The sequence below is a fragment of the Capricornis sumatraensis genome, chromosome 7 (genome assembly GCF_032405125.1).
Source record: "Capricornis sumatraensis isolate serow.1 chromosome 7, serow.2, whole genome shotgun sequence".
NCBI classification, from domain to species: domain Eukaryota; kingdom Metazoa; phylum Chordata; class Mammalia; order Artiodactyla; family Bovidae; genus Capricornis; species Capricornis sumatraensis.
In genome coordinates, this window is record NC_091075.1 from 98,638,789 (window position 1) to 98,710,877 (window position 72,089).

At 41.5% G+C, this 72,089-nt stretch overlaps 1 protein-coding gene across 2 annotated transcripts; it reads right to left on the reverse strand.

Annotated features, from left to right (window-relative positions):
• Positions 1-4,771: 4,771 nt before the first annotated feature.
• On the reverse strand, positions 4,772-43,300 carry RASGEF1B (RasGEF domain family member 1B). Of its 2 annotated transcripts, XM_068975722.1 has the most exons (15): positions 43,175-43,300; positions 30,394-30,576; positions 28,599-28,721; positions 28,119-28,256; positions 27,793-27,795; positions 22,259-22,471; positions 21,681-21,755; positions 19,731-19,826; positions 19,521-19,623; positions 17,998-18,077; positions 17,756-17,851; positions 11,213-11,308; positions 10,721-10,844; positions 8,715-8,787; positions 4,772-6,149 (listed from the first exon to the last, which is right to left on the reverse strand). In XM_068975722.1, exons 2-15 carry the CDS (start codon positions 30,568-30,570, stop codon positions 6,125-6,127), a joined length of 1,422 nt encoding a protein of 473 aa, XP_068831823.1. In that variant the 5' UTR covers positions 30,571-30,576; positions 43,175-43,300; the 3' UTR covers positions 4,772-6,124. The 2 variants fall into 2 exon arrangements, with proteins under 2 accessions (XP_068831823.1, XP_068831822.1); XM_068975721.1 differs by lacking the exon at positions 27,793-27,795.
• Between the last annotated feature and the right edge of the window lie 28,789 nt (positions 43,301-72,089).

Consider the following 72,089-nt stretch of genomic DNA (forward strand, 5'->3'; position numbering starts at 1 on the left):
TCCACACTCGCACAACTGGTCCATGCCCTTGCTGGTTTCTTTCCATGTAGGACTTCCTGTAAAATGTATGTCAAATTCAGGAGTCTTCAGAGGAGGTCTCCAATCATTTTTAAGATACGAAAATTGACAAAATGCAGAAGTGGACTCTGATCACCATGAGTCTGAGTTTTGGTCTTTTAAGCCAAATATTGACTCATTTGTAAATGACTAGGTGTGAACAGGCACTTTATCTAAGATTTTATCTGTACAAACCAGCATAACTGCAACAGCTGCCGTGGCAAAGATATAGTCTACACAACAAAGCATTTTTTTAGTCTTCGGTCTTTGGAAACTATGCTTTCTTCATCTAGCACCTTTGAAATCACAGAACTGGACTTGCACAAAGGGAATTTTTTGGTTTCTGGTCTGGGTAGCAATCACTCTTTACCATAAAGAACCCTATCCCTTTGTGCGGAGTTGAACTGGAGGGGGAAGCTGAGCCTTTATCAAGTCTTTGTCTCCGATCAAGTAGCAATTATCCTCTTATCCATTCCCTCTTCAGATATAACCAACAAAACACAAAAGAGCCAGGCAGAAAGAAAGGGTTGGCAGCACAAATGCAGGATGCTGTATTTACTTGCTAACTCACCTCTCAGTCCAGTAGGCGGAGGAAGTGCTTTCCCAAACCACAAACTCTCAGACCATGAACAGCAAACATCAGTCAATCCAGACTCATTACTTCCAGTTGAAGACACTGAGGTCCAAAAGTGGGGGAAACTTCTCCCAAAGTCCAGAAAATCTGGGGAGAGTGAGGTTTAGCCCGTAGGCCTCCCATTCTTTGGGCTTCCCAGATGGCGTTAGTAGTAAAGAACCTGCCTGCCAATGCAGGAGACGTAAGAGATGCGAGTTCGATCCCGGGTTTGGGAAGATCCCCTGAAGGAGGGCATGGCAACCCACTCCAGTATTCCTGCCTGGAGCATCCCATGGAGGGAGGAGCCTAGCAGGTCACAAAGAGACTGGATCAGAATCACTCAAATTTACACTCATTTCCAAAGTCAGACTATTATAAGGGGGCTGCTGCTGCTAAATTGCTTCAGTCGTGTCCGACTCTGCGTGACCCCATAGACGGAAGCTCCAATTCCCAGACAGGTAACCAGCTCCTGGATTCAACATTTTAGTACTGAGCACACATGAAGACCCCACATGGTTCGCCTACGCGTACGAGGATCCATAACCGCACTGTAAAAAAATGAACAAGGCCCACGGTCCTCCCACTGCCTTGTCTCAGCCGAGTGGACAGACACTGCTGAACGGACTTTCCCACAGTGACTCATCCAGGGAAAGACGATGTCATGCTTTCATTTTCTCTGAGCAGCGTAGGTGGAAAGAGGGAAAGAAAGCAAACTTGCTTTTACGGTAGAAAGCCCACTGATTTGGTACTCTTCAAGGAACACAAAATTTTCCTGATTATTCCAAGAAATATTTGTTCCCTTCTTCTTTACTTCTGGAAATTGTGTTCCATATACCATTACACAGAAGTCCTAACATGTTGGATTATGTGCACATTTAAACTTAAGTTTGCTAACAACTAACCATATTTTGGGGCTTCCCAGGCGGTGCTAGTGGTAAAGAATCCACCTGCCAATGCAGGAGGCAAAAGAGATGCAGGTTTGATGATCCCTGAGTCGGGAAGATCCCCTGGAGGAGGGCATGGCAATCCACTCCAGTACTCTTGCCTGGAGAATCACGCACAACCATATTCTAAGACTGCTATCTCATGTTATCCAGAACATGAGTACACACTTTGGGCTGTTTCATTTCTCATTAGATCAAATCTTAGCGAAATGAAGGAGGGTTCAGGCTTGTGGAACGGGGTTTAAACCTGCCAAAGCCTGCTAGCACTAAAGAGGGAATTGACTACCTGTGAATGTCCTCATTGCATTAAGTAAAGAAAAAAAAAATGCATCCTTTAAGAGAAGTTGATTCTTAAGTATGGAATTAAGGCAGATTTTTAATTAGGGTCTATTTTGCATGGATCCGGACTTATTCGATAGTTTCAAGCCTCTAACCTCTAACAAAGGCAACGTAAGGATATCTTAATCTCCAATCCCAACCTCTTCTGTTAGCACAGAGTAGCGTCAAGTGATCTTGATGACAGGAAGTAGAGAACTGAAATCTATTGCCTAATCGTTCAAACCCAGAAAAAAATTTTTGGCTTGACTTATCCAGGAAGTCCCCAATTTTCTGTTAAAACTCTGGAAGCCCAGGTCTGACAAAAGTCTTTCCTTTTCAAAATGTCTTAAGGGTAAAGTTAATAAAGTCGTCATCAGAATCTCTTTGAGTTTGATATGTTTAGTTAGTTTCCAGGTCACTAAGCACAAGCACATTTTTTTTCTCCAGGAAGCCAATTTAGGAATTCCTTTGAACTGTTAGCTCCCCCCACAAAAAAAATCAACTTTTCTAGCCCACGTTTCTATCCCCAGAGGTCCACTCTCCATCAGAATAGCAAGACCTGTCTGGAATAGAGGCAGGGGTTTTTGTTGAGACAGGCCACAGGGTAAACAGAACGCACTGAAGTGGAAGGCAGAGCACCTCTATCATTTGTAGCTGATGTAACTGTAGCCTGTACAGTTGAGCAACTCAGCTTCCAAGGCTGAGCTGTGCTTTCTCAGGATTCTACATGCAGGAGGCTAACGGGCAGCAGTACAGAAAGAAGCACAAGTGTGTTAAAGGTGCAAGAGGTGCGAGAGGAAACAGCAGGGGTGTCAGAGTGGGGCCGGTGGAGATGGAAAGCTGAAAACCTTCAAAGACAGATGCGAGGCAACCCTTTTCCAATGATGTTCTTTGTTAGATGCAAGGCGGGCTACTGCTGGGGAACCTGGGCCTGTGTCCTCATACACAGGGGGTTTGTCCTCAAACACAAGGGACACTTCAAGTCCTGAAAGGGGGCTCTCTTCCTTCCCCACCCGACTCAGCTTGATGTGAGGCCTCAGCTCAGAGCCCGCAGCTGAGGAATGCAGGGCGTGTCTGAACAGAACACATCAGAATCCACATTTATGGGGTGCCGTTCACACTTGTGTTTACCCAGACTTCCATCCAGCCGCAGCCACAATCAAGGCACCTAGACCCAAACCCAAGGACGGCACCCGGAGGAGGATGGTGAATGACTGCCACAGCTCGGTTAGTTCCTGGTTTAAAACTGCTGGCTTATGTGGGCATGAAAACAAAAGGCACGAGAATGGTAACTCTTTCCGTGAAGAGTTATGGTTTAAACAGCCTTATAATCTCTAAAAATCCCTAATTTGTTAAGCCTCTTATCACTTTAGGAAAAAAATGTTCTCTAGCCCCATTTATCTAATTCCACTCATTAGAGCTGACTCATTGGAAAAGACCCTAATGCTGGGAAAGACTGAGGGCAGGAGAAGGGGGCGATGACAGAGGAGGATGGGTTGGTTGGATGGCATCATTGACTCAGGGGACATGAGTTTGAGCAAACTCTGGGAGATGGTGAAGGACAGGGAAGCCTGGCGTGCTGTCATCCATCGGGTCGCAAAGAATTAGACACAGCTTAGCGACTGAACAACAACAATGCTCTAAATAGAAAATCTTAGAGCATGTTTGCAAATTCACTGCAATGCTCAGAACAAGAGTGTCGAGGCCAGCAGCAAACTTTCTTTCTGTAAAGGGTGGAGAGTAAATATCCGAGGCCTTGTGGACCATTCTGTCTCTGTTGCAACTATAAGACCCTGGTTTGTAGCCAAAAGCAGCCACGAGGAAGTGTGTAAGCAAGCGTGTCTGTATCCCAAAGACTTCACTTATGGATGTGGAAACTTGCATTTCATATCATTTTCATGTATCGTGAAACATTTTTTTCTCAATTCTTTTCAACAATTGTCACCTTGTGGCTCAAATAAAAGGAGAAGATTTGGGCAGCAGCCCATCATTTGCAGACCCCCCAGCGTAAGTGGTTGAAAGATGGACACGGCTGCCGTCACGGCAACACCTGCAGCATGCAGAGTGCAGGGAGAGGCAGCGGAGGGAGTGGGAGGCAGTGCTGTCGGGCACCCTGCTCTTCAGACTCTAGGACCAGCAGCAGCAGCACTCCCTGCACCCGACCCCAGACCTACAGAATCCACACCTGCAAGTCATCAAGATCCCCCTGTTCCTCGAAAGCTTGAAGGTTATACTGAAGTCTGAGAAGGCGGGACAGTGTGATTTAAAGCCTGGGCTCTAAAATTAGAAGGTTTAGGTCAAGTCTTTGTGTCTCTTATTAGCTACATGGCCTTGAACAAATCATCATCATTATTGATGCACCTATTTCCACACCTAAAAGTGTGGGGATGATGATCCATGCCAAACATTCAGATGTATCTGGCAAGTGATGCTTATTAAAAGATGGCTCAGCGGTAAAGAATCTGGCTTCCATGCAGGAGACCTGGGTTCAGTCCCTGGGTCGGGAAGGTCCCCTGGAGAAGGCAATGGCTACCCACTCCACTATTTCTGCCTGGAGAATCCCACAGACTGAGGAGCCTGCTGGGCTACAGTCCATGGGTTCGCAAAAAGTGGGTCACAACTGAGCAACTACCACTTTCCAGTTCTCGAGACTGGGTTCAAGAAAGTCAGGAGCCACACACATACTTCTAAAGGCCACTTCTCCAAGGACAAGACACACTTCCAGCCAGTCACTTGAGTCAAATGACTGAGACTCCAGTCCCCCACCGCCCCCACCTCCCCAGCAATTCCATCCATGAAAGAAAAGAAAGGCATCACAACTCCAGGCCGCAGAGTGTCAGATATATTGATGGTTGTAAAGGGACAGCTTAGAGACATTTTCGGTCTGCTGAGATGGCGTGCAGAATACAGACATGCTCTGTGTTTTGAAACCATGTCATTAAGTTTTCAAATACATCTCTGTTTTGAACATGATGTCTTGTTTTTTTCATTAGCACAGTTTACTACTCTACAGATTCTCCTAGAGTAAATAAATATAATGGCTGTTTGCAGAGCAACTACAGATTTGTTTAGATGTTTAACAAGGTGAACTATTTCACAATTAGATTGACCTCTTGAGTTAACAGCAAGATGTTTCTCATTTGTTTTGTTCACTGCTCTAGTGGGTAGGGGGCGGGGGGGAACTTTACCAATTTGTTTTCTGTTCACATGTTCAGTTGCCAACAGATTCCAAAAGGTAATGAAAAATAACAGACTGTTAAAAAATTAAATTGTAATTAGACCATGGGGTTTTTTTCCCCCAAGACTCTTACAGTCAGATAATTTAAATTTACAAGAGGAAAAAATAATACACGTCATGGAAAACTAAGTAACAAAAAAAAACTACTAAAAAATACATCTGTAGAACACAGTGGTCAGTTGTAAACAGCTCAGAAGGGCAAAGAAAACAGACAGTCCTAGAAAGTTACGCAGTCCAATGACAAACTCTGCCTTTTTTTTTTCCTAGTGGCTATTTTCCTACCACAGTGTTGAGCTTCATTATTATATTAAATAACTTATATGGGTAAAAAGGAGTTTGCTAACCAGCAGCCAACTCAAAACCTTGCAGGAAAAGGGAAGAGGGGAATTCACAACACAGCCCGAGCTCAGGGAAACCAAGTCCGAGGATGGCTTCCAGCCAGCTTGATCCCTCTGGGGCAACGCCACTGAGCTGCAGTTTGGGATCTAAAAGGAAGGCTTGCTTCCCCTCCCTTCTCTCCCTTTTTCTTGTAAGTTAACAAAGAATCATGGGCTTCCTAAGAGCCAGCCCTCAGCTGGGCAAGTCCCATTAGCAGCAAATGTTGAACCAAATTAAAAAAAAAAAAAAACATACACATACACACACAAAAGAAAACTCCATCCAGGTGCAGAGCTGTGATTCACATGGAAATTCCAGGAGATGAATCATTGCAGAGCTGGGACCCTCAGAGGATTCTTTCTCAAGTGTCCTCAGTGAACATTTCAGTCTCACAGAATCTGAGTCAATCTGTCAGCTGCAGGGAGCAAGGTCCCCATCTGCTCTTGAGGGAGCGTGTTTGCAGGGACTTCATGATTTTTTGGTAGCACAAGATTCCCGAACACAAAGGCCAGCCCCTCGATGATCTATGTGAAGCGGCGGCGGCGGCGGTGACAGCAGCAACCAGCAGCCCGTGTGTTAAACTCTGCCCAGGAGGCTGGATCTGAGGAGTGAAGAAGACACGATCAGAAGGAAGGCGGCAGATGATCTGAAGGAGGGTGAGAATCCTCACCTAACACTAGTTTTGTCTTTCCCATGGTTGAAGCTCGATTTTAAATAGTTTACAGTAAGTCAGACAAATATCATGTGATATTACTCGTATGAGGAATCTAAGAGAATGACGCAAACGAACTGATGGACAAAACAGAAACAGACTCACAGACACAGAAAACAAAGCAGGATTACCAAAGGGGAAAGCGGGGGGAGGGATAAACTAGACATTTTAGAGTAACATATACACACTGTCCATGCGTGCTAAGTCGCTCATCCACTGGGATTTGCTTTACTCAAGTTTGGGAATTTCTCCACATCTCTAAAGTAATAAAAGTATATAGGGTAAGTTAGAAATTCTATATTAATAATTAAATTCTGATTTTTTTTCCAGCTTTACTGAGATATGTATGTGCTAAGTCACCTCAGTAATGTCTGACTCTGTGACCCTCTGGACTGTAGCTCATCAGGCTCCTCTGTCCATGGGATTCTCCAGGCAAGAATACTGGAGTGGGTTGCCATTTCCTCCTCTAGGACGTCTTCCTGACCCAGGGATCGAACTCGCATCTCCTGCCCTGCAGGCAGATTCTTTACCTCTGAGTCATGGGGGAAGCCAACATATACACACTACTATATATATAAAATAAACAACAAAGACCTATACTTCATATTTTGTAACAACCTACTAAAAATCTGAAAAAGTATCTATATATATATATATATGTACGTATGTGTGTGTACACATATATAAAATCAAATCGCTTTGCTATACACCAGAAACTAACACAATACTGTCAATCAACTATAATAAAAAATAACTTTAAAATAATTTTTAAAAAAAGGACAGAAAAATATTAAGCACTGAAGTCTTTCAGATTTTCTGGGAGAACTGCGAGTCCAGGTAGGTACATCATTTGAGAATCTGTTGTTGATGTTCAGTTGCTAAATAGTGTCCAACCCTTTAAGACCCCATGGACCGCAGTGTGTTAGGCTCCCCTGTCCTCCCTTATCTCCTGGAGTTTGCTCAAACTCATGCCTGTTGAGTGATGCTATCCAACTATCTCATTCTCTGTCATCCCCTTCTCCTCCCTGCCCTCAATCCTTCCCAGCATCAGGGTCTTTTCCAATGAGTCAGCTCTTCACATCAGGTGGACAAAGTACTGGTGCTTCAGTTTCAGCATCAGTCCTTCCAATGAATATTCAGGACTGGTTTCCTTTAGGATGGACTGGTTGGATCTCCTTGCTGTCCAAGGGACTCTCAAGAGTCTTCTCCAGCACCACAATTCAAAAGCATCAATTCTTCAGCCTTCTTTATGGCCCAGCTCTCACATCCATACATGACTACTGGAAAAACCAGAGCTTTGACTATACGGACCTTTGTTGGCAAAGTGATGTCTCTGCTTTTAATGAGCCTTAGTATCCACTTAGCATGTGTGGTTTTGCAAAGAACCATCGCATACTTCTTTTTTATCTTCCTTGGGGGTGCTCTGCCTTGCCCAACTCCTGCATTACCCTCAGTGTCATTGCTCAACAGCACAGGAGCATGTCCAGAGCTGTGGCAGACAGGAGGGAGGAGCTAGTGCTCACCCTCAGGGCTCACAGAGCAGAAGAGTAAAGAAGAAACAGCTCCGTCCTTTGCCTATCACCATGATTTGTTCTAACGATAATAATTCCAACGCCTCTGTACCTTCTCTCTCCTCTATAAAAGGTTCAAAGAAGGCCTAAATTTTCCTTTGAAACAAAATCACACAAAAGCAAATATATCTTAGATACCCTGCTTCACAAAACCTCGCCCTGATGGAGTTTAACGAAGGCTCCCAAATGACTCTGGAAAGAAGAGAAAATGGGCCTGTTAACCTTGTACCAAAAGGCACACACTCCGAGAGTCTCTCAGTAAAAATACACAAACAGTAATTTGGGTTATAGTAATTCTATATCCTGGGCTACTTTCGCCCATTAAAGCATCTCAAGTGGTTAAAAGACAAACTTATCTATCCTAGTTTTGTTCAAAAATATTAATAGAATAACAAAATGTTTAAATTTGAAAAGATTGTGGATTATGTTTCAAGTCCTAACTCTCTCCCAAACCAAAGAGGGGACCAAGATCTAGGCAATAAGTGACACTCTCAGATTTACTAAACCAACTGGTCTTTTTTATCTCAGGTCAAATAAAATTTTAGTGTTAGAACAATTCTTATCTTTTAGACGAAGAAAATGTGTCAGAGGCCTTTGTAACACACCATGGGGAAATTTCAGTTCCTCATCCCATAAAATACTGGGAGAGAAAAGCAGCACAGAGTCGCTGTATATCTGCCAGTATTGAAAAAAAAAAAAAAAGCAATAAAACTGAAGGATGGCAATGAAGATTTCAAGCCACAAAGATTTAGTAATCAAGAGATAAGCTACAGAGAGGGCTTGCAACACACAGGCAGGGACTTCTTCCAGCAAGCACGTGGCTTTTTTCACTTAAGGCCAACATGTTTAGATTTGCACAGCAATGAGAAGCAACAAGACTCACCTTAAGGACTTCCATCTGTCTTTCTCGATATGGTTTTCAGGTCCTTCACTTTCATAGGAAGCCAAGTAGAGAGCTACAATCAACCAAAAGGAAGAATGCATGAATGCCGAAGCCTTCTGATACACTACCCGCCTCCACTCATCCCCCATTCAACCTCAGCCAAACCCTACAGCAAAGCACACTCTTTAAAACATCGAATTACAATTGGGAAGCTTTAGAAACACAAAACACCATTTTGCCCCTTCTGGACCCTCTCAACCAAATGCCAGGGGCCTCTAGACCAAAGAAGCAGCTGGTTAAGTAAGACAGTTTATTATTATTGTTTTTTAAAGGGATACTTGTGAAAGACATGCAAGTCTGACACGCCCCAGCATATCTCCCAGGTTCTATTTTTTAAAAAGCTTTTTTATATATCTATGTTTTTTTTTTTTAATTTATTTTTGGCTGGCCTGGGTGGGCTTTTTCTCTAGCTGCAGTGAGCAGGGGCAACTCTCTGTTGCAGTGAGAGGGCTTTTGATTGTGGTGGCTTCTCTTGTTGCAGAGCATGAGCTCTAGGATGCTCAGGCTTCAGGAGCGGCAGCACGTGGGCTCAGTAGTTGCGGTTCCCGGGCTCTAGAGCACAGTCTCGATAGTTGTGGAACATGGGCTTAGCTGCTCCACAGCATGGGATCTTCAAAGACCAGGGACTGGACTCTCTATCTCCTGCATTGGCAGGCAGATTCTTTACCACTGAGCCGCCAGGGAAGCCCATAACTAAGACAATTTTTGAGGCAAAAAAAAGCTTATAAAGGCAAGCCACAGGACTGGAATATACACTCACATTTATACTCTTTACAAAAAGGAGGACTGGGATGGGGAGCCTTTTCTGTTGGATTGATTTATTTATTTGGCTGTGCCGGGTCTTAGCTGTGGCACATGGGATCTTCAATCTTCACTGTGGCACATGAGATCCAGTTCCCTGACCAGGGATCGCACCCAGGCCCTCTGTACTGGGAGTGCAGAGTCTTAGCCACTGGACCACCAGGGCTTTTAAAAAGACTCCTGGACCCCTGTTAGCTTTTAAAAAGACCTTTTAGCAGGTAAAAAGTTAGGGTTTTTAGGTCAATTTTTCACTCTTCTAATGTTTTCACTTTAATTTTAAGTCAAAAAGATTTCTAAAGCATTAAAAGCTTGGTATTAATCCTGTCTTCAGAGGTTAGTAACAATCAAGCCCCCTCTGGAATAGATCTTATTAATTCAAAATGTTCTTTAGTCATTATCATAAACACTATCAATCTACCATGATAAACAGTTAATAGTGCAATTGATTTATATAATGTTAGGCTATAATAGTGGGGAAGGAAATGGCAACCCACTCCAGTGTTCTTGCCTGGAGAATCCCAGGGACAGGGGAGCCTGGTGGGCTGCTGTCTAAGGGGTTACATAGAGTCGGACACGACTGAAGTGACTTAGCAGCAGGCTATAATAGAGTAATATAATCAATCCCCAAGTCTTTTACAAACTTTAAATATCCAGTCCGTTTTTTGGGTACCCAACTGCAGTTTCTGCCTCAAAGTCCCTAATGTTTTAACAGGTTAAGACTTTCCATGGTTTATTTTTCACAAATAGCAGCGGGTAGCAACTGCTTCGTTTTTCAAGTTTATCTTGAATATCAACATGTCATGAAACACCTTTTTTCTCCATTAAAGCAAGCCTGAACAAGGGGAAAAAAATCCCTCTGTAACTTTCCATTTGTGCCCCAAAGCTCTGCAGATCTAATATTATAAAAATTTTGTTTAAACACAAAAATGTACTATTTGTGCCTGAATAGTGAGTGAGTGCCTGACTCAAATATTTTAGGGATAAATCACACAGTTTTTTGTGCAATGGAAAACTGAAGATGGAGCAGGTCAGAAGACAGGTTTCATACTACATAAGGAACCAGACACCAAGCACTTAATACATTGATTTCCTGATCGTAGGGTCTACAGATCCTGGCAGCAGCCACAGCTTAATAGGCTACCCACCATCTTCACTGAAGACTGGTACTGTGAGCAGATACTGTAAGATCTTCCGGTCCCTCTCAAATGGACACTCTACTTGTTTCCACGTCATGAATTCACTCACTTGTTTGGCCAGTTCCCAAAATTTCTACAAAAGAATCAAATGAAAGTTGAATTGAAAGGCAGTTGTCAAAAATCATGAGCTTGGATGAAACCACTCCAGTTAATGTTCTCTTCTGGCTTCTAATCTTCTGAACTACATCATTTTCTTAACTTAAGAAAAATCAGCGATTGGTATTTTTAGGTAGTAGTGAAAAGTTACTCAAATATCTCTGGATAAGAATAATAATGGTGTAGCTAATTTATTCTACTTAGCACTGTTATCTTCTCACAGATTAGCAAGGAAAGAGAAAACTTGGTTTGAGAACTTCAGAATCAAACTCAGATGGCCTGGCCTCTCTGCACTGGGTGGAGAGGCTGGTCCTCTGTGCTCAGGTTTTTGCAGCCTACCCTTACCTCAAAGTTGACATGGCCGTTGGGAAGGCGGTTGGCACAGCCCTCATTGAGGAAATAAATATCTTTGATTAACAGACTGAAGAATGGTATCACAATCTAGAGAAAACAGAAAGATTCTGGTTTGTTCTGGGCAAATAAACATTTAGTCTCTCATCAAACAATACAGGACATTAATGAAGGGATTACATAGTTGCTGTTCAGTTGCTCAGTCATGTCTAACTCTTTGCAACCCCATGGACTGCAGCATGCCAGGCCTCCCTGTCCCTCACCATCTCCCATAGTTGGCTACCATTGATTAGGATGGGCGCAGTGTTTTGACCTCCCATGACAGCCATTTTCTTCCTTACATAATTTTTCTGAACATGCAAATGCTGTTAATAGCCAAAACGAAGCAAAGATGAGTGGCAATGGGAGATGGATGGATTCAGGTCGTTTTCCTTATTTTTCTCAATATAATAGCATAGAGTAAAATCTGAAAGTTCTCATTATAATCAAAGGGACAAGATCTAAAAGACTTACTTTTCATTCAGTTAGAACCAAATATTAATAGAATACCTGTCACTGCAGGTACAAAGATTTTTTTTTTTTTTAAATGTTTATTTATTTGGCTGTGCTGGGTCTTAGTTGCAGCATTCAGAATCTTTTAGTTGCAGCCTACAGGATCTAGTTCCCTGACCAGGGCTTGAACCTGGGCCCCTTGCATTGGAAGCACAGAGTGTCAGCCACTGGACCACCAGGAAAGTCCTACAGGTACTAAGATTTTAAAATATGTGACCCATCTGCCTGTGAGGATCTGTACTTCTATCATTTATGCATCTACCTTTTAGATGATTTTTCTTTTTAGAGGAACATTTTCTTTTTCCTTGAAGAACTGTATATATGCTCAGTCATTCAGTCTGTCTGACTCTTTGCGATCCCATGGACTGTAACCTGCCAGGCTCCTCTGTCCATGGAATTTTCCAGGCAAGAATACTGGAGTGGGTTGCCATTTCCTCCTTCAGGGGATCTTCCCGACGCAGGGATCGAACCTGCGTCTCCTGAGTCACCTGCACTGACAGGTGACTCTTTAACACTGAGTCACCTGGGAAGCCCCTTCTCTTGTAGACACAGCTCAAGATAACATGAGAATGGGGAGTTTTCACTAATAGTTGCTACAAACTTCCTATTGAGCAAATCTGGCCGTGTATGTCAGAACAAGTAAATACCTGCTCTCTTGGGAAAGCACCAAAGCAGTATAATACCTTGCACAATGTGTTGTGAGGGAGGCCCAGGTGAGGGGGGAATATGAATGTGCAAATTAACAGTTGTTTAAAAAACAATGAGCCTTCTTTAGTAAGCCTTTCCTGCCTTACATCTTTGGTCTGATAGAGTGGTATTTAACGAATTAACCTAAAATTATAATCTCTGAGACAGTATCCTAATTCCTGCTAAATCCAGAAGGAACAAAGAATAAGACTCTCTGTTCTTCCCCTTTGTAACTTCTACTTTCTCTCAAATGCTAACATGCTTTTGAAGATTCTACATTTGCAACAGTGCAAACGATGCTGCAAACACCCGTGGGTGGGCCTATGCTGTTTACCCAAGAGCAGGTTTTTGAAGTTTCCCTAAGCTTATGACTCACGTGGTACATCTATACTAGATGAAGGGGAGGTCTGGAAAACATATGTTTTGGCTTATACACAAAAATATTAGCATACATTTTCACTTCTAGAGAGAAATTCAGATTTTCCCCTAAAGTCATTTTAAAAAGATAGGCTTTGATTATTTTTTTGTTTTGCTGATTTCTTGACAGCACTTTTGAATGTACTTTAAAAAAACACGTTTTTAAATTTCCTTCTTTACTTTGCTCTTTCGGCTGCACTCGGTCTTGCGGCTGCTCGGGTTTTCTCCAGATGCAGTGAGCAGGGGCTACTCTCTAGTTGTGGTGTCTGGGCTTCTCGTGGCAGTGGCTTCTCTTGTTGCGGATCATGGACTCTAGGTGAGCAGGCTTTAGTAGTTGTGGCTCACGGGCTCAGCTGGACCTGAGGCATGTGGGACGCCAGGGATCAAACTGGCGTCCTTGCACTGCAAGGCGGATTCTTAACCACTGGACCAGCATGGAAACCCTGAATTATCTGCTATTGTCTGGAAGTCTCTAAACTGAATTCGTAAAGGTGCCTTCATATGAAGCCATCTGTATCTATCTCTGTATCTATCTAAAACTGGCTATTTTTTCTATTATTTTAGAACTAAACAGCCGTCACAACAAGGATAAAAGTACACCTGCACCTCACTTCTTTGCAAGACCACCTGTGCCTGCAAGGTGTTGGGCTTTGCCTCTGCCAGTTTCAAATGCCTGAACTGAGAGGCTCTGCCTCTGCCAGTTTCAAATCTGGCTCCACACTTGACCAGCCACATAAGCCATGAGTCTGCCAACTGAGGCCCACAGGCCAGCCCATCTCATCACCTGTTTTGGAATGGCCTAGAGGTCATGCATTTTACATTTTTAAATGGCTGGGAAAATAGCAAAAGAATAATATTTCATGAGCATGAAGTTAAAATTCCAGTGTCCAGACAGCTTTCGTGTGAAACAGTCACGTTCATCCACTCACCTGCACATCACCTGTGTCTGCTTTTGTGCCACTATGTCTGAGCTCAGTAGTTGCAACAGAAACTGCAATTTACAAAGCCTAAAATATTTATGATCTGGTCCCTAAGAGAAAAAGATGGCCAACCCCAGGTATAAGGCTAACATACTAAGAAAGCCTAGTTTCTTCACTTTAAAATGGAAACAGTGCCTCATTGGGTTGTAGCAAGGATTAAATTAAATAATACAAAACTTGACCTCAATTAAGCATCCCCCCCAAACCCATGGGCCCCATACAAGAGGACAAATACTCCTGATGGATCATCATCAGGAAAATGAGGACTGAATTATAATTAAGGTGGACCTACATATGGTACTGATCACTCACTGTCTTATAAGGATATTTAAACTCTTCAGAAGTTCTTGTCACGTGCCTCGAGCTGGGTGGCAGAGGCTATAACATATGTGAGCTTTGCATTCATGGTGTGTGCCATACAATCCAGTCTTTTTTAAAAAATAAAATTTACTTAAACCAGAAAAAAACTGAAGAACAATTCACTTCCTTCCCCCATTCCCTACCTCATGTCTCTGGCAACCATCCATCTGTTCTCTGTATCTATAAGCTTGCCTTAAAATGAAAACAAAATATATATATATATACATATATATACATTTAGATCTCACATATAAGAGAGATCATACAGTACTTGTCTTTCTCAATCTGATTTATTTCACTTAATATCTCCCAGTTTTACCCATATTACCACAAATGGCAAGACCTCATTCATTTTAATAGCTGAATAATATTCCATTACATATATAATGAATAAATTGCATATGTATATATATGTGTGTATATATGTATATATACATATACATACATATTTACATAAATTACAATTTCTTCATCCATCAGTGGACAAGATTGTTTTCACATCTTGGCTTTGTAAATAATGCTGCAATGAACATGGGATACATATATCTTTCCGAATTATATGGTATTTTTGATATAGTTGGATAAATACCCAAAAGTGGAATTGCTGGACTGATCCACTATTGATTGTCAGAACTACTTTTCCAAGATGCAGAAACAGAAATAATCTCCCCTGTTATTCCTGCTCTATTCCTGACGCTCATATGCTAGACAGAGCAGTCTCACAAGCTCCTTCACCTTCTCATTTCCTCATCAGTGGTTCCCTTCAGATCAGCAGCCCCTACGCAAATCCACCACAGTAAAAATTAGGAGACTATAAGGACTTTGGGTTTCCAGAGCTAAGGTAGACATATAGGCTACTAACAGGAACAAAAGTTGGTTTCTGAGAAGTCTTTCAATGAAGGCTTTAGTGGGAAAACTTCTCAAGTAGTAATGTTTCCTAATTCCCTTTCACAATATTCTAAATTCAGAAACTTGGCAGCTATACCTTAAAGGAGTTATCAGTTCCACACCTAGAAATGAATGGTGATGAGGAGGAATAAGTTCCCACGATCAGAAATGGGATGGTGAAAGTATTTAGAAGCATACACTCACATGAGGAGTGGTTAAAAAACCAGGAGACACAAGGACTCAGAGGAAAAACAGCTATTTAAGGATCATTTAACGGCCCCCATGTGACAGATAGATTTAATCTGTTCTATGATGTGGCTCCTAGAGAGAAACCACATTGGCCACATAAACATAATTCAAAGAATGTCAAAGATTGTATTACTGTAGTCATGTTTCCAGGAAGACTTTAAAATAGGCAATAACTCAGAGGTAAAGAGTTTACCCTCACTTCAAAAAAAGAAAAAAAGATTTAAATTCTCTTGAATCAAAGTTGGCTCTTATGCCCCCAAATGCTTTCATTCATAGACTTGGAGGAGAACTGTAAACTAGAAACGTCATATTTTTTAAAAATTGGTGGTGATAACATTTGTTTTATGAACTGCAGAATACAATCCATATGCTCAGACAGAACTGGTTTAAGAAAAAAATGAAATTAAAGTCGACAGAATTTATTCAATGACAGAAAGGGTAAATACTGTTTTTCTGGAAAAAGCTATCAGAGTCCCACAAGTAAAACATTCACTGAGACCTTGGTTGGGGGGGTTGGCCAGTGCTGCAGCTTCAGACTTAGTGGTAAAGAACATGCCCTCCAATGCAGGAGACACAGGAGACTCGGGTTCAATCCCTGGGTTGGGAAGAACCCCTGGAGGAGGAACCGACAACCCACTCTAGTATTCTTGCCTGAAAAAATCCCATGGACAGCGGAGCCTGGTGGGCTACAGTCCATGGGGTCGCAGTGAGTTGGACACGACCGAGCGACTGAGTAGGCATGCCTATGTGCACACAGTTCCTGATTAAGAGAGATGCTTCTACAGCCGCTTCCTCCCTAGGACAGAGACCCCTCTAACTCACAGAGGTTCTGCAGAGAAGGCCTTGCACATTCTGGGTGCTGGTATCCTCCCACAAGTGTGCTCGTTTTCTGAAGCTTACAAAGCTTCTGATTAGATTTTTCTCAGTCTAGTCATGGAAGTACTGAGATTTGGAAAAGTAGTACTTAAAGACTCATACAGGGACTTCTCTGGAGGTCCAGTGGTTGAGACTCCACACTCCCAGTGCAGGGGACCTGGGTTTAATCCTTGGGCAGGGAACTAGATACCACAGGCCACAACTAAGACCTGGAGCAGCCAAATAAACATTATAAAATAATAATAATAAAAATTAAAGCTTATATACTCCCTTGGGCTTAAGTAAGATAGTCATCTCTGCTTCACCCCCACTCCAACCTTGCTTCTTTATTTGAAAAATTAATGTATTTACAATAGCTCTCAAACATGATCAGAACCAACATTTTAGATTTTGGTGAGAAGCAATTTAGCGTGCTTAAAAGATGGGGTTTTTTTTTTTTTTTTGCATTTGTTTTCATTTTAGATCACGGAAGCTGAAGCTTTTGAGGGTGAGTGACCAAGAGGGCCTAAAATTTTGTATCCTCATTTTCTTTGATTTGTTGGAGCATATAGTTCAAGTTAAAAGATGGGGTAGAACCTAAGCAGAAAATTGTTTTCACCAAGTAACCTTCATCAGCCCATTTACTGTAACCAAGTATTTACTTCTCAAATAACATGATCTCCTAATGTCAAAATGACTTCTTCCCAAGTATGAAATGTGGGTAAAGGCCCTTCCAAGTCAGAAGCATGGCTGATCCAGGACAGTGTGAAACTTTTTAAGGGCAGGGCAGGTAGAGTGAAGACCATTCATTTCTCAGACATCATCCTGGCACTTTTCCCGCCACCCACATACCCAATTAGTAACAGCAGGCCTAATGCTACAGCAACTAACCTACTTTCTGAAAATAAATGACTTAACCATGGGAGGTAAGCTAATTCTTTAAAAGATTACATTAAGTCAGCTACCTTGTGCAGAGCTTAAATGTCTGTATTCCATTAAATCAAATTACTCTCTAATGCCATTAGTCATCTTAACATAGGACTTAATTTATTGCTTGAAACACAACTATGACACATTACAAAATAATCATTTAAATAATGCAATAATAACATTTTCAAAGCTTGCTACCAAGTTGCCTTCGCCTTTCCTCCTTCTTTAGCATCCCCCCTTCCCTATGTGGCAAGTGAGAAACATGTCCACAGCATATGAACTTTCTTTCTTAGATCTAAACAGGCAAAAGCAGCTGAGTACAGTGCATTTCAGGGCTTCTCCGGAAGCTCAGTGGTAAAGAATCTGCCTGTAAGGCAGGAGTTGCAGGAGACATGGGTTCAGTCTCTGGGTGGAAAAGATCCCTTGGAGGAGGGGATGGCAACCCACTCCAATATTCTTGCCTGGAGAATCCCCATGGAGAGGAGTGTGGTAGGCTACAGTCCATAAGTTCCCAGAGAGTCAGACACAACTGAAATGACTTAGCACGCATGCACACACAGTGCATTTCAGTGCCACATGTGGCAACTAGGCCATGAATAAAACTTGTTTAAACACATACCTTCTCTCTGCTGCTATGAGCAGTCAAAGACCTTTGCGCTGCCCCACGAAGAGCTGTTCGATAATTATAGAAATTGCTTGAAGGGTCCATTTGATGCTGTAGGCAAAAGAGAGGAGAATATGAACTACACACTTCTCACCTGCAGAAAGTTTATGAGATCACACTCTAAATGCTGGATTCAAAAAGCCCAAATAACTCTGGGACAAAATGTTACTTAACAGCAAGAGCTCCACTTCACATACCTCAAGAACATCGAACTTGGCAGTCTTCACTTTGGCCCAAGTTTTTTTCAGTCGAGAGACGGGGCTCATGTTCATGCCAGCTTCCGATTACAATGGAAGGCGAGAAAAAGAAAGTGGAAACAGAGAAATCAGAGAAGTCATTCTAAGGTACATTCTGAAAAAAGTGTTCATTATTAAGTAAAAGGAAGTTAGATTTAAAAAAAAAAAAAAAAAACTTGCCAAACGATTTTCCAAAGTAGTGGTCCCATTTCACAACCCCACCCAGGTCTGAGAATTCTACTTGGTCCATAATCTTCACAATATTTGGTTCAATCAGATTTCTTAATTTCAGTCACTCCAGTGTGTGAAGTGTATTTCACTGTGATTCTAATTTAAATTTGTATTTCTCTGATGACTAATGATGTAGAGCTTCTTTTCATATACTGTCTGTCCATCAGTGTATCTTCTTTTATGAATTGTTCAGGTATTTTGCCCTTGTTTTCACTGGATTATTTGTCGACATAGTGTTGCTCTATAGGGTCTTTTACAGAGTTTGAATACAAGTGTTCGGCTAGATGTATTACAAATACTTTCTCCTGTGATATAAATTGCCCTGACATTTTCTTAACAGTACAAGAGGGAAATTAGGTAATCTTCTATTACCTAGACTGTGGGCCTTTCAAATCCCTGATTTAGATGACCTTTCTGCTCACTATTTTTGTGCAGTAAGCCAGATAATAAGCTGAAGATTTACTAGTTATTTTTATGGGGGAGACAAGGGGTCAAAAAAAGATTTTTTAAGGGAAAAATGGATTCATGAGGGGGGGTTATTAAAATTAAAATTATTGAATTAAATTCAGTAGATTCTCTGGCTTCAAACTGACCCTGATTCTAAAGAGGCAGGTAAATATTCACATATTTACCGAGTACTTATAATGTGTAAGGTAGCCATATCGTTTATCATATAAATCAGGATATTTTAAAATGAAACAGTCATTATCAATAATCGTAGCAAGAAAACAGGTATAAACTGGAAAAAAAACAAGACACAGTGTTACCCCCATGCCCTATGTTTATTGAATGAATAGTTGCTGGCATTAAAAATCCTTGTGAGGCTAATGAGGTCAGCAGATGACAAGTACTAGGATCAAGGGTAGTCAGAAAATGTTCCAGTTTCTCAGGCCAACCTCTTGTCTTACCAGTGGAATCATTTGATTTACTTTCAGATCATATGTTTCTATAATGCTCGATACACAAGCTGCTCAAATGCTTTCTCAAATCCTTAATTTAGGCAAATATATTTTATAGATAAATATTCAGATGAAGATTAACTAAACATATTCCATGAATTCTTATATACTTATAAAAGATTAAACATATTTGTATCAGTTTGTATATTTAAAGCTTTCTGGTCATTCTGAAACAAGTCTGGATTAATAAGTACAGTTTTCATGAACAAAACTGTACTATTTGCTAATTCTTAGTGGGTCCATTTCACATAACCTATATAAACAAAGGACACGTATCTCTCAGAAAACACTCACAGATTATTGCCATCAAGGAATTGAAGTTGCCAATGTTAAAACACTCCCGAGCCACGTCAATGAAATACTCAATCATCCTTGCTCGATGCTTCTTCTTCACAGGCTGTACAGAACGAGAAGAGAGCAGTTGTCCAACATGTAGGCCCAACAACTATAAAGGAAATATGAAAAAGTAAGATAGAGGGCTGGGAGGAAAATTCATTTTCTCACCATGCAGATTTCTGTAGCAACCAAGTAGCTGAGGCGGTTAAACCATTCCACGTAGGCTTCCAAGTTCCGTGTTTTCTTCCGTTCACTGTAGCAACTCTATCGAGAAAGTAAAATGAGCAGATGAGTTGGAGGAAAAATGGGTGTATGAGGCTCTTGTTTTTGTCAGATATGGGCCTTTATTCTCAGTTTATGAATTAGGAAGACTTTTGAGGATGGGGGGGCAGCAGGGAGGGGAAAAAGAGAACAAGCCACTAATAGTCTCGACTCTCCTGCGAGTGTGTGCTATGTCACTTCAGTCGTGTCTGACTCTTTGTGACCCCATGGACTGTAGCCCGCCAGGCTCCTCTGTCCATGGGATTTCCCAGGCAAGAATACTGGAGGGGGTTTCCAGGCCCTTCTCCAGGGGATCTTCCTGACCCAGGGATCGAACATGCGTGTCTTAGGTCTCCTGCATTGGCAGGCAGGTTCTTTACCACTAGTGGCACCTGGGAAGCCCATGGCTCTCAATAGAAATATCAGTCTCAGTATAGTCCTGTGAAAACCCAAAGATCTAGAAACCTATTCTGCTGCATTCATGACAGTGCCTTCACTCCCAGGAGACTAAATTACTCTGGGTGAGAACAGTTCTCAAAAGTACCATTCCAAAATATATATATATATATGTCTCAGCTGCATTCTAAAACAATCTTGACCAATTAATACGGGTGTGACTACCTACTGCTGTTCACAGAGCATGGAGAAGCTGAGAGTATAGAAGTCTAGAAAATTTTCTCCTAAGACTAGGAGACAATTTTGGAACACTGTGTAGCAAGAAACTAGTATTTTCCAAGGTAGATAAAGCGGAAGTTTACACCATCCTGGTTTTTGGAGAGTGAGTGACATATTGTTCAAAAGCAAAAAGAAGTTAAGCTCATCTCAGGGTTCAAGGCCAAGCTTAAACAGGTTAATTACACCCCTCTTTCCTTCCTTCCAAATGAGGCAAACAAAAAAGTCCAGTAGCCTCTATTGCAAAACCTGATCTTCACTTCCTGTACTGAGCAAAACTATTCTAAGGCCGGAAAACAGCTGCTGCCCTTACTCTAAAAGGGGAGCTTTCATTAGTGGGTGATACAGTCTTTGCCTAATACTTCTGGAGGTAACACGAGGAAAAGTTTCTTATGTGTGTGTACACCGACCTTACAGCCTTGCCTACCATCAGTTTCTGCCCATATGGGCTGTACTCAGGCAATAAACCTGCCATGAGGGATGCACCTTAAAACAAGAGGCAGAGCAGGAAAGACCTGGCCTTGGCACACTGGACATGCATCCTGTCTTTACCGCCCCTGCTACTGTTGAATCATGAGCAGAGCATCCTCTCGTATTTTCTTTCTGACTTAATCTGCTAAAACCATTTTCCTTTATCTCCCACCTTCATCATCACAAATGCCTGCATCTACTTGCTTATTAAATTTCCCAATAAGGAGAAAGAGAGGATAACAGTTGGTGATAGGGTAAGAATACTGTTATGGCACTTGGAGACCAGACTCAAGAATAAAAGTGCGATGAATCAGACATGGCTGAAAGAAAAAAAATCTTTCTGAGGGACTTTCCTGGTGATCTAGTAGTCAAGATTAAGACTCTGTGCTTCCACTGCAGGGGGCATGGGTTTGATCCCTGGGTTGAGGAACTAAGATCCCACATGCTGTGTAGGATGATCAAAAAAAAAGAAAAAGCCTCATGCACAAAGTGCAGGCATACCTCAGAGATATTGTGGGTTTGGCTCCAGACTACCGCAATAAAACAAATATTGCGATAAATAGAGTCACATGAATTAAAAAAAAAGAAACAAAACTTCCTGATCTTTAAAATCTAAAACAAAAGTGTTCCAATTTCTGTCTCTCATACCCACTATCATGGACTAAAGAATTCCATTTCCAATTTCAGGGCTAACCTCTGGGTAGACCCCATTACCTTGTCATTGTCCAAAGGGTCCTTCTGCACAAAGGCTTGAACAAATTCTTCTGGGCCAATGTAATTGAGCCTCTCCTGAAACACAAACCCAACAGTATTGAAGAAACACAAACTTCAACAGGATTGAAGAAAAGGAGAAGGAATGGTCTTTCCATTCTGTCTATTAATTTCTGCCACTATCCTCATTTTCAACAGGCAGCTTGTCAAATGAGCCTTTAACCTTCAAAACTGTCATTATCTTTAAGATCTGAGCAGAGACAGTTTTCTGCTTGGGTCGATGTATATACTAGAAAGTAAAAGGCTGAGCGAGCTATGGAAAAATTCATTAGAGGGGGAACATGAGGAAGGTCAATAACCTCTTTGCTCTTGCTTAGTATTTATTTTAAAGTGAATTCTCAGAATATCAGAAACAGGCATACACAAATATCTAAACAAAACACGCTGCCACTATTTCATATATTAGCTCCCATTTGGATTATGTTCACCTCTCCCTTGACATCACTGCCGATGAACATGCTATCTGGTTACCATGGCAAACCAAGTCTGGGTTATAAAGACAAGGATGACAACGGCCTCACCAGCTCTATGTGAGTCAGCTGCTGGGCCAACGTGTAAGGGTCACTGCAGACAGTGATGATGTCCCTTTGGATGGACTGTGGCTTGGTCTTGAGAACTGTGAGTCGATCCGTCGATGTGGAACTGATTTTGGCCAGCACTTCCTCGTACTGGCTGAGCGCGGCCAGCTTGCGGATCAGACACTGGATCATCTGCTGGACATTCTTCCGATACGTCTGCCAGGAAACAAGAAAAGGATGACCACCTCGCTCTGCCTGTGCATCCATGCCACAAACTCAGAGACTCTGTACTTGGTGCTTTTACTTTGATGCTGGCTAGCCACCTTGGTGGAGGGCAGTTAGAGGCAGTCAGCTTTGCTCTAACAGTTTAAAAGACACATATACATACGGTGTCTTTTCAGACCTGCAAGATTTAGTTCTTTCCTTGGGTTGCTCTTAAGAGTGCGACTCAAGTTGGGCCATGAAACAACTACAATGATATTTTAGATGAGCTATTTAGGGAATTCCATATAATAGGAACCACATACAACTAATGTTTTCTGGACTGAAATAGGAACCTATTGGTTTTCTTCTGGGAGGTGAAGATGCACAGATCTCAAGTCAGAGCATTCTTTTCCTAATTCTTTTTCTTTAGGCCCACCTTCTTGATTTTTCTACTTCTATCATTCCCAATCTCATTCGTCTAAGTACAAACAACTATTTGACAGAAATACACCATCACTTCCTACTCAGCCCCTAACCACCTTCCTGACTTTCACATATAACATGAGTTCCCACCAAAAGAAGCATTGGATATTCCTTTTTGGTATCTGACCTCCCTTTGGCTCGTGTCTGTTTCTGTTGCACTCATGAGTCACTGCTAATGTTTACAATCAAATTCCTTCACATGGCAATTCTCCCCGTAATGCTACTACCAGCTGCTGCCTGGTTTGTGACTACATCATGCTACAGCCAAGCACTACGATAAATTAGTATTAAAAGCAACACAACATATTATAGATAAATGTTAGCCTCTTGGCTTTTAAAATAGTTATTAAGTCCAAAAAATAACTCCACAATCAATCCCTAGGGGGTAGTTATCATGATGTAAGTTAGGGGTGTTCTTTTAATTCTTCCTTTTCCAGCCAAAAATTGCCAAACACTTAGCCATCTAAGTAAATAGTGACGCTGGTATCAGAGAAAGGCCTACAGGCTAATTCATTGCTAGTGTGGTCCTTAGGTTAAAGCTCCAAAGGAGGACAGTCCCAGTGAATTTCCAGATGAAAACCTTATATCCATGCTTTACTAACTAATCAGCTCCTTTTCAAAAAGTACCACAATAACATTTTCTGAGATTAATTACCTGAAAATTAAATGCCATCTTACCTACAAGTCTAAGAACCATCTTTTTTTTTTCGACAGTGGTCATTTGGTTTACCAGAGCATCTTATAAAATTTTAAATGAACAGATGTTTTCATACTTAAATGGAGGAAAATCACAAATAGGAGGTAATGAGCAATTCTCATACAGTCAAGGCAAAAAAGCCCACATAACCTTCCTTCTCTTCTTCTCTATTTGTCTGGTATATATTCCACTGAGTTCTTTAAACTGGTTCATTAGATGACCTTTTCCTCCCTCCTACATTCACAGATCACCCTAAAGTCACTAATGAAATACCTAAGTGTTTAAAAAATTGAGCCCTCAAAGAAGCTATCTTCCACACAGCACTAAAGTTATCAGTTTAGAAGATGCTATCTATTTGATAATATGCTTGTCACTCAAAGAAAATGCCTCTTTCTTCAGAATTCAAAGCACTTCAGGCCAAATTGAGGGCTATTTTAAATCCTTCGCTGGGGGGTGAGCAAAATGGGTAAGAGGGGGTCAAAGGTAGAAATTTCCAGTTACAAAATAAGTCATGGGGATGTAATGTCCAGGAAGGATGGTGACTTCAGTTAATAATACTGCATTGCATATTTGAAAGTTGCTAAGAGATCTTAAAAGTTATCACAAGATAAAAATTGTGTAACTATGAAAGGTGACAGATGTTAACTAGACTTACTGTGGTGATCATTTTGCCATGTACATAAGCCATGAGTCACTATGTTGTACACTTAAAACTAATACAAGGTTATATGTCAACTGTACCTCAATGAAAGTAAAGAAGAGTAAAATAAAAATCCTTCATCCCTATTTCCCTTGCTTCTTCTACTTTCATAATCTTTTAAGTTACATAAAAATCCACCAACTTCAAATGGATTCTGCGGTCTTTGGTTCCAAATATCATAATAAATGCTCCCCAGGTGATTCTGACACATAGCAAATATCTGGTGAAAGATTCTTATTCTACACTTAAAAAGTGCTTTTTAGGGAACAGGCAGAGGAGTGTACAGTGGAGGATTCAGCTGGCATGCAAAAAGCAGGAAAATATGAGGAGAACATGCGTGCAACAGGGTATAGGGGAAAAGCCATTCAAATAACAAAGAACGAGTGTGTGTGCAGGTGCACACGCAGGTGTGTGTGTGTGAGAGAGAGAGACAGAGAGGAATATGTATGTGTGATACGTATGTGTGTGACCTCTTTGAAAAGTTTGTTACTGCGACTTGATTCCATTTGAGAAACCAAAGCTTGGTGTCATTAAGCCTGCTTCCTTCCTGAATCATGGATTGCTAAATATGTACTTAATCTTTTTTATAACTTCAAATGCCAGTGTCAGTAATTACCTGGCAAATAAAGATAGAATAAAGACCAGCCCCTTAAGGAAGAGAAAATTGCATTCTACCCACAATAGTCATTTGTCATGTAATTCAATCATCAGTTTCATTTCGGGTTCCTTGCAGCCAAGTCCTAATAAACCTGTTCATTTTGGGCAAATCCTGAGGCAGGAACCATATTAGGTCATATTATGCGGAACTGTTCTAGCAGATTCAGAACTCAACTAAATTACATAGAGAGCACACCTGGATCCATTGACTGCCAAAAAAAAAAAGTCCCAGGCAAGATGCAGCAAGTCCCAATCCAAGCTCACACTCCTTCCCAAGAAGGGAGATCCTTTTTCCAGTGGAGGGAAATATTTTTTCCTATTCCAGTAATTGATTAGTTTGTTAGCTCATTCATTCAATCATCCATTCAAACACTCCTGAGTGCCCATTAAATGCCAGGTACTGGGCTAGGAGTTAAGGTGCTATGTGAGCAGAAGGGGCACAGCATGGAGTCCAGAGGCGGGAAAACAAGTCATAAAGAAAGTAGCTACTAATCACAGAGTGCTATGAAGAAATTGGTGGTGAACGCTGACAACGGGGAGTGCCATGGCTGGGTGGTGGGGAAAGATCTCCTCAAGGAAAGACACTTCAGCCCAAGACAGGTTAAGGGCCTGCCGGTTCAGGTAAGCACAGGACCGAGGGAAAGAGCATCAATCCCAAAACGTTACCTCTTAGGGTTGATAGGAGTGAAAGAGGAGCAGAGAATTTCGAGGACTTGCCAGAGCACTCAAATCAACCAGCTGCCAAATCATGGACCCATTTCTGAATACTGGCTATATAAGTGGCTGAAGGAATAGCATCTCACTATAAACCCAATCGAATCATGGCAGGTGACATCTCTCCACTCAAGCCCTAGATGAATCAACCAACTCTGTGGTTACACTTGGCTTATCTTCTCATCTCCTCTTTTCACACTTATAACTCTCTGAAGACGTCAAGGTTTATCAAGGATTTATTATGAACACAGGAGGGCTGAGAAGAAGCCCAGGCACAAGGCTGTCTGGCTCCCTTGCTTGGTTCCATCCAATTCTTGAATGGCTTGATCCTGTTAAAAAGAGATTGGGCCCAATCTGGCCAACACAGATAGCAGCGATCCCCTTCATGAACTTCCATGACAAGAAGGACGCAAAGCCATCCATTTGGCACTGTATCTGAAAAAGATTTTTAAGGTATTCCTTTGGAAAAAAAAACAAGGCATCATTTCTACCTTTTAAAAAGGCGATAGAGAAAAAGGAAGCTGACTGCCACATCAAGTTAAGTATCTAAACACAACTTAACTGAAATGAAGCACTGCCTGACTCAGGGCTTAGCCTCACACAAGAAAAAGTCCTTATGATGCCACTCATCTTTTGAGCAGCTTATCATAAACTTAGGTCACTGAGACAGCCCTGCTTCTGCCAAGCAGCATAGCAGCTTAGCCCTCTAAGAAAAGATTTACCAAAAAACAGTGATGCCTAACTTTTGCCTTTATTATGAGTGATGAACATACCAATTCCTATCTTGCTTGAACCTCTTACATACAAACTAGCAAAATGATTAGAAGTGTCAGAATTTGCAAAAGGACCCAGGGAACTATTCATTCAGTCTTGTAGAAGTTATGGCTGTTCTGAGCAGCAGTGTTCAATATAAAGTCATATGTGCTTATGTGCTCAGTTGCATCCGACTCTTTGCTACCCCACCATGCTCCTCTGTCCACGGAATTCTCCGGGCAAGAACACTGGAGTGGGTTGCCATTTTCTTCTCCAGGGAATCTTCCCAACCCATAGCTCGACAAAGTCATAGGGGAACTGTGAAAGGATTAATTCCACTTTCATGAGAACATAATGTGGGAAGCACGTGCACATTTTTCAAGTGTTAATCTTAGAAAATTTTGTCTGATTTTTTTAAGTTTGGGGAAAACGTATTAAAATGTATTCACTAGAAGTAGACAGAACAGATAGGGTGTCTTGTTATAGGATCTTGACGGCACATCACTGAAAGAATGATTTCTCCAGTTAGGGTATCCATAATGGGAAAATGCATTTTAAATCAAATGAAACAAGACACCACTGGCTTTGCCAAATGCTTCATCTATCTTTTTTGAATGTTGTATCTGGGCCTAAGTAATGTGTTCCCTGGAGCACGCCAGCAACACGGAAACTACAAAGGCCTCCTTGCCCAACAAGCCTCAACACAGAATACCAGTCCTCCAGGCTTGCTTCAAAGAGGATAACCTTGAATTTGTCATAGCTAGTTAGTGCTTATCAAAGGCTCAATTGAGGAACATGATATTTATGAAAGATTATCTAACAGACTTATTTTCCATCTTCACCTAGTCTAGGTGCTAGCCTTGAATCAACTTCCGGGCACAAGACTTGAATCCTTTTTTCTCTGTCTTTTCTACTCCTAAAGAATTACCTTTGCTAATTTATAATAATCTAATGGCCACAGTTTTTACCAAGGAGTATTTGTTGTAAACACTACACAGAACAGTTTCCATGATCATATTCACCAAGTCACTGTAGGACATTTTTAAAAATTTTTATTTAATTCTTTGAAGAATTTATATGGTTTTGCTCCTCTGATAGTGAAAATTATATAACCAACTGTGTTTTCTTTTTACCTAGAGATTTACAGTGAAATAAAACAATCTTGTCCTAGTCAACTGGTTCTTAATATTAGACTATTAGTTTTCTCCTTTCCATGATACAAACTATTTCAGATTTAGTAATATATTCCTGATTATCTGTTAACATATAAGTAGGTTATTTTACATGTATTAGTATTTATATCTCCTACTGTGATATTCTTTGTCTAACTTGCTAGATCACACCTATCTGGAAGGAAGGGAGGAATCAATAAAACAACATAAAAACACAATTGCAGAATGAATCCTCTGCATGAACTGACATGAACATACCCCCAAATTAATCACATAAAACTTCAGATCACACCCCTTTGAAGTGGGATCGTCTAATCAGCTCTGTTTGGCACACCAAACAGAACAGTGCTCTGTGGAGAGGACTTGCCCAAAGGCAGAAACCCAGAGGAACCAGTGGAGATGCCAATGTACAAGTCAGCACCACTTCCCAACTAAGACCCTGCCTGGAAATCCAAATGACTGTACTCAATTTAGGTTACCAACCTCCTCGCCACTGGCTATTCGGTGAGCCAGATCTTTTAAGTTTCTCATCATTCTTTCATCCCGAAAGTCGTAAGGAAATGTTTCTGTCCATTCTGTCAGGAGCTGAAGGATTTTCGGTGCAATTTTTCTTATCTGATTCTAGAGAGGAAAAACAAACGGAATTCAGTGATATCCATCAAACAAATAATTACAAACAACGCTACTGATAAACTTCTAGTGCAAAGTCTTTGAGGCTAAAGAAGCTCTAGTCCCCCTCTCCCAAATCAATGTCAAGTGCTACCAACTTCAGGAAGGACCTAGGGGTCTCCCATGACACTAATATTTCTTCTTTATACCATTCCCCATTCCCTTTGCATAGCCATGATACCCCTCAGCCCAGGCAGAAGCCATGGTTACTTCAGGAGACCCACTTCACAAGATTTAAGCCATAAAGCTACCAAACCCAATAGAAAAAAAGTAAAGTTCAAAATATATCATTACCTTATCACTGTTGGGATCACTTAGTCTCTGGGGCTCAACACACAAGTGGCAAACTTTGGCCATTAGCTCATATGGATGCATAAATAACCGAGAACTCAACAGGAAGGTAAATATATACGTTCTCTGTGGCAAGAGAAAAAAAAAAGTTATCATGGTTAGATCCTACATCTGAAACTAGTTTCTCCCCTAAACATGATACATCATATATCAAGTTCTCCTGATCAAAGTGAAAATGCTGTAGTTTCAAAAGTGATGCTTACTAGTAGGAAAACAAGATGGATTTCTCCTTTACCTTCTGATATATCTTTTCCCTTAAACCATATTAAAAATAACAGAAGTACAGGATAAGTTGAGCTACTAAATTATTCACAGCACATTTTTACATCTATCCTCTGGGAGCCTGCATACCAGGACATATAACTCAGCCCAGTAAAGAAGAATGAAATTCAGCCCAAGGAGATCAATCTAACTTACATACACCACCCGTACAGAATCTTGTTCTGTGTCCAAATATTATGGTAACTCAATGGAAATTAAAAAACAAAAAACCACCCTACCCACATCAGTTCAAGAATTCTCCAGTGGGTCCAGTATTACACACTGGAGCATTTGTGTGCTTGTCAGAACATTCAAAGACAGGCGTTCAAGTCATCTGTTTACTTGCTCAATGGCTAAGCAATTTGATAAAACATAATATCACACTATATACTTTTCTTTAAGCACACTGTCTCCCAAGAAGCCAGTAATGAAGTAATGCTTATGTGTTATAATAGCTTCAGACTCCCAATAAAAAGAAAAATTCCATGGGTTTTTTCCTCCCCCTGAGGCACCCTTTTATAGCTCATAAACACTTACAGGGCTGAACAAGGGATGCCTTTTACTTTTGATTACAAGTTTTCCCTGTGTGGCAACATATTTGAAAATGCTATGTAACAAATCACACACAGAGAGAGATAACTCAGTAACAAACACTATGGTGAACTCCAGTGGCAAGCACAGACTAACGTTTGTACACCAAGGTCATTATTATATTTAAAAGCATTTGAATCCAGTGTCTGGATATTTTCATGAAATCTTTATCAACAAGCAGCTGTTGAGGAACGGGGTCAGACACAGCACAAAGGAAGTGGGAAGAAGCATCACTTGCTCTAGAAATAGAAAACCCGGGTTTGATTGCTGATGTCGGGTGTGAGACCATGCGCCAACTGAATCCCAAATTTCAATTTTTTTCCTCTCTGAGTCTCTTGGAATTGCTCTAAAGACTGAGAAAATATACACGGATTTCCTGAATTAGAAAGGATTACCTATACAAATGTCAGGGATCTAAGGAAAACATAAGCAAGCATATTATCTGATGTCCATTCTACAAAGAATTGCATCTTGAATGTAACTCGTGTTCTCTTTTCTATGAAGCTTCCCTGTGTCACTTCACCTTTCTCAACATAGTGATGGCCTTGGAAACCAGAAAGGCATTGAACGTTCGAGGAGCATCCAAGGTTCTCTGGCATTTCTATGTAAGGATCATGGTACAAGCATGAGTCAAACGTTACCATTTTTTAGACGGTCTCTGACTATCTACACTGTGGTGGCAGCCCCGAAAAGAAAACTGATATGCAGAACTGTCGTATCCAGGCTCAGTCGGGTCTCAAAGTACTCAATAACCAACGTGCAACTTCTTGTTAGAAAAATTCTTGGGAATCCAGATGTAATTCTGGAGCACCCAGGGTCCCTGTTTACTCTATTGTAATTTCTGCTGGATACCAAGGATGTGTTTCAGAAACATGTGAATACTTACATCCGGATAATAATCCACATTGGGTACCAAGTGCTGGATGAGCGCTTCCAGAGACCCGGAGAGGAGGTTGTTGTCATGGTAATACAAACCCCCACAGCTGTCCTCTGCAGACTGATAGAGGTTTCGGTTGTAACCACTGCTGTCAAACATGGCAGAAAAGGGAGGAGTCTGAGGCATGCTTTCCTAAAACAAATAAGAAAGGAAGAAACATGGTGTCAGTAATAGGCAGCCCCAAAGAAAAGCAAACTTTAATAGGCATGAGGTTTTCACAGTCATGAAGAAGCAGGCACTTTTTAACCCAGGTTAGACTCTGAAACAATCTCAGAACTCATCAAGAAGTACACTGCTTTTCAACAGCACACGAACGCATATTTTTGAGTACCAATTGTGTCCAATAAAGTAGCATGAAATACCTGGATCAAAGGCGGCAATCTATACCTGAAGCCAAGTCTCTGGCTGCTGTGTTTAGATCTTACTCCTTCACATTTGGTTAGGAAGGCAGGGAGAGGGGTTGAGCTTTAAACTGCTTTATCCTCCTGGTCAAGTATCAGCCTAAGGTGGAAACATGCTCCTTCAAAGTTGGTGGGGAAGAATTACATCATGCTTAAGAAATATTGGACTAGCTTTGGGCATATTAGGAGATAACCAAAACAGAAGCTGAAAAACTGAAGCCTAAGCGAAGCCTAGAATTAAAGTGTCTCTGCGTGTACGTATGTGTGTGTGTGTGTGTGTTTACGTTCTTGTTTAGTCGCTAAGTCATGGCTGATTGTTTGCAACCCCGTGGACTGTAGCCCGCCAGGCTCCTCTGTCCATGGGATTTCTCAGGCAAGAATACTGGAGTGGGTCGCCATTCCTTTCGCCAGTGGATCTTCCCAACTCAGGGATCGAACCAGAGTCTCCTGCACTGCAGGCGGATTCTTTCCCACTGAGCCACCAGGGAAGCACTGTGTAAGTTTATAGATGCATATATATCAGGAGACTTAATGCCAACTCCCCAGCTTTCACTGGAAGTCTGATGCTATTCATTTTTGCCCCTTTGTGTTAAATTCTTTCGGGGTGAAGGGCTCTATAAAGCCTCAGTGCTCGGTAAACACAGGCTGAGAAAGCACCTGACTGAGGAACGAGGAGCGCTGTGACGTCCTCTCCGTGTGTGCTTTCCTGCTCACAAAGCCCGCATAAGAGGGTGTTTGGTGGAGGCCAGAGGCTATTAAGTTATTACTCGGATTCCGAGGAATGGAGCTCCTGGCCCCAGAACAGACTCCCGTTTCCGGCAGCCTGTCTGGACAATGGAGGCATTCAGGAGTTGCGGAGATGGGAGGGTTTCAGAGGCAAACAATGAGGGAAAGGCAAACTCCAGAGCTTGGACTGACAGGCCCAGGGTGTTTGGAGGCTGCAGGAGAGGACACATCCTGGACTAATCCCTCTTTTCAAGAGGCTTAAGATATTTGCACGCTAATGGGGGCTGGGAGTGGGGTCTGTCTGTGGCTGTACATCCCTCTCCAAGCAGGTCTGTCCCAGGTCCCCCCTTGCCAGCCTCCCACGGGGGCCAGAGCATCACAGTACCTGCACGTGCCTGGGCAGGGAGCCTCCAGGGGTGGGGTGTTGGGAACAAACACCACCCACTGTAAAGCCGCCCTGGCAGGTGAAATGGCATTTAGAGAAAGAAGCATCAGGAAAGTGAAAAAGGAGAAAAATAATAACTTCAGTATTTTGTGGTCTATCCCATCCATAATCCAATACTGAGGGAGAACATAAAATCATCCATGATGAAATAGCACAGAGAAAGAAAGATAAACCTCACATGATACTGCTTATATGCAGAGTCGTAAAGTGATACAAGTGCATTTACTTACAAAACAAAAACAGACTCACAGACACAGAAAACAAACGTCTGTGTTTACCAAAGGGGAAAGTAGTGGTGGGAGGTGGTGGTGGGGATAAATTAGGAATTTGGGATTAACTGATATGTATTACTATACATAAAGCAGATGAACAACAAGGACCTACTGTATAGCTCAGGGAAATATATTCAATCTCTTGTAATAATCTATAAAGGAAAAGAATCTGAAAAAAGAATATCTTTTGCCAGTAGTCACGTGGGGATGTGAGACCTAGACCATTAAGAAGGCTGAGCACTGAAGACCTGATGCTTTCAAATTGGGGTGCTGGAGAAGACTCTTGAGAGTCCCCTGGACAGCAAGGAGATCAAACCAGTCAATCCTAAAGGAAATCAACCCTTAGTATTCTTGGAAGGACTGCTGCTGAAGCTCAACACTTGAGCCACCTGATGTGAAGAGCCAACTCACTGGAAAACACCCTGATGCTGGGAAAGATTGAGGGCAAAAGGAGAAGCGGGCAACAGAGGACGAGATGGTTGGATGGCATCACCAACTCAATGAATGTGAGTCTGAACAAGCTCCGGGAGACAGTGAAGGACAGGGAAGGCGGGTGTGCTCCAGTCCCTGGGGTCGCAAATAGTCAGACATGATTTAGCGACTGAACAGCAACAGTATATATAACTGAATCCTTTTACTGTGCACCTGAAACAGACACAACATTGTAAATCAACTATACTGCAAAAATACAGTCACAAATGGAAAGAAAGTGAGCACTGAGAATCACTGTCTGGGGAGACCGGTAACCACCAGAGTCATCGCTGCCACCCCTCTCGCTTGGGCGGGACATGGTTATAATGGCCAAGGGACCAGGAACAATGAGATGTAGAGGTTAACACAGATGCTCTCCACTTAGTTGGTAAGATCGTATACACAGGAATCACAGTTAAATAAACAACTCAAGGCCAACATTTCATAAGACAATGGACAAAGTATGCTTCTGTCCTCTTCAAACTGCCCGTTTTCTGTGAGTCTGTTTCACATGCAATAGCATCTTTGCAAATGGGTTGCCCCTGGTGGGAAGGAAAACAAGAGACCATCTGCCCTTGCCCTGAGAAAGTCAACATGTCCTTAAACTGGGACACCAGAGACTGCGATGAGAAGCATCTAAAAGTTACAGCCTGGAAGGAACCTTCCATTTGGATGTGGTCACCTGCCTCTGGCTTAAAAAAGCTTTAGATGGTTAAAACCACACAGTATCCTTGGCATCCAAGGTTGACAAGTGGAACTCATGCCATCATCCCCTTGAAGGTTTTCTTTTCCCCCTTCTGCCAAGAATCATGAATTTTCCTTGATTTTTCCACTCACTCATTGCTACTGAAACCATCATAGTAAAGTGCTTTGGGGAGACAGTAGGCCAAGAGTTGGGAATTTCAGACAATCAGAAAGTGCCAAAAGTTCAAAAGGACCATAGGAAATCAACTCGTCGAAGATGGAAATAGGTTTCATTTCACTTTCTAGCTGCAATCAATCTGGAGTGGTTGCCCAGAGGCCCTGTGAAGAGTAAGGATTCCAAGGCTGTAACTGGGTGGGGAACATATGCTAAGGGATTAGTATCTAAGGCTGTAGCTAGGTGCTAAGGGATCAGCAATGACGAGAAAACAGTTATGCAAGCAGCCGAGGTCCAAGTGCCATGACAGTCAGGTTCACTCTCCTCTGTCCTCCAATGCACAGACTGAGACCTGTGCAGTGAGGTGAAGTGACCAGATTAGGACCACACAGTCACATGGCTACAGCATCAAGTGAGCCCAATGCAACTTCCTTGCATGTTGCACACACACACCCCTGCAGTCTTCGGTTGGTCGACAGGAATCACTAATCCACAAAATGGTCACAAATTACTTAGAATTCCCTTTCAAACAATCAGCACCAAAAGTACTTCTTAATCATTTACTCCCATAAAGTGGACAAGGATCCAGATATGGACAAAGACGCAGACTGTATGAAGCCCTCTTCTGGGGCTTAAGAGCCTTGAAAACTTTGGAGAGTCACTTACTCAACCCTAGGTATATTCTTCTGAGAGTCCCTTGGACTGCAAGGAGATCCAACCAGTCCATTCTGAAGGAGATCAACCCTGGGATTTCTTTGGAAGGAATGATGCTAAAGCTGAAGCTCCAGTACTTTGGCCACCTCATGCAAAGAGTTGACTCATTGGAAAAGACTCTGATGCTGGGAGGGGTTGGGGGCAGGAGGAGAAGGGGACGACCGAGGATGAGATGGCTGGATGGTTATCACGGACTCAATGGACGTGAGTCTAAGTGAACTCCGGGAGATGGTGATGGACAGGGAGGCCTGGCGTGCTGCAACTCATGGGGTCGCAAAGGGTCAGACACAACTGAATGACTGAACTGAACTGAACTGAGGTGTATTCTTCACCCGGAAAATTATTTCCACTTTTGCTCTCTCCTTCCAAAATTCTAAATAATACCAAACTACCAATTTCCTTTATGGCAAAGTTAGAGCATTTTTTAGAGCAATGACAAAGGACATTTGTATTGTTCCTGGGAACTGTGTACAAAATATCAACACACCAAAAACTCTCTGCTGCTGCTGCTGCTAAGTCGCTTCAGTCGTGTCCGACTCTGTGCGACCCCATAGACAGCAGCCCACCAGGCTCCCCCGTCCCTGGGATTCTCCAGGCAAGAACACTGGAGTGGGTTGCCATTTCCTTCCCCAATGCATGAAAGTGAATAGTGAAAGTGAAGTCGCTGGAGTGGGGTGCCATTGCCTTCTCCGAAAACTCTCTGACCAGGTACCAAAAAAAAATACTGCAAATAGCAAAGGATGGTAAACTGAGATAAGTTAATTGGGGTTATAGTTTACTAAAAATCTAATTTAAGAAAAGACCATGTCACTGGTTGCTTTCTGCCTTCTAATTAGCCCAAAGTTCTGTTGTTGATCAGCTGATTGATTTGACCACAAACCATCTCGATAATTCAACTTGCATAATGTGTTTCAAACCCAGGTCTTCACATACTAGGTTCAAAATTTACAACTCTACATCATGCTATACTGCAAATGGTCTTCTTTGAACTTCTAATGTTTACCCATAAAATGAAAAGCCTGTCAGTCTGTCCCAAATTGTAGTCTATTAGAGTAATTTATATGCTTTACAAGTTCTACATAAATCCTTGCTCCAAAGATGTATGATAGGCCATTAATTACTCTTATTAAAAAGCAACACTGTCAACAAAAGTATTTAAGATACTGACCTTTGCCATCAAAGAATAATCCCCTCTAGTCAAAGATTTCAGAGATTCTAATATACACTTCTATATATTTTAGTTTCTTTGAAATTGGGATTCATTAGATAGTTGAGTGACAAGAAAATACATTTAACCATCAGTCTTTTTTTTTAGCAATATATAAAAGAGCATCTTATAGTGGATGACATCTTAGATTCAATGAAATACAGTGATATTTGCTTGTGTGTACTTTATAGATTTCCAGAAAAAAATCAGATGAGATAAAATGACACAAAGAAAGCTCATAGATCACAGTAGGCATAACTGATTTCTGGACAATGTCTAGCAAGTGGCTAGTCTGTTTTCTGGAAAGATCAACTGCCTTGTGTAATAGATGTATTTGTTAAACAAGAGGAAAGGTCAGCAGAATGGCACAGAAAGTACTGTTTGTGAAGTGGATTTTTAAATACTTCCAAAGATAAACATAGTGGAATTTTTTTCTCTCAAGTATCTTTCCTCTTATTATCCACATCAGGAACTGTTTATTTAGCATTGCTCAAACTTGATGTCCAAGACTTTAGTTCAACCTGCTACATTTCTAGAATTTAAATAGGGAGGCTCAGAAGATTAAATATTGGCTTGGTTTTTGTTTAAGAAAACAAATTCACAGAATGTCCAAGTACTGGACATGAGAATCCAAAGAAGCATTTAGCCCCGGGAGCTATTAATTCCAGGAATCCTTTGCTAACATTACCCCAGTGGACGAAAGACTGAGTTTAAGGTAGTTCCTACCCACAGCTTCCATTTATTTTCTTTAATCTCAGTGAAGCTCTGGCTTCTTATCTGCAGCAAACCTTCTCTTTACAGTTCTCACAATTACTATGTTCTGTCTGTGGGATCCTGTAAACTCTCAATTTACTTACCTTCTCTATCCTTTCCAACATAATCTCAACACTAACTTCTCCATCCTCCTTTAGCACATCCTCCACCAAGTTCTCCATCCTTCTTTAGTACAAATTTTGCCCAACCCAATGTACCTGCTGTGGGGACCAGCTAGCAAAAATTCTGGTTTAGGAGAAATTCACTTTTTTCCAAAACTGAAATAAGTGACAGCATTAAGTGCCGTGCTGTGCTCAGTCTTGTCCAACTCTTTGAGATCCCATGGACTGCTGCCCGCAGGCTCCTCTGTCCATGGGATTCTCCACACAAGAATACTGGACCGGATTGCCATTTCCTCCCCCAGGCGATTAAGCACTGTCCTTAATTTGCTGGTTAACTCAAACTTCAAAGCAGTTAACTCCTTTGGAAAAAGTGAGATTTATGTGAGATGCTTGAAAAAGCTGTTGACTCTATTCAAATTACTACCAGGAAGATAAGGCTTAAGAGACAGGTTAACCTCACAAACAGTTCTCACCTTGCAAAGTTTCATTTGTAACCCAGTTGCTAGAAACTCAGAATATATTCTATTTGGCCAGTGGCTCTAGCTTTTTAGGGAGATCACAAACTTCTCTGCAAGAAATCAACCAACAAATGTGTATATACTTTTAGAGAGTTCAGATCTCAGATTAGGAAGTATGTGTGCTGGCCTGTACAGAACTTGGATCGTATTTATTACCCACTTCCTCAAAGAAGGAGAATATGGTGGTTCTGAAGAGAACCTTGGTGTAACACATTCAAAACTGGCTCCTTAGAAAGCAATAATTTTTTTTTTTCCTGGTAGTACTGATCCAATGGAGTTAAAGAGAATGAAAAAGACACTTCTTTTTTGGGGGGGGCAGAGATAATTAAATAGGCCTCCCCGCCTCCCACACCCTCCACAAATTGAGGACTTTGGAATGGAGAGAAGGCAATGAGACAATGGGAAATGAATTTGGTTTTTAAAACAGTGACCCAGGATAAAAGAAAGCTTTGAGTTGCCAGAATTAGCATACAGATTACAGGTTCTTCTGGGAAACTTCCCAAGGGGAAGTAAGCGATACCCAACCCAGGTATACAAGATGAATGCTCTTTCTTAAAATGAATTTGGGAACCTGGAAAGTTGGTTGACAGACAAGATATCTCACAGGAGCAGCTAATTCAGTCACAAAGATATATCATGTTCTTTCAAGGACCCTGCCAGAGTTCAGCGTGACATTGATCCAGCAGCAAGGAAGCAGGCTCTGGGTGATTTAAGGGATGAATGGATTTGAAAGGCATGCCTAATGGTTTCAAACCAACTAAGGCACCAGATGAAAAGCAGACTGTGCTTGAATCAGCGACTGCTTTTGCACAAGGTTATTTATGGGGAGGCAGGTGCATGAGGCTAAGGTGGTTTCAGGTGACAATGCAAATTGGAAAAGAGGGCCAGGAAAAGATGGGTGTGGGAACTAAATCAAAGGCCATCCTTCAACATCTGCTTTAGGTGTTTTGTAAATCTCTACCAAGATGTCAAGTCAGCATTTCATTTACACCCAGGAGAATGAGATTGCAAAGGGTAGGAGTGCAAGAAAAAAAAGAGGTGTATTTCTCCCTATTTCATCATAGAGCACCTTGGTGAGATATTTAATAAACCCAATGCCTTTATATTGATTACTATCTTTTTGCTTCTGTTAAAAAATGCTGGGCATGTGTCCCAGTGAGGTAGAGGATAGCCACTCTATCACAGTTGAACTTCGAAACCATATTTGCTTAGTAAGGAGAGGCTTAATTTAAGATCCGGGAATGACTGGTTCCCAAATTCCCATCTAGATTCCAGAGGAACTTTGCCCTTTGGTGAGAGGCCACCACTTCCCTTTCTCACTTGAGGTTCCAGAGATGGGAATGAAAAAGAGTTCACATATTTCAGCTTGACTCCAGCTGGGATCTCAAGTACTTTTATCCTCCTTCAGGCACTGCGGAATCTCAGAAGACAACAGTCAACAGTAGGCTCAGAGAGTGTTTCTCTAATTATGGATCTGAGTTGGAAGAAAGTAAAATCAAGTTTCCAACACTATCTAAAACATGCTTATTTTGAGCTTGAAAACGTCTCAAAGATGATCTTCTCATTTCTCCCTAGCAGCATCTCTGGATGCTAGAAAAGCTACACCTTTGTTAACCTCCTTGAAAAAAGAGGTATTGTGTTGAGATTACAAACAACGCAGGGCAGACAAGCAAGAATGGACTCACCTCTTTGGCATGAGAACAAAAAGTAAGTAACTCCCAGATAAGTACATTCTTTGGAACTGAGCCCCAGATGCTTAGGGGATCTCACAGTCAAGGGGAAATAATCAGTATTTCTGAGGAAAGAAGGTCCTATTTCTCTCTATAAGCATGAAATAGGGGTATTTCCTGATTTGTTACAGGTTTCCATATAAAAAATGAATTTGCATTTTGCTTCATTTCCCCTAGATGCTACCTTAAAAAAAAAAAAAAACTAATTCCTAATTAACGAAGGAAAAGAATTCTGACTCAAATAATTACTATCTTTGGTTTCCCTGGAAGAAAAACAAAGCTAAAGTTTGTCATCTTTTGACTTGGGAATATCTTGTCAGCAGTTTATCAAGACACAAAATAACAATTCAGTACATGGAAACTATAAATAGGCCTGGAGGATCATTTAAAACCTTTCTTTGAGATAAATCTTTACTATTTTTTTTTTTTGTAGGAAATGATCCCATGCATATTCTTCCTGCAGTTTTTCTACAACTTCCAAGCAGTTCCTGGCCTTAACAGTAGATGGCTCCACGTTCCTTGTCGTTGAAAGGACTGCAGCATTCTAGCAGAAACTAGGTGCTGGTTTAGAAAAGTAAAAGGACAATTGGAGTTCTGGAGGAAATTTTTTGAGAAATTGGCGTGTGTGATTGTGGCAAATTACTGAACTTTGGAAGGTGGCATTGCTCATGATATACAGTTGCAAACATACAAAGCCAGTCGGTGCTTACGTCTTGGGTGCTGTTTATGATGAGAATTAATTGTCATTTTCCCAGAGGAATAAAAATGATCTTCTGGATAATCAAAATCATCATCATCTAATTAAGGGCTGTCAAAAAGAGCTTGTTGAGATATTTGAAACTTTCTTTTTCTGGCCAATACATCAGCCACTTACACACGTAGCTATTGAGCACCTAAAACATGAGTCGTGCAATTTTTTTGTTTTGTTTAATTTAGTTAAACTTAAGTTCATATATCCCCATGTGGCTAGTTACTGAACAGCACTGGCTACCATATTGCACAGCACAGAGATAAGTAGTGGAATCATCATTTACACATGATAGATTTCAAGTCAAATTACAGAATATCAAATGGGGAAACAACCTTAACTAAAAGGGTTTATGTTTCTACACCCAATTTACCTCAGTAGGAAAATAACCTGATACTTAGGACATTTAGTAAACAAGTATAATTTTCTATCAACATGGTTACTAGGATAATACTATTTTTTTGACTGCAAGTTCTTGAAAAATTACCCTTATCTTCCACCCCTCCTCCATTCTTCCCTTTTAGATAAATAGAAGGATATTAGTGGTCTATAAAGTGCTTTCCTTTCTTACAAGACTAACTTGTGCTTTCTCTGTGTTACAGTAATTTTCATACCAGAGTTTCCTAATAAAATATGAATCAACTGAATGACTTCTAGACATAGACATACCTTGAAACAAACTGATATACAGACCATATAAAGTAATATACAGACTGGTCAAATGATTGATTTTAAGATGATCGGTTTTAATAGTAACACTAAATTAAAAGGTCAAAAAATTTTCCTCATTCAGCCTTCTTGAAAACTAGCATTTTTAAAAACACTTGTAGGAGAAAAACAAAAGGCAGTTCAGGCGAATAGAAAATCTTTACATAATTTTCATCAATAAGAAATTTCACTCTCCTGTCTTCATTTTTGTGTACCCAGAAAGTAGCTGAACATCTAACCACAGATCATTACTTCAGCCTTCATTCTTCCACAGCCAATAAATGGTACAAATGAATGAAGTGATAGTATAGCAAAATAAGTCAGCTAACACAGAGCTAAAAGAGACTCATAAATCATCTAGTGTGACAACTCATCAATTTCACAGATATTGCAGGCATAGGCAGAGGAGTGACTTGTTAGGGCTCCATACTGATTAGACCCCTAGTCTCTATTTCCAAGGCAGAAATCTGCCTATAGCACTTGGCTACATCTGTCATTCTAGGATAAGAGGATTGCACAAATCTAATTTTTATAAATTTAACTGCGAACCCCAAAGTACAACTGAAGGGGAGGTAACATCTGAATTCAACCACTAAAGACAAAAACCTCATCAATCTTAAGCAGTATTTTCAATAGTATAATTCATCTCCTTACAACCACACAAAATGTTGGCTTTTCCATTTATTGTCTGTGGCATCAGAATCAAGATTCTAAGTCCCTGCTTTAGAGATGCCAGATTCTTCTCCCAAGGAAGGGAGGATACATTTCCTCATCTCCTGTTCAAGCAGATATTCTTTCTGGGGTCATCCGAATTCTCCTCCAAAGTCCAATTGTTCCAGGCCACCTCTGGAGATTGATGAAGTTGAACCCATCTTTTCCTCTGCCACATTAGGTACCTTACCAACATAGACCATCACCTAGCTTTGCCCTTTCAATTTTCTTAACCATTTCTTTTTTCTTCTAGAGAGGTGTTATTCAATTGATATTTTTTTGGTCTATTGTAGCTGATTAGCTAGTAGCTAATTTTAGACTGTAAGAATGCAGTGTTAGTAATAAGCATGAATTATGATAAATAATATTTAAATATTCAATATATGGATAAGAATAAATTAAATTTTAAAAAATAAATACAAATGGTTTATGATTTTCTACTCCAAAAGTCAGTAGGATCTCAAACATCAGATTGTCTAGTGGAGCATATAAAATAGAGCAAGACTGAAAATGCACCAAGGGTGACATACATTCTAAGACTTTAGTCCATTAGACCACTGGAAAGTACTAGGCTTAGTAGCCAGAAATGTTGCCACCTCTAGGAAAACAAAGGATTGACCAACATGTAGAAGGATGCCAACAAGAAACTTGCTAATCAGTAGCTGATCTTCTCCACTTTTTGCCTGAAAAGTGTAACAGAGCATCAGCTGTGAACCCTGATTTCTGTCAAAAATGCCCCAGGTCCTCCCTGGCCCAACCCCCTCCTCCCTCCCCCCCAAATAAAATAACCATTAATAACAGGATCCAACAAGCTGCCACACTTTTTAATCTGTTACGAAAATCTCAACAGCCTAGCATTTATATTTTTATATCCTTTTAGAAGTCACTTCTACATGTGCCCTAAACCTCACCTGACTAGTTGTTTTCCTCCCAAATCTCTGATCGGGCATATACTCTGGTGAACTGTAACCTCCTTGTTTCTTAGCCTAGGCTTATCACCACGGTCTGTTTTAAATTAAGACACAGCCATCACATGCTAAGCTCTAGCCGCTGTCTTCAGAAGGAAAGAATAATTATTCACCCCATCTGAGTCTGACTGTACCAGACATTAATCAAGAGGGCAAAAGCCTGATCCCTGAACTCTTCCCCTTTATGCACCCAGTTCCGAGACCCTCCCAGGCCATCAGATCATCGAGCTCTAAAAATAGATCTACGCGCACCAGCAGTCCCTGACCCCCGTCACATGGTGCTGCTGACGAACGACTCCTTGGAGACGCCTTCGACCCAAACACATGTACACAAATTTGTGTGCATATCCATCCATATACACTATACCCACTGAATTCGTTAGCAAAGATGGGCATATCCATCCACTCAGAAAAGAGGGTCGCTCCCTAGAGACGCCCTCTTGGTACACTTGCGCCGCTCGGCACTGTCAGAGGACTTAGCTATTTTGCTCTCGCCTGACCTGCGCGGATCACGTTGGGGTAGGGTGAGAATCAATACTCCAGTGGTACGTAGACAGAGAGACACACCCACGTACTCTCCAGACCCCCTGTTCTGCTTTTTCTCAGGAACAGCACTGAAGTTTCCACGGTTCCCCGAGAAAGGAGCCTCCCTCCCGCCAGCAGCCCGCGAGGCTCCCAGGTACCCACAGTTCAGATTACTATCTCCCAGCCAGGTGACCCAAGACGACTCACCTGAGCTCAGGCAAGAGCAAGGGGACACTCTGTCCCAAGTAGCCAGCTAAACAGAGGAATTAATATCACCGTGTCAGTGGTGAGCACATGACTTCTGTTCCCTCGTGTCTTCTAAGTCAAACCTTAAGATTTTAAGGCTCCGACACCAAAAATAAACAGCATCCCTCCCCCCAACCCACCCACGCACGAAAACTAGCCAAGAAGTAGAAGAAAACAACCCAGGAAGGGAGAAGAGGATGAAGAGAGGATAAACAGCGACTAGGTCTCGGATAGATCCTCAAAACCTGTACCAAGATCTCGAGACAGAAGGCCTGGCCGTGGGATCCGGCTGACACAAACAAGGCAAAAATCCAAGCCTGTCCCCTCCTGGACCGCATCGGCTTGGGTCCCGCACCTGTTGGCATCGTGACCGCTCCAAGGGCGGCCCCAGACGCCCTCGGCGGAGAACTCCCCACTCCACTCGCTTTCGCGGAACGCTCTGCACCAAGAGCGCTCGCTCACCCTGCTCTCCCGACGCCTCCAGGGGCACCGACAGCGGGAGCGAGTCCGAGAGCCTGGGAGAGGGCAGCGCGCAGCAGGGTCGCGCGTTCCCGCAGCCGGGCTCTGGTTTCTCCCAGGAGAACTACTGATCAGGGAACAACTCACCTGCAGATGGACCCCGCGTCCTCGGATTCCCGACTGTTTTCCGTGTGCTCACCAACGCAACCAAAAGACAGGGAGCGAAAGCGCGCGGGAAGATGGGGGGAGAAAAAAACGAACTCTGTCCAACCAGTCTGGTGCCTTGTTTATACTGAAACTACGGCCGCGGCCGGGACGCACACCCACTTGGCCCCGAAGGCCCGCCCCCGCCGTCAGCCCCGCCCCGCGCCCTTTCTCACGGGCCAATCACGGCGAAGACCCCCGCCCACTCCGCCACCGCCCCCGGCGCCCGGGACCCGCCCACGCGTCCCCAGGGGCCCGGGACTCCAGCAGCGAGGTTGCCTCGGTGCCCGCCCACGCTGCGGAGGCCGGCGGAGCCCGGCGCCGCAGTGTTTACCAACGCTGATTCGGCTAGCTCGGTCGGCGTGCGCTTCCTCCCAAGTGCACCTGCCGGGGGCTGTTTGTGCAGTCATGTGTGTGCCTGTGTGTGTTCGTTTACTTGTGTGCTACCTGTAAATACCGGCCCGACTTGTTATACCGTCTCTATTAACATAATTATGAGCTAGAGGTTACTGTCCGTGTAACTTTCAGAAGGGAGCGGAGAGAAACCACAAGAACATTCGCTCAGCAAATATTTATGGAAAGCCTGAGTGCCAGGGTTGTGCCAAACGCTGGGGGCACACTCCAGGTTGGTCCCTGCAATTATGAAGCTTACAGTCTAGTGGAGGACAAACATGAAGAAAATCGTCACCCGAACAAAACGTAAAACTGAGGCGGTTACAGGTGCCACAATGAAAGGGAACTGTGCTGTGAAATAAGATTCTGGAGGCAAAGAGGTGGCCTGACCTCAGTAAATGTCTTGCTGTCATGGTAACCTTATACTTGATCATTGGATACTTGATAACTATTTTAGAAAAAGAGGTAAAACCCCCAGTACTTCACCTTGTACGAAGAAAAAGAGGCTGGAGGGAAGAAAAGATGAAAAACAGGGGAAGGAAGAGATGCAAGAAAAGAACAAAATCCTAAAGCATCAGGAGGATACATGTGTATGTATGGCTGAGTCCCTTTGCTGTCTACCTGAAACTATCACAACATTGTTAATTGGCTATATGAAGTGAAGTGAAGTGAAAGTAGCTCAGTCCTGTCTACTCTTTGCCACCCCATGGACTGCAGCCTGCCAGGCTCCTCTGTCCATGAAATTCTCCAGGTCAGAGTACTAGAGTGGGTAGCCATTCCCTTCTCCAGGGCATCTTCCTAACTCAGGGATCAAACCCAGGTCTCGACTGCAGGCGGATTCTTTACAGTCTGAGCCACCAGGGAAACCCAATTGGCTATATGCTCTAATACAATATAAAAAGTTTTAAAAAATAAATACACGCACACACACATCAACAGACTCTCTTGCCTGCTATGTGACCTTGGATAAGTAAAGCAGCTTTTCTGAGCTTCCGTTTTCCCATGTATAAAACAATATTATTCATACCTGGCCTATAGGACTGTAATTAGGATTACTGAGATAGAGGAACTTCGTTTGTCTCTGTGCCATCTTCTCTCCCTCCTTCCTCCTTCCCGGGATGGAGACAGTGCTCTTGAAGTTCACCTTGCCTATGCTTAGCTCATCCCTCCCTTCAGCTTCTTCATCAGTGCCTCCTGGGGCTTCTCTTTCACTAACTATACCCCATCCTTCTCTTCTACAAATGGGTCTCCTCACCCCTCACCCCCCTCCACCCCCCTCCACCCCGCCCCATGATTCAGGAAGGCACTCTCACTTATCTGAGCTTCTCTACAGTTTAAAGAAGGAGCCATAAGGCCAAGACAGCTTGGCATGGCCAGCTAGCTATTCAGAGTAAAGCACCAAGCTTGGGTGGCCCAGCCCTGTTGTGGTTGTGCTGGTTGGCTAGTCTTTCGAGCTCAGTTTTCCACCCTGGTTCTGTAGCAAACAAGCCATAAGAGGTTGGGCAAGTCATTTCCAGTCTTGAAGTTCCTGCTCCTGTAGCAATAAATAAGAGCTGGAGTAAACCATGATTTCTTAATGGAAATGTTTGACATCCTTTGTAGTAGCCTCCGATATACCCACCAGCCCAAAAGATTTGCCCAGTTTTACATTTTGCAGTTTTTCTTTCTTCCATCCAAATAAAAGACATTTGTTTTAATTTCTCAAAAATATATAATAGATACTATGATACTATTGATTCGGTGCTTTTCCAAACCACATTCCTGCTCCCCATTCTGGCTCATTCCCCAGGGCCCCTGCCAGCTCTCTGTGTGAGAGTAACACATAAGGAGACTGCTCCAGAGTTAGGTGGCTCAAACTCTAATCCTCTGTCTCTTAGCCAGTGATCAAACCTTAGAAAAGGCAAGGAAGGATTCTTGAGGCCCAGCTGATTCATCTAAAAAAAGCAGTCATGCTTTATAAAAGCAAATTCTTTATGGAACAAGATGAAAAGATATAACACATAAAATAAACTTGGAAAAGTGTCCCTTGGAGAAGCCTTTTCTGACCTCCTTATTATTTTTTAAATTCATTTTAGTATTTATTTAATGCTTCCCAGGTGGCGCTAGTGGTAAAGAATCCGCCTGCCAATGCAGGAGATACTAGAGACGTGGGTTTGATCCCTGGGTGGGGAAGATCTCCTGGAGAAGGGAATCGCAACCCACTCCAGTATTCTTGCCTGGAAAAATCCCATGGACAGAGAAGCCTAGTGGGGTACAGACCATGGTGTCGCAAAGAGTGAACCCAACTGAGCACACATACACACAATGCCAGGTCTTAGCTGTGGCATGCAGGATCTTTAGCTGCAGTATGTGGGATCTTATTTGCACCATGTGGGATCTAATTCCCTGACCAGGGATCAAATCCGGGCCCCTTGCATTGGGAGAATGGAGTCTTAGCCACTGCACCACCAGGGAAGTCCCCTGATCTCCCTATTTAAAACTGTAACCCCCTCCCCCATCCATCTCATCCTTGTCTGTTTTGTTGTTTCTTCCATAGCACTTTCTACCATTTAACATACTGTCTATTTTACTTATTAGTATTTGCTTCCCTCCCTTCATTATAATATAAGTTCCTTAAGAGCCAAGTTTGTGGTTTCTTGTTGCAGTTGTGGTCTTTCCGCTGTTTCCAATGTCTAGAACAGTATCTAACACATAGTAAACACTCGCTATCTATATGTTGGTTGAATGAATGAATGCCTCGCAAATGGTAAATAGTAGCTTTTATGAGTATGTATTTAACTACCTTTTATCATGAAAAGATATTCATTCCATCCTCTACTTGTCATAGTTTCTTTCTGGTCTTTGGACTCCATTGGCTCAGCTCTTGTTTCTGACATGTTGGTAAGCTCAGTAATGTTGGTCAAATTGGTGCAAATAAACCCCTGCTGAGTAGGACCTCAGTTGGGTAATAAAAACAGCCACTTGTATTGAGCTTCTGCTATGTGGCCAGCTCTGTGCTGACCATTATTTTTCTTTCCCTTCTCTTTGGACCTGAAGCTCACAAAATTAGAACAGTCGTCACGACTGATTCATGTCCCACATTCCTCCTTTTATTTCACTCTCTTTCATTTCCCATCTAAGAACCCATTTCTCACCCAAAGCCACTTACTCCTTCTCACAGATGTGGTGTGGATGTTTTGATCTGCCTTTCATGAACGATGACGTATATTATATGTGAGCACCACAAGAGTTTATTTACCTAAACATTATTGTGCGATCCATCTCATTTTCTTTCTCACGGTTTTTTCTAAGTTTTGATCATCTATCCATCCATGTTGACATAAGTTGATGGTGTTCATTTCGTTTACTCGCTGTTGAGTATTTCATCATATTCCTTTTATGGACTGAGCAACTAACACTTTCACTTTCATATTTGTTTACATTATCATTTGTCCTCACCAAAACTCTGGGATATAGGTACTGTTTTCTCCACTAATGAGATCAGGAATTAAGGCTTAAGAAGGTAAATAACTGCCAAGAACATTCAAATGGAGAAGCCATGAATGAAACTTGTATCTCTCTGATTCCAATGTTCCAATCAACTCTACAGAATGGATATAATTACTCTAAGATTTTTGAAATAATATCTGAAAAAAAATCCTCTATTTCTTGGTCATTTCACATCCAAGATATTTCTGTTAAAACTAGTAGCTATGTGTATATAAATTAAAACCAGAGTCTGGCTTTTTCATTGCTCTTAAAACTGGTAGATATGTGTAGATAAACCAGAGACCAGTTCTTTTTATTGCAAAGCAACATTTATCACTTGTCTCAGACACAAGTTAAATATCATTTTTTGTGGCTTATGATTTTCTTAAGATACAAGAAATTTAAATGAAAATCTCACAAAGAATAACTGCCTTCAAATGCTTAAAGCGCATCATATCAAAGAGGAATAAGGCTCCAGAACACCAAATAGAACTAAATAGGGAAATGTATATAGGAACGGACCAAGGCTTCAGTGTAAGAAAAACAGTAACAAAGGTCTGTCTAGTCAAAGCTATAGTTTTTCCAGTAGTCATGTATGGATATGAGAGTTGGACCATAAAAAAGGCTGAGTGCCAAAGGATTGATGCTTTCAAATTGTGGTGCTGGAGAGAAGACTCTTGAGAGTCCCTTGGACTGCAAGGAGATCCAACCAGTCCATCCTAAAGGAAATCAGTCCTGAATATTCATTGGAAGGACTGACGCTAAAGCTGAAGCTCCAATACTTTGGCCACTTGATGTAAAGAGCTGATTCATTGGAAAAGACCTGGAGGCTGGGAAAGATTGAAGGCAGGAGGAGAAGGGGATGACAAAGGATGAGATGGTTGGATGGCATCACCAACTCAATGGACATAAGTTTGAGCTAACTCCAGGAGATGCTGAAGGACAGGGAAGCCTGGCATGCTGCAGTTCATGGGTCACAAAGAGTTGGACGTGATTTAGTGATTGAACAACAATGCTCCCAATAGAACAGCAGCCTTTATTGGTATTGAATTCCCTCTCTCTGGATCTTAAAGGGCCTTGTGAAATGGCCAAGTAACTCTTCAGAACACTTCCACATATTCTCTTTCATTTAGCTTCTTAGTGTCACTCTGAAATATGAAGATGAACAGTACAAGGATATGGAATCTTAGCCCCAGTTTATAAATGGCAGGAAACAAAGGCATAGGTCACACAGCTTATCAACAGCCAGTCTGGACCACATCCTCAGCCTTCTCACTTTCAAAGCCAAGGAAGACAAACCCATGTTTTATAAGTATGATGTATACTGCCTCACATATATTTTGACAGAAGATTACAAGCATTTCAGAAAGCAGAAACAGGAAGAATGACCAGATGCAATTTTGAGAAAAATCATTAAACAGTTCCTAAGCAAGGTATCTTAGTATAAGTTTGTAGCTGGTTAATTCGTCCTTTGTCTGAACTAATTGCAGCTTCTCTGGAATTCGCAAAATCAACAGATAAAAAGAAACCAAACTCTATAATACCTAGGTACTGCACAGATACCATTATTTTATATAAAAGGGTGGGAAAAACAATTGCTTTTGCATGAGAATCAATTTAAAGGAAGAGGGAGGAAAGAAAACCACAAGATTCCCCCATACTGCACCCTTTCACAAAGGGAGGATGAAATACTACAGTGGTGTGGCTCAGTAGAGACAAAGACATTTTGGAACCAGAGGTCTGATTTATTGGGATCCTCTTTGGATTCCCCCTGTCATGTGGCTATAATGGGATGATGAGATGTTGATCAGGTCAATTAGAGCAGCCTGGCTCTAGACCTTACAAAAAAACCCTTATATTCCCCTGCTTTTTAGCATGATTTCCCCTGACTTCCCTTTCCTCATCTGAGAGCCTGGAGTGAAACAGGGAAGGAAGCTGCTTGGCATGCTTGGGTTTCGAGGCCTCTTCCTCATTCTAGCCTGAGTGAAACGAATTCTGCCCATGGGCCCTCCTAGCCTATGAGGGGGCCATGTTGGAATTTCACAGTAATAAAGTGTGTATTCCTACCTTTTCCTGGAACCTGACGGAAGGTTGGTGAGCACAGGACTTGAAAATTTAGATATTCAAGATTCTGAGTCCCCCCCCACCCAAAAAAAAATAAGATTCTGAGTCCCTGGCCCTTCACGACTATAAAATGAACCCTGCTACTTGGGAGGAATTTTTGCAATGAAACACATGATTGGGTCAGCCTTGGAATGGTCTCCTCAATAATAATTCCTAACAATTGTTATCATTTACAATGTTCTTTCACAGCACTGTCTCATTTAGGGAGAATACTGAGTTCATGAAGGTCACCCAGTTCTAATGGTGGTTATTACAGAAGCATATATTTTCCTTTCCTGGGATCGCTAAAAATATTATAGAGAGCCATTCATTTAGATTTGCTAAGTTACCACTAAGTAAAAGGGAATTGACTAGAAAAGGTAACTTCAGGGAAGTCTCTTCCACACATCTAGGTGATCCTCTAGGTGACAAATTTCTACTGGACTTTAAAGTTGTAGAGAAGAATGTCACAACTGCATGGAAAATTCCACAAAGTAGGTAGGTTTTCATAGCAGGTTTTCAAAGTGCCCTAAGAAGCTGTAAAAGTTACCATATTTTCATTTATGCCAGACAAGAACTACAGAAAAGCAAATTATTATTTTTCCTTCATAAGCATCATTATTTTCATTTGCCAGTTCTTACTTATTCATACAAAGTAATTTTTGCAATACCCTCAGAAGGGATATTGATATTGAGAAACAATATTGCTTGGCGTGGTTATGAGAGTTTCATCATCATTGATTATATAATGCATAGTGATTTTTTTTTATACAGAAAAAGAAATATTTCATAACCTTAATACTATTTTAATATAATGTATCAGTTGGAGCAAACTCCAGGAGATGGTGAAGGGCAGGGAAGACTGGTGTGCTGCAGTCCATGAGGTCACAAAGAGACAGACACGGCTGAGCAACTAAACAATAAATCATTCTTTTGAGAGGAGATTCAACTATATTTAACATGAATTTATTTAGATAAATATTCTTCATCTTGTAAAATCTTTATAGTGAATGGTAAACATACTATTTCTCTAGTTCAAATTTCTCTTTATAGTGGTTTGGTCTGGTTTCTTGTGGAGGAGTTGATCTTATAATGAATGAAGAAAAAGTTTTATGTTTCATATCCTTATATCCTTTAATATTGTCTGATTGTTTTGCTAGACAATCCTCTCAGTTTTGACTAATTACCAGTCTATGTCCTAGAACATTGAGTGTTGTAGGGAAGGGAGAAAATGAATAATAGAATAATAAAATCTTAGAGCTGAGAAAAATTAACAATCATCTCTGTTCATGTTTCCCCACCTCAATGCCACCAACCAAGGCATTTATTAATTGAGGAAATTGAATACTAAGAGATTCAATGATCTCTCCAAGGCCATCCAACAAGGTAAGAGCCAAGGTTGTACAAGTCGAAGAGCCTGGATGGTAAGTCCAAGACTTCAAACCTACCTGATTTGACTTCCTAATCATTCCTTCAGGGCTGAAATTTGTGGAGCTACTTTGAGGGTCAGTTCACTTCAGTTCAGTCACTCAGTCATGTCCAACTCTTTGTGACCCCATGGAATGCAAGACACCAGGCCTCCCTGTCCAGAACCAACTCCCAGAGCTTACTCAAACTCATGTGAGTTGGTGACGCCATCCAACCATCTCATCCTGTGTCATCCCCTTCTCCTCCAGCCTTCAATCTTTTCCAGCATCAGGGTCTTCAAATGAGTCAGCTCTTCCCATCAGGTGGCCAAAGAATTGGAGTTTCAGCTTCAGCATCAGTCCTTCCAGTGAACACTCAGGACTGATCTTCTTTATGGACTGGTTGGATCTTCTTGCAGTCCAAGGGACTCTCAAGCGTCTTCTCCAACTCCACAGTTCAAAAGCATCAATTCTTTGGCGCTCAGCCTTCTTCACAGTCCAACTCTCACATCCATACATGAGCACTGGAAAAACCACAGCCTTGACTAGACGGACGTTAGTCGGCAAAGTAATGTCTCTGCTTTTCAGTATGCTGTCTAGGTTGGTCATAGCTTTTCTTCCAAGGAGTAAGCACCTTTTAATTTCATGGCTGCAATCACCATCTGCAGTGATTTTGGAGCCCCAGAAATAAAGTCAGCCACTGTTTCCACTGTTTCCCCATCTATTTGCCATGAAGTGATAGGACCAGATGCCATGATCTTCGTTTTCTGAATGTTGAGCTTTAAGCCAACTTTTTCACTCTCCTCTTTCACTTTCATCAAGAGGCTCTTTAGTTCTTCTTCACTTTCTGCCATAAGAGTGGTGTCATCTGCATATCTGAGGTTATTCATATTTCTCCCGGCAATCTTGATTCCAGCTTGTGCTTCTTCCAGCCCACCATTTCTCATGATATACTCTGCATAGAAGTTAAATAAGCAGGGTGACAATATACAGCCTTGACGTACTCCTTTTCCTATTTGGAACCAGTCTGTTGTTCCATGTCCAATTCTAACTGTTGCTTCCTGACCTGTATACAGGTTTCTCAAGAGACAGGTCAGATGGTCTGGTATTCCCATCTCTTTCAGAATTTTCCACAGTTTATTGTGATCCACACAGTCAAGGCTTTGGCATAGTCAATAAAGCAGAAGTAGATGTTTTTTCTGGAACTCTCTTGCTTTCTCGATGATCCAGCGGATGTTGGCAATTTGATCTCTGGTTCCTCTGCCTTTTCTAAAACCAGCTTGAACATCTGGAAGGTCATGTTTCACGTATTGCTGAAGCCTGGCTTGGAGAATTTTGAGCATTACTTTGCTAGAATATGAGATGAGTGCAATTGTACAGTAGTTTCAACATTCTTTCACACTGCCTTTCTTAGGGATTGGAACGAAAACTGACCTTCTCCAATCCTGTGGCCACTGCTGAGTTTTCCAAATTTGCTGGCATATTGAGTGCAGCACTTTCACAGCATCATCTTTCAGGAGTTGAAATAGCTCAACTGGAATTCCATCACCTCCACTAGCTTTGTTCATAGTGATGCTTCCTAAGGCCCACTTGACTTCACATTCCAGGATGTCTGGCTCTAGGTGAGTGATCACACCACTGTGATTATCTGGGTCATGAAGATCTTTTTGTATAGTTCTTCTCTGTATTCTTGCCACCTCTTCTTAGTATCTTCTGCTTCTGTTATGTCCATACCATTTCTGTCCTTTATTGAGCCCATCTTTGCATGAAATGTTCCCTTGGTATCTCTAATTTTCTTGAAGAGATCTCCAGTCTTTCTCATTGTATTGTTTTCCTCTATTTCTTTGCACTGATCACTGAGGAAGGTTTTCTTGTCTCTCCTTGCTGTTCTTTGGAACTCTGCATTCAAATGGGTGTATCTTTCCTTTTCTCCTTTGCTTTTCCTTTCCCTTCTTTTCAAAGCTATTTGTATGGCCTCCTCAGACAGCCATTTTGCTTTCTGCATTTCTTTTTCTTGGGGATAGTCTTGCTCCCTGTCTCCTGTACAATGTCACAAACCTCCATCTATAGTTCATCAGGCACTCTGTCTATCAGATCTAGTCCCTTAAATCTATTTCTCATTTCCACTGTATAATCGTTAGACATTTGATTTAGGTTATACCTGAATGGTCTAGTGGTTTTCCCTACTTTCTTCAATTTAAGTCTGAATTTGGCAATAAGGAGTTCATGATCTGAGCCACAGTCAGCTCCTGGTCTTGTTTTTGTTGACTGTATAGAGCTTCTCCATCTTTGACTATAAAGAATATAACTAAACTGATTTCAGTGTTGACCATCTGGTAAAGATCTTTGAGGTTATTGAAGTATAATTTGTTTTCAAATATTGATGACAAATTCTCTCTACTAAATACTTCTTGATGAAATGATAAAGAAGAATTCTTTAGATGCTGCTAATACCTTTGATTAGGTTTCTCTAAATATTGCTAATATTATTTATCTATTTAATATTCAAGATAGTAATATAGTAAACTCTCAGTTGCTTTATCATGAACATAACCATAGTTTAGACTATTAATCAGACTTTATAAACTGTATTCAAGAAATTAGGAAATTCCCTGGTAGTCCAGCGGTAAGGACTCTGAGCTTTCACTGCTATGGGTCTGGGTTCAACCCCTGGTTGTGGAACTAAGATCCCACAAGTTGTGGAGTGTGCCCTTCCCCCAAAAAGAAATCAAAAAACTTCTTTAGTAAGCATTTGCTGTTGTCATCATGAAAACATATTCCTAGAAGGTATTTTTTATTTAATTTAATAAAATAATTTTCATAAGACTGTATCCTCTTTCATAAATATTATAGCATTGTGATTTCTAGATAATCTTGTGAAGTTTAATTTTGTAAAATGTCCAGACGTTTTGACTCATGGACAGCCATTATTTTCATAGTAACAGCAGCATTTCTGTTCAATATATTTAAATATTGCTGTGAAAAATGTAATACTAAGTATATTTTTATACACAAAAACAAATGGGGCAGATCATATAATTTAATTATTTCACTGAATTGGAATGGCTGTCCCTGGGAAGGGGTGGGGGTGGGACTGGGCATGGAAGACAAAGTAGACTCCAGCTTTATGTGAAGTGTTTTTGCTGCTGTTGTTCAGTCACTAAGTCATGTCTGACCCTTTGTGACCTCATGAACTGTAGCACACCAGGCTTCCCTGTGCTTTACTATCAGCCTGAGTTTGCTCAAACTCATGTCCATTGAGTCAGTGATGCCATTCAACCATCTCATCCTCTGTCACTCCCTTCTTCTCTTGCCCTCAATCTTTCCCTGCATCAGGGTCTTTTCCAATATAGTATTTATTTCTTTCATAAAGAAGATATAAAGCAGACACGACAAGATGTTTGATATGATCATTTGTGGGTGGTGAATACACAGGTGTCAATACCTTTTCTTTTTTTAATTTTGCAAATTTCTTCCAAAAACACAAAAGATTGTTATGGTAAAAATTGGATGTTTTCATATAACTATGTTACATAACCTTAAAATTATTTCTTTCTTCTTTTTTTATTTCTTCCTTTCTTGTGCTGCACCATGCAACACTGGGCTGGAAGAAACACAAGCTGGAATCAAGATTGCCAGGAGAAATATCAATAACCTCAGATATGCAGATGACACCACCCTTATGGCAGAAAGTGAAGAAGAACTAAAGAGCCTCTTGATGAAAGTGAAAGAGGAGAGTGAAAAAATTGGCTTAAAGCTCAACATTCAGAAAACAAAGATCATGGCATCCAGTCCCATCACTTCATGGCAAATAGAAAGGAAAACAGTGGAAACAGTGGCTGACTTTATTTTGGGGGGCTCCAAAATCACTGCAGATGGTGATTGCAGCCATGAAATTAAAAGACGCTTACTCCTTGGAAGGAAAGTTATGACCAACCTAGATAGCATATTGAAAAGCAGAGACATTACTTTGTCAACAAAGGTCCGTCTAGTCAAGGCTGTGGTTTTTCCAGTGGTCATGTATGGATGTGAGAGTTGGACTATAAAGAAAGCTGAGCACCAAAGAATTGATGCTTTTGAACTGTGATGTTGGAGAAGACGCTTGAGAGTCCCTTGGACTGCAAGAAGATCGAACCAGTCCATCCTACAGGAGATCAGTCCTGAGTGTTCACTGGAAGGAGAAACTCCAATCCTTTGGCCACCTGATGGGAAGAGCTGACTCATCTGAAAAGACTCTGATGCTGGAAAAGATTGAAGGCTAGAGGAGAAGGGGATGACAGAGGATGAGATGGTTGGATGGCATCACCGACTCAATGGACATGAGTTTGGGTGAACTCCGGGAGTTGCTGATAGACAGGGAGGCCTGGTGTGCTGCAGTTCATGAGGTCGCAAGGAGTCGGATATGACTGAGTGAACTGAACTGATGCAGCTTACAGGAGATCAGTTCCCTGACCAGAGACTGAACCCAGATCACAGCAGTAAATCTCAGAATCCTAACCACTAGGCCAGGAACTCCCTAAATGTCTGTATTTACATTTTTCATTTTAAAGCAATATATACTGGTAAAGTTATTGTTTTACCTTTTCCTGCTCATTGATTAATCACATTTGTAAAGTATAACTAAATAAAAAGTCCAGAGCATTTGTGCCTCAGCTGGTAAAGAACTCACTTGCCAATGCAGGAGATGCAAGAGACTACAGGTGTGATCCCTGGGTCTAAAAGATTCCCTCGAGAAGGAAATGGCAATCCACTCCAGTACTTTTGCCTGGGAAATCCCACGGACAGAGGAGCCTGGCGGTCTATAGTTCACAGAGTCGCAGAGTCGGACACGACTGAGGGCACCCACATGCATATAAACACACACATACACAAAATTATATATATGAAAAGTTTGTTAAAGAACGTGATGCATCTCACAGAATTTATCAAGATTAGCTTTCTCTTGCTGTGATGTGACTGTGGGTATATTCTCTCAGACTGTGATGTTTATTATGAGCATTAAACCCACAAAAGAGGTTTGAGTCTGGATAGAAATCTTCTTTAAGGTCAAACCTCATACACATTAACACCACTAGCATATGACTAATGTTTCTAGGGCTTGGAATTAACTAGTGATAACCTTAGAATCTACAGTTACCCACACAATTAACTCCAATTAGCTGTCTCTGAAGAGTGGTCAAGAATGAAAGGAAAATGGAGGTTGAATACATGGAAGTGTCTATCAGTATAATAGTCCATTCACTCCAGGTCTGTTGAGAGAGTCAGAGTATATGTTTTCAAGATGTGTTTGATGAGTAAATGGGGTGGAAGGACATGCCTGTTGCCAGCAGAGGTGAAATTTGGAAAGAGATGGAATAAATAGAAATTTTCTGGTCCAGAATGTATTTCTCAGTGATTTTAAAGAGATTATCTCCCAAGAAAAAGCATGTAAGGAAATAAGCCTAAGAAAGACCAAGGCCTTCTCTGTGAAAGGATGAATTTAACACCTTTCACAACAAGAAATCCACAACAGAAGGTCAAATAAAATATCTTAGCCTGGATAAAATCCCCCGATATATAAAACATTTGTCTTAAGTTCTCTTTTGTTTCTTAAGAACTCATAACAAACTCTTTTTGAAATGCCCTGCCTTCCTAAGTTAAAAGTCAAACACCAGCTGTTACAAAAGGCAGTTGTGAGCCCAAACTTTCTAACTTCCAAAATACTAACAAGCTGTACTTTTCCTCAAAAAATAGCTGAACTGGGACATACTGTTTTGAAAATATCTCTAAATAGATGCAATTTTGGCTAGCCCTGCCCCCACTCTTGCACTAAGGCTAATAGTTGACAGTTGTCAGTTTTTGATTCAAAACATACAACAAAATAAAAATGAATGTGAATTTTGGCCTGTGTCTTTCCACCAGTGAGGAAAAAACCTAGCCTTTAAAGTATATCACAGTGATATAAATCTAGGAACATCTAGCTTGATAAGGTGCCTATACTAGGTTTCACAATTTTTTTACAGGAGTTTTTAGGCTTTCTTTCCTTTTATTTTTCTTTTATCTGTTTTTGTTTGTTTGTTTGTTTGTTTGTTTTTTCAGAAACTTCCCCTTCTTTCTTTCTCTGTGATTTACATAGCAGGGAAATTTTTTACTCTAAATCTCAGAGTAATTAAACCAGGAAGAAGTAATGTTTGAATCTGTTGGACAGTTATTTTAGGGAGAACCAACCAGTATATTGAAATAAGTCATTTGCAAAAAAGGCTAGCTGAACTTGTTCCAGAGCATACAAAATGAGGAAGAAAATGTAAAACAGGACAGCCTGTTGAGAGCAGATAACAAAAGGGACTCATTTTCTCACCTGTAAAGTGAAAGCAGTGAACATTCTTTGAAAGGGACCTTGGACAGTATAAGTAGTAATAACAGGGATCCTATAGAACTTGGCTCTCTGTTGGAGAAGTTAACACCTCAGATTCTTAGTTTCCTCAACTGTAAAATGAGGGGATTGGAGATTCGATTTCAGAGGTGTTTTCTAGCTGGCAAATACTACTTCATATGAATACTGTTTTTAATTGTCAGTTTTTAGACTGATTCCATCGAGGCCCAGAAGTGATGGACTTGACCCAACTCCACAGACTTGGTTATGACTATAGTTCTGGTTATATCTTTCCCCAGTGTTCATTGTCTGCGTTATTATAGTGATGAGGATGCTTCAGAGTCCCCAGGGATCTGTTGTCACTTCCCTAAGGCTCGGCCTAACACTAGAGGCAGTGGTTGCCGTTCACCATCCCACGGCATAGTGATACCTCTGTTCTGCGTCTGGTTTCGTAAGCTTTGACATTCAGCTTCAATGATTGAAGGTCTGGGGCTAATTTCTTATCTAACTGATGTGCATTTCAAATAGGGTGACCAAGCATCTCAATGTGCTCAGGACTATCCTGGTTCTGGGCTTCCCTGGTGGCTCAGTGGTAAAGAATCCACCTGCAATGAAGGAGACTCAGGCTCAATCCCTGGGTTGGGAAGATCCCCTGCAGAAGGGAATGGCTACCCACTCCAGTATTCTTGCCTGGAGAATCCCATGGACAGAATCAGATGGTAAAGAATCTGCCTGCAATGCAGTAGACCTGGGTTTGATCCGTGGGTGGGGAAGATCTCCTGGAGAAGGGAATGGCTACCCCCTCCCCCTATATTCTTGCCTAGAGAATTCCATGGATAGGGAAGCCTGGCAGGCTACGGTCCATGGGGGCGCAAAGAGTCAAACACAAATGAGCAACGAACACTTTCACTTCATACTTTTTTCACTTCACCCTGGTTGTAGCCCCCAAACTCCTATGTCTTGGGCAAACCCTTAGCTCCTGGCAAACTGGCACAGTTGGTCACCCTAATTTCGCAGAGTTTACCAAGAACCTTCTATGGGTTTGGCCCTAGAAAGAGGAAACCCCATGAGAACAAAGTGGACAAGATTCCTGCTGTCATGAGGCTGCCATCCACGTGGGCAAGACAGACATTAAACAAGGGAATAAATAATGAACAATCATTACAGATGGTGGTCATTACTGGGTGGGAAACAGCTGTTGGGCTCTGCTTAGAGGGGGTCAAAAAGATTTCTCTTGAATGAGACCTGAAGGATATGAAGTCAGTCATGAGTATTGCCAAGACAGGTAAGTTTCAGATCATTTCTAAAAATTAAGAGATATTTCAAGAAAATCTTAGGAGAATATTATCATTCTCCAAAACTGTTTATCCATTTATGTGCTTACTGTTAGAATCAGATGTAGAATAAAATGCTCATAGAATAATTAGAATAAAAATGCACTCACACGAAGACCTAATCTACAAGGCCAACAGTACCTACAATACTTGGTATTTATTAGCTGTTCAATATCTATTGAATAAATAAGGGAGAGTAATATTTTTATTTATTAATACTATTTGGGTACCCTAAACTTACTTCCCCCGAATTATATCTTTTTTCTCAACCAGACTATCGATGAGGCAGATGGAATTATAGGTCCTATGAGCCATGAAGCTCCAGGCGAGGGCTCTCCTAAGCCAGTCTGCCTGCTGCTATGAGCTCTTTCCTTTGCTCTGTGCCCAGGCATCAACTCACAGGATGTTAGGTGCTCTGCTACCCAAGTTGAGGAGAGACAGATCTCCAGGACGTCAGCTTTATTGGTGCCTCTATTGGTGGACTGTGGTGTTACTAATTAAAAGAAGGCACAAGTCTAGCAAACTCTAGCTAGATTCTAGCAGAATCTAACAAATGAACTAATTTACCTTTCCATCAGGAAATTTCTCAAGTCCCTTGAAACAGCTTGTTATTATTATTTTCTCACTTATTTTTTTTAACTTTTTATTTTATATTGGAGAAAAACTGATTAATAGTTATGTTGTGATAGTTTCAGGTAGAGAGCAAAGGGACTCAGACATACAAATACATGTATCCATTCTCCCCCAAACCTGAAAGCATACATGCAGCCCAATGTTCATTGCAGCATTGTTCATAATAGCCAAGACACAGGAATGGATAAAGATGTGCTGTGCTGTGCTTAGTCACTCAGTCATATCTGACTCTTTGCAACACCATGGACTGTAGCCCGCCAGGCTCCTCTGTCCATGAGATTCTTCAGGCAAGAATACTGGACTGGGCTGCCATCCCTTCTCCAGGGGATCTTTTCAACCCAGGGATCAAACCCAGGTCTCCCATATTGCAGATGGATTCTTTATCATCTGAGCCACCAGGGAAGCCCAAGAATACTGGAGTGGGTATCCTGTCCTTTCTCCAGGGGAACTCCCTGACCCAGGGATCAACCCAGGGTCTCCTGCATTGCAGGCAGATTCTTTACCAGCTGAGTTACCAGAGAAGTCCAAAGATGTGCAACAACATACACAATGGAATATTACTCAGCCATTAAAAATGAAATAATACCATTTGCAGCAGCATGGATAGACCTAGAGACTGTCATACTGAGTGAAGAAATCTAACAAATGAGCTTATGTACAAAACAGAAACAGACTCACAGATTTAGAGAATGAACTTACGGTTGCCAGGGAGGAAGGACAGGAGGAAGGGATAGTTAGTTAGGGAGTTTGGGATCGACATGTACACACTGGTCTATTAAAAATGGATAATCAACAAGGTCCTAGTGTATAGCACAGGGAACTCTGCTCAATGTTATGTGGCAGCCTGGATGGGAGGGGAGTTTGAATTTCTCACTTCTGATCATGGTACCTTTATTTTCTCAGTTACTCAGGCTACAGACCTCAAAGCTAACTTGGCCTCTTTCTCCAGGCTTATTGCTGCATCCAGTCAGGAGCTATATCCTCTAATTTTTCTATCCCCCAAATCTCCCTTACTTTCCCTCACCATTCTCGTCCCATCGCATTCAGAGAATAGAGAAATGACCACCTACCCAACTGCCACCCCTGCATCTGCCCAATAGGACACACACAGATACTCATATGACACACTTCCAGATTAGACGAGGTCTGATATGTGAGATCTCAGAAACTTGAATTGTTCAGTTGCTCCAAAACCGATAGTAGTTTTTCATACTGAAGCCTGAAGGTTTTCAACCAAACTTTCCAATCTTACCTCTTATTTATGCTTTTACACATATAGTAATACAACTGAGTTTACTACCTGTCTCTGGAAAAAAAAATTTTTTTCTACATTTTTCCATTTCTATGACTTTACTCAGACTATTCTATTTACCTGGAATGTCATTTCTTAGTTCCAAAATATATTACAAATAACTATTCCTGCCTGAATTTTAGAAACCCATTGAAAATATCATAATTTTAAGTTCTTAGAGGGAACTTTTAATACCTGACACAAGCTTAATAAATGAAGTCACAATGACTATCATACTGATCATTAATTTCATTTTTATCTTTTCAAAGCAAAACACATCTTTACTAAGTTTTCTCCAGCAATATCAGCATCTCTCCCATTTAAAAAGTATGTGTTTCCTCTTTCTTAGAAAATAAACATAGATTCTCACTGCACTCTATTGCTGCTGTTTAGTAGCTCAGTTGTGTCTGACTCTTTTGTGACCCCATGGACTGTAGCACACCATGTTCCTCTGTTCATGGGATTTCCCAGGCAAGAATACTGGAGTGGGGTGCCATTTCCTGCTCCAGGCATACCAGTGATTTAATACTAACAAACAAACATATATATTTTTAAAGACTAGTTGAATTCTCCTGTTGTAGGCTTTAGGGATTCAAAGCTATGGTCCCTGATGCCAAGTTGAAACTGAATGGACACAATTGCAGGATTCAGCACTGAGCAATCACTGAGCATTGGGGATTTCTCAGTATGAGCAGAAGTCATTTGTGGTCATCCAAATTAAATTTTGTAAAAGGTAAGGAGTGAGGAAACATTTACTGGGCATTCACTCTATGCCAGAGCTGCGCTAAGTGCTTTCAGTCCTATAAAGACTTTATATTACATCCATCTTCACAAGAGAGGAAGCTAAAACTGAGGGAAGTTTATAAAAATTGCCAAAAAACAACATCAAATAAGCAACAGAGCCAAGATCTGAATCCAGGTGGGCAGGACTCCAAACATCATAGTCTTCCTGTGACAAGGAAGACACAGTCTATAGAATAGACACATAAACACTAGCTGGACTTGCTTGGTAATAAGCACTGTAATGGAAGTAAATATGAAGCGTGTGTACTTTTGGGGGCAGAGCAATGTTGCATACGTAGTACTCAAGATCACCCACAGTGGAAACAGGAAGAACTTGGTTCAAAATCTGGTTCAGTGTGAACTTAAAAAAATTGTTTATTCTTTACAAGCTTTGGTTGTCTCATTCGTGAAATTAAAATAATAATGCTTCAGTTTTCTCATTTGTGAAATTAAAATGATAATGTTTGCTTTAAAAATGAAATAATACCAACATATAAAGTCATTAGTACAGTATCTGGGACAGAGAACTCAATAAATGGTAGTTAATTAAATATAGTTATCATCACTATTCAGCAGACTCTTTCATTTTTAACACTTCAGCCTCTTTCGAACGTCTTAAAAAATATGACTATACTTGCTTGTCTATATGTGTGATTTCCTTTAGGGCTGCTGAAGAACAATTTGAGAGTTGCTGACACACTTAAATACTTCAACATACATCTCCTTAAAGTAACGACATTCTTGGACAGTGATATTGAGATTTCTAAACACCTAAGAAAAATTGACAATGTTGACTAATATCATCTAATTTCTAGTATATAATTTAAATTTCCTAAATTGTCCCTCAAAATTATCCCCAAGAATTTTGGGAACCAGGACATAATTAAAGTGTTTTATTTGGTGGTTGTTTCTTTGTGTCTGTGTTCAGTCATGTCTGACCCTTTGCAATCCTGTGGACTCTAGCCCACCAGGCTCCTCTGTCCATGGGATTTCCCAGGCAAGAATACTGGAGGGGTTTGCCATTTTCTTCTCCAGGGATCTTCCTGACCCAGGGAGTGGGTTGTCATTTCCTACTTCAGGGGATCTTCTTGACTCAGGGATTGAAGTCCTTGAAACTCTGTTGTGCCTTCTCTTTTAATGTGTCCCAGTCCCCACTCCGCTCCTAACCCCTTTCTGCTTTTCTTGATATTGCTTTCTTTGTGAAGAAACCAATCTATTTGTCTTGGAGAAAGTGGCATTCTGGAACTGTTTGATATTTTTCCTTGAGATGCCATTTAACGTTTCCTTCTATCCTCTAAGTTATCCAAAAAATGGATTGAGAGGCTTAAAGCTTTATTGATTTTAAGATAAACATGGCAAGAATGCTTCAAAGTTAACGCTATGTAGTTCATATTACATCACAGAAAATTTCCACGACCACTTCCTCTTCAAAATATTTTGTGGTTTTGTAGCTACCTCTAGGGTATGTAGGCTGGTGGTTTTCAACTCTGGCTTCTCTTAGAATCATCTGGGGAGTTTTGAGAAATACTTGTTCCTGAGTTGCAACCCTAGAATTTCTTACCTTGGGTCCAGGCATTGGTATTGTTGCAAAGCTGTTCCAGATAATCCTCACTGTAATCTGGGTAAAGATGGATGAGAGTAGGATCCCAGCTCTGAGAAGGCAGGAACACACCTTTATTTACTAATTCGTATTCCATGGTCTTTCCACGTGGCACTAGTGGTAAGGAGACACAGGTTCAATCACTGGGTGGGGAAGATCCCCTGGAGGAGGGCACGGCAACCCACTCCAGTATTCTTGCCTGGAGAATCCCATGGACAGAGGAGCCTGGCAGGCTACAGTCTATGGGGTCACACAGAGTCAGATAAGACTGAAGTGACTTAGCACACATGTGTGTGTTTGATCTGTTCAGTAGAAGTGTGCTCAGTCACTCAGTTGTGTCCAACTCTTTGCTGCCCCATGGACTCATGGACTGTAGCTGACCAGGCTCCTCTGTCCATGGAATTTTCCAGGCAAGAATACCAGAGCAGGTTGCCATTTCCTACTCCAGGGGATCTTCCTGACCCAGAGATTGAACCTGCATCTCATGCATCTCCTGCATTGGCAGGAGGATTCTTTACCACCATTGCCACCTGAGAAGCCCATTCAGTGGAAGGCCTGGCTATTAAGTGACTGCAAAAGTCGTGTCTGACTCTTTGTAACCCCATGGACTATACAGTCCATGAAATTCTCCAGGCCAGGAAAAGGAGTGGGCAGCCTTTTCCTTCTCCAGGGGATCTTCCCAACCCAGAGATCAAACTCAGGTCTCCCGCATTGCAGGCAGATTCTTTACCAGCTGGGCCACAAGGGAAGCCCTAGGTCATAATTACTGCTCAATAATCCATGCTCAACCAATCAATATTCAGTGTATAGGCCACCTCATCCTCCTTTCATGCTTCAGGTTTTCCTTGTTTTCCATGTGGCACACTAGGAAGCCAATAGGTTAATTTTATAACACGTTTAGAGATATCAGAACATGCTATTGCTTTCCCAAGTTTCTGAAAACTGTATATCGATTGAAAAATTGTTTTCAAACTTCAAAGAGAGGAAAAAAGAGCAAATCATCATTTAGTGATAGCGTGAGATTTATTCTGTTGTAGACTATTCCACTTTTTTTTTTTTCTCACATTATCAGTTCTTCCAATTTTATTGTAAGAACCGGTGAATGATTTTAAAAATGACTAACAGAGGAAAAAAGACTGGGAGTTTTTCTTAGTTGAACCTGTTTTTTCTTTCCTATACTGAGCAAAGTTCAACCATGTGGAGGAGTGCAATAGAAAGAGAAGGACTTTGGGGATAAATATAATTCTGTTTGTTCCAGTTCAACTCGGTCAAATCTTAAAAATAGAAAGAAAAGATGTAGGGTTTGTTGGGGCTTGCCAAAACTAACCACCTGTATGTAGCTTCAGTTACAAAGAAGGTAAGAATAGCCACTTTCTCCCAACAAAGAAGCCTACCCCATAGCGAACTTAGGAAATAGTGAATATACACTTATTTGTTGTACTTTGTCTGAATGAAAATCAAGAGCCCAAGAGAAAATCAGAGTATGAACACACAGCTTGTATTTGAAAAGGTTTTTAAATGGATGCTCCCTCTTACTCATACTGACAACAGTGTAAATTAAAACTATACTGAGGTATCTTTTCTCTTTCACTCCTCAGATTAGCAAAAAAATCTGTTGTAGAGGATTACAAGCTTACACCCTTTTTGATCCACCAATATGAGCCAATGAAAATTATCCTATAGATACACTCCAGTCAGTATGTGAAGTAACACGTGAACAAAGTATTAATTCATTTCCTCAGGTAAAAATATTAGAAGCAACTTACTGTCCCTCACTAAAGAGCTGGATAAATATGTTTTGATAAATGCACAGAATTCAAACACTCAGCTAATATAATACAATAGACAATAATAAGGAAATTGTGTACTGATATGAAGTGCTCATATATTGTTTAGTGAAAAAAGGTACAGATTATCATATAGTGTGTGCTATTATTGGAGAAGGCAATGGCACCCCACTCCAGTACTCTTGCCTGAAAAATCCCATGGACAGAGGAGCCTGGTAGGCTGCAGTCCACGGGGTCGCTGAGGGTCGGACATGACTGAGCGACTTCACTTTCACTTTTCACTTTCATGCACTGGAGAAGGAAATGGCAACCCACTCCAGTGTTCTTGCCTGGAGAATCCCAGGGACGGGGGACCCTGGTGGGCTGCTGTCTATGGGGTCGCACAGAGTCGGACACGCCTGAATTGACTTAGCAGCAACAGCAGTGTGCTGTTATGTAAAAAAAGGAAACAAGAAGGAATATATACTTCTATTGCATTATTTTTTTTACATTGAAAAATCTTTGGGTTGATAAACAAAGAACTGACAAGTGGTTGGTTAGCTATACGGTGGAAGAGATGAGAACTAGGTAGGTGGAAGACAGTGAGAGGGAGCGATAGGACAGAAACTTCTCAAGACACCTTTTCTTACTTTACCATGTTTGTATTTATGTGAATACATTCAAAAATTTAAATTCCTTAAAAGCACTACCAAAAGTCCTAAGAAAATGTAATTTTCCTAATAGAAAAAATTCCAGATCTTCTTTCAGTGTTTATTCTCGCTGTGGAGTTTCCAAGTCAATTCTGGTACTCCTCAATTTCACTGAAAATGAAACTGAAACCCTGCATACCTTTCATACAATCAGAACTAAAACACGGAGTCAAAAAAACAAAAGCTCACAAGAAAATGATCAAGACAGCTTCCAATCTTGATTTTTGTTCTTCTACAGAATTTTAAAGCTTAGGAATAAATCAAAACATACAGTAAAGTCCAAACAGACCATTGTTGAAAGATATCCATCCCAAGGCTAGTGCTTACATATAATTGAATAATGATGTAAAGTAAAATTAATCTCTGCCTTCCATGTAGCAGCTGCACGAGATGGGGTTTTGACTGAATGTCTCATTTTTCATTATGGTACTTCTAATACCTTGAGGCTAGAGAGCACACAGAAGATAGGAAGAATTAGGGCCACTTAAAGGCTGTTGTTCTAGGAAGGCTGGGGAAAATTGAAGAACTGATCTGGAGAAGGCCCAAAAGGATAGGGAAGTATTGGTCAGGTCCTGGTTAGCATGTTTATAAAAAGGAAAATAAGAGGGGAGAGTGTAGCACACAACAATGGGGGAATTTCATCTAAAAAGGAAGGGATTCTCTCTTCACACTCAAATCTGTAAGACGAAAAGGAATTGGCTCTCGGAGAAGGCGATGGCACCCCACTCCAGTACTCTTGCCTGGAAAATCCCATCGATGGAAGAGCCTGGTGGGCTGCATTCCATGGGGTCGAGAAGAGTCGGACACGACTGAGCAACTTCACTTTCACTTTTCACTTTCATGCACTGGAGAAGGAAATGGCAACTCACTCCAGTGTTCTTGCCTGGAGAATCCCAGGGACAGGGGAGCCAGGTGGGCTTCCATCTCTGGGGTCGTACAGAGTCGGACATGACTGAAGTGACTTAGCAGCAGCAGCAGCATTTGGCTCTTAGCATCTATTCCCTTTGGTTGACAGGTAATCTTTGTGTGCATATCCATTACCAAAATATATGGACTTGGTGTTATATCGCTAGCACTTTGCCCAGCACAATGCATACAACATAGCATAGACGCCTGACAGCCCACAGTCAGATACATCTGCGTTCTAGGGACTCCGGGACCTTGCCAAGTCATATATGCTCTTCCTGTCTTAGCTCATTTCCTTATCTGGAAGTGGAGTGACAGTGTCCAGCTGGAAATCCTCAGACTTTTGACACAGCGACCAAATAATACAAAAGATTCTGGAAAGTGTAAGTTGAAAGCATGTACTATTGTTACTGCTCTTATGACATAGATCTAAACAAAGAGGGCAGAGAAAGGAAAAACAATTCCAGAATAAGCTTCGTGGAGAATTAGTCTCATTTCCGCAGATGGGCAATGGGAAACCTAGAAGAGTGAAATAACTTGCTCAAAATCAAATAGCCAGTCAGAAGCAGGCCTGAAGACAGACTCCCATTCAGGAGATTTGATTGAATGTCTCGTTTTTCTTCTCACCGTGGTACTTCTATTACTTTGAGCCTTGAGAGCACTCAGAAAATAGGAAGCATCGGGACCAGCTGAGGACTGTTGTCTTAGGAAGGCTGGGGAAACATTGAAGAACTGATTTGGAGAAGGCCCAGAAAGACAGTGGAGTATTGGTCAGATTCTGGTTGGGATGGTTATCAAAAGTAAAATAAGAACGGAATGCATAGCACATACACATTACTGTACACAAAATAAATAACTAACAAGGGCCTATTGTTTAGCAGGGAACTCTACGCAGTGTTCTGTAATAACCGATCAGGGAAAAGAATCTGAAAAAGATTGGTGATGGGCAGGGAAGCCTGACGTGCTGCAGTCCACGGGGTCGCAAAGAGTCGGACACGTCTGAATGACTGAACTGATACAGCACTTTGCATATTCTGTTACCTAGGACTTCATCTAAAAAGCAATTTTGCCACCTAAACTAAAACTCTCAAGTTCTAGAGTTAGACTCATTTATTCACTAATTAAGACATTTTAGTATTTATTTACTCAATGTGTCTTATAATCCTACTACTATGTACCAGACTCAGTAATAGCAAAAGCAGATGGGGTTTCTGCTGTCCTAGAACTCAAGAGTAGAGTGGGGAGGAACACTTTATTCAACAAATTAAACAAATAACTGTAATATTACAAACTCTCATAAGAAATATGAAGGAAAGTTACAAGATGTTATAAGATTATAAGAACATTGAAAGAGGTCTATGTCCTAATTGAAAGTGGTTCCCCGAGGAAATGACCTTGCACTGGGATTACAAAACCTGAGACCTTAAGTTATTTCCCATTTCTAAGTGTCAGTCTTCTGTAATGATAGAGATAGTGGATGATCCTAAAATCTTAGTGAGGAGATTTGAAGAGTTTAACCCAGCACTTAGTAAGTACTTAATTAATGACACAATTAGTCGACCTTGTTATTTTCATTTTTTCTCATTACTCCCTGACCAGTATCCAGTCAGAAAACAGCATAAAAGAAACAAAGATATATAATAATAGCAATCATGAAATTAGAAAGGATAGGGGAGGAAAACAAAATATTTTGAAAATGCTATGGATTTTAATTTTTTTTAAATAGAATGTTTCAGTAAAATGAGCAGTACATGGTAAATAACCAAGTGGGAAAAGAAATGCATTACAGGAAACCTAGGGTCTTGATACTGTTTTAGTGACATCTCCAGAATTTTGTCCTGATATTGCTTAGGTTGTGTCTTCCTGTATTTTTATGTATCTCTTTCAGCATTAGTCCTGGATTGATTGACTGATATGCTCTTTTACCCAGAATCCTATATTGCAGCATATAGGAGATGGCTTTTGACATTACTTGGATGTATGAGGGTGGAGCAGGTGAGGGTAAAGAAGTTACAGCTCTAACAAGGAAAGATGTTTCAAAGCTTACTATATAGACCACAGGGTGTCCAGCTTGATCTCTGCTTCAACTTAGCAAGGAAAAGAAGCAAAGCTGTTGTAAATTCAGTTGATAGAAACTTAATTACCTTTTCCTGAAATGTGAGGTGTCCCTGGAAGAATGCCTCCTGGGATGGGTTAAGTAATGCCACATTTTTTCAGAGAGTAATTTGCTGATACCCTCTTGGAGTGAGCACTTCAAAGGTTCAGAGGACACTTCAAAGGCCAGGGGCCTCCTCCACCACTAGGGTGAGAGTCATGAAGGTATCTGGCATGCACCCCAGAAATCCAGAGTACACAGCCCAAGCAGCGGGGGGCGGGATGCTCCTGGGGGGGCTGTGATGATGTGGACAGAGCACATTCTTGTCCAGAATCCAAATCCCACACAGTGTCCTCTGAACTATTGGGATGGGAGAGATGGCCTGGAGGTCCCTGCCCTAGCCATTGGGGCTACCGCTCTGTCCAGGCTAAGTCTCCAGTTTCAGTTCAGTTGCTCAGTTGTGCCCGACTCTTTGCAGCCCCATGGACTGCAGCACGCCAGGCTTTCCTGTCCATCACCAATTCCTGGAACTTGCTCAAACTCATGTCCACTGAGTCAATGATGCCATCCGACCATTTCATCCTTTGTCATCCCCTTCTCCTCCTGCTTTCAATCTTTCCCAGCATCAAGGTCTTTTCCAATGAGCCAGTTCTTTGGATCAGGTGGCCAAAGTATTGGAGCTTCAGCTTCAGTATCAGTCCTTCCAATGAATATTCAGACTGATTTCCTTTAGGATGCACTGGTTGGATCTCCTTGCAGTCCAAGAGTCAAGAGTCTTCTCCAACACCGCAGTTAAAAGCATCAGTTCTTTGGTGCTCAGCTTTCTTTATAGTCCAACTCTCACATCCATACTTGACTACTGGAAAAACCATTGCTTTGACTATATGGACCTTCATTGGCTGAAGGAGGTCACCATTACCTTCATTACCCTGACTATAGTTTGGCCTCAGGCCAAACAACAGGGATGGAACACAGCCCCACCCATCAACAGAACATTGGATTAAAGATTTACTGAGCATAGCCCTGCACACTGGGAGAAGACCCAGTTTCCCCTACAGTCAATCTCTCCCATCAGGAAGCTTCCATAAGCCTCTTATCCTTATCCATCAGAGGGCAGACAGAATGAAAACCACAGTCACAGAAAATTAACCAAATTGATCACATGGGCCACAGGCTTGTCTCACTCAGTGAAACTATAAGCCCTGCCATGTAGTGCCACCCAAGATGGACAGGTCATAGTGGAGGATTCTGACAAAACGTGGTCTACCAGAGAAGGGAATGGCAAACCACTTCAGTATTCTTGCCTCGAGAACCCCATGAACGTATGAAAAAGCTAAGTCTGGACTACAGCTTTCACCCCAGCCTGTTCTGTCCCCAGGGAGTCCAGTCCTCCAGGGGCATCTTTCAGGAGCTTGGTTGACTCAGGTTCTGCGGGAAGAAGTTCTCTGTTCTTGTATCCTGTATTCCTGGACACCTTTCACCTTGGAGTATCCATCAGTAAAATACCTGCTTTTCTTTAAGTAGTCCAGCGGCAACTCGCAAATGTGCCTAACTTCCCCTCTTCTATTCCTCCTGGGAGAATTTCTAACGTAGTAAAGGGAGCTAGGTTATGGCAGGAAATATGTGGTGGGAGGGAAGACTCTTGAGAGTCCCTTGGACTGCAAGGAGATCCAACCAGTGCATCCTAAAGGAAATCAGTCCGAATATTCATTGGAAGGACTGATACTGAAGCTGAAGCTCCAATACTTTGGCCACCTGATGTAAAGAAATGACTCATTGGAAAAGACCCTGATGCTGGGAAAGATTGAAGGCAGGAGGAGAAGGGGACAACACAAGATGAGATTGTTGGATGGCATCACTGGATAGCATCGACTCAATGGACATGAGTTTGAGTAAGCTCCAGGAGTTGGTGCTGGACAGGGAAGCCTGGCGTGCTGCAGTCCATGGGGTCGCAAAGAGTTGGACACGACTGAGCAACATGAGACATTATATCTTAAGCGCAGACAGCCCTAAAAAGCCATCATTAACTAAGAATGGAATTGCCATTTTCCCTTTAAATGCAATGATGTTTTTCTCATTATTAGGGATAAACATCAGAGGGGTCTCATGTTTCCAGGGTATTTCTGAGGGACCCATCCTTTCAACTCATCCAAAGCTAAGTTTTGTAGCCACATCTGCATTTCCCCCTTGTAATTAGATTGTTGTGTTGGCCAAAGACATTGATATTTACATACACCGAGGGATGAGATAGTGGGTATAAAGATCAGGAAAAAGACAGGAACAGGGCTTCACAGGCACAGAGTGAGGGAGTGAAATTTGCTCAGTCGTGTCCGACTCTTTCCACATCATGGAATTCTCCAGGCCAGAAGACTGGAGTGGGTAGCCGTTCCCTTCTCCAGGGTATCTTCCCACTGTTAAGAAGTATTCCAGGGTTTTCCACTGTTAGGATATATATCAATTACCTTGTTGATAGGTGGATGATTTCATACTGTCCATGGGGTTCTCAAGGCAAGCATACTGAAATGGTTTGCCATTCCCTTCTCCGGTAGATCACATTTTGTCAGAACTCTCCACCATGACCTTGGGTGGTCCTACATGGCACGGCTCATAGTTTCATTGAGTTAGACAATGCTATGGTCCATGTGATCAGATTGATTAGTTTTCTGTGATTGTGGTTTTCATTCCGTCTGCCCTCTAATGCATAAGAAGGCAATAAACAGAACCACCATAGCAGATCCAGAATTAAGAAAAGCTTTTAAAGGCAAGATTTCCTGTAAACCTCTTTCTCCAAAGCTCTGTTCCCCAAGTGTCCTCATGAAACAGGCAATAAGAAAGGCAAATGCTGTCGAAGTTACACAGGTGGGATTTTACTCAGTTCAAATTATTACTGTTAAAACCACAGAGCAAGGAAGACTTTTCCTTCCTAACATTTCAAAAATGTGGTTTTAAATACACTTGTGTGTACATCAAACCTTTGGGTTACTTACCATGCCTGGCACAGAGAAGGTAGAAAGTCGTGGCTTAATGAGATGTAGAATGTAAGGAAAACCACGGCACTTCCCTGGTGGCTCATGTGGTAAAGAATCAGCCTGCAATGCAGGAGACTCAGGTTCAATCCTTGGGTTGGGAAGATCCCCTGGAGAAGGGAATGACTACCCACTTCTATATCCTTGCCTGGAGAATTCCAATGATAGAGCAGCCTGGTGGTCTACAGTCCAGGGTGTCGCAAAAATCAGACATGACTGAGCAACTAATACACTTTCAAGGAAAACCATGTGTTTCCTGATGACCAGGGAACTGACTCCTGCTGTCTTCTTGGGGCAAGAGCTTGAATGATTTGTCGTGTGTCAAAAACAAAAGGCCCCAGTCACGCAGCACTGACACTTAAGGTTTTCAGAAGTAGGAAACAACTGCTTGTTTATTTCTTGACCTATGACTGTTGGATCTGGTGTTTAGCTCTAGACAAAAAAAGGCAAATAAAATATCTTGAAACAATTTATAAAAATAAAAAAGGGCCCTCCCCCCATGCTGTTTGCTGCCACCTTCTTTTTTTTTTCCTCTGCTTCCGTCTTTACAGCTTGACATCTTCTCAAATGCTACCTGACAGACTGCAGCAATCACCCTGTGAATGTAAGTCATTTCCTTATTGACAGCCTCCCATTCTCCCTGACATCTGCCAGCACTCCCTGACACTTGAATAAGCATTAAGACATTAACAGTCTGGCACAGGCTTAAGGGCTGGAATAGTAATGCTTGGCAGGCCCGCTGAACAAAGCCACATGCTGGAGACCCCCACTCATTCAACTCTGTCGTCCTTCTGGCTAGAAAACGTGGCGGAGCCCAGAGTAAATGCCGATTATTCGCTCGACTGCTCTGGCATTTTGGTGTTTCCTTCGACTGGCCAGATCGCACATTCAAGGGAAAGGAAAGAAAAACAAGAAGATGCCTGCTTGTGAGACAGTCGACGTGAGGAGTGGATATTGATGAAAAGGCAAGTCTCTGCTCTCTGGGACAAGTT

What these genes read in the sequence shown, in the direction of transcription:
- RASGEF1B (XM_068975722.1), bottom strand. Translation starts at nt 30,570, where the DNA reads ATGCCTCAGACTCCTCCCTTTTCTGCCATGTTTGACAGCAGTGGTTAC. An exon ending in AGCTGACTCACATAGAGCTG is followed by an intron (nt 21,756 to 22,258) that starts GTGAGGCCGTTG and finishes TTTGTGTTTCAG; the next exon opens with GAGAGGCTCAATTACATTGG. An exon ending in ACGGCCATGTCAACTTTGAG is followed by an intron (nt 10,845 to 11,212) that starts GTAAGGGTAGGC and finishes ATTCTTTTGTAG; the next exon opens with AAATTTTGGGAACTGGCCAA.